Below are 72,089 nucleotides of genomic sequence, written 5' to 3'. Positions count from 1 at the left end.
AGGTAAAAGAATCAATTGATGGTACTAATAATACTAGTCAATTGGCTTCTTTCGAAAAAAAAAAAAAATGGAAAAGCCCACCTGCACTCTATAGGCCAATGCTGAAGAACTTCTGCATCATTGGTGTATACCATGCTGATATAGTCTTTCCATTCCAATGCTTCCTCTTTCGCTGGAACAAAGCTTGTCCCATATTTCACTAATGGAGTTGGACTCACTTCTGTAAGATAAACAGCCTTTCTTTCAGCTGGCAGGCCGAAGAAGTTATGTGCAGCATCCTTAAGTGACTCTAGTAGATCAACAGGCACTCCATGGTTGACAACTTGGAAGAAGCCAAGAGTCTCAGCTGCTCTAACAATTTCCTTGGCAACTTCATCATGGTCAGGCCCATCAAGCCTCGACAAATCAATCGGTAGCACCTCACATTTGCTTGCATTTTTCTTATCAATCTGCTCGGCCGGTGGTTGAATGTAAGCCTGGGGGACCTTTGAGATGCCAGCGTCCACAATTCCTTTGACGCCATTTCCATCTCGGACGACAAAGTTGAAAAGTGAGCTGCCATTATCAAAACTTGGAGCCATTTGGGTGTAAATAAATGTAAGAAAGGCTGTTAAATATTTCTTTTGTCTGTCGAGAGTGTTTGATTGATATGAAGTTGTGTGGTTCATCAAACCAAGTGATGGGCTCTATTTATAGTGCATCGATGGTTTATACTTCTTCCGAAGACAAGGTTCTTGGTATTTACAAAAACATTTAAAGATATTTAATAATTTATAAAACCAAGGAATTCGAATTTCAGCTTCCACAATATTTCTAGAATGGCAAATCCACAATTCTGACTAAAATATTATTACTATTATTACTACAATAAACAAAAATATTATTAAATCTAAAATTCAAGCCCTGCGCTGCCTTGTGTGAATACGAACTCTCTCTACATGCAGGAAATCGCAATTCAAACGAAGTATTGACAAGACTTTTCTCTTTTTTTTTTCTTTTTTGTTAAAAACAATGACTTTTCAATGGTATAGAGCACTTCAAATATTTTAATCATATTTTACAAACATTAGACACCATTTCAGTACGTGAAATTTGGATACAAAGCTCATGACTAATTTTAGTTATAAAATCGAGATGATCCCAAAGAAAACCAAGGCAAAATTGTTTAAATATGAATGCTAAACTAAATTTAACAACCATTCTAATATAATTGTCCTATATAAAAATTAAATCATGAATTTTGTTAAAAAAAATTACATTTAATTATTCAAAAATAATTTTTAGTTCTGTTGTTGAACATATTTTAAAAAAAAAAATTTCAAAGTAAATTAACAAAATTAACCAATTTATACCTAATTTCCTTATATGTACTGGTCAATAATCAATAGGTACAAAAACCCAGATGACTATATATTACATTCATAATAGAATATCCAAGAAATTCTTTACTTCTTTAGTCTATGGATCTCTTATTTCTTATATTTTCGGGGTCAAAAAAAGAAATTCAAACCAAACTTTTGGTCGTTTTTATTTCTTTACATTTGTTGTTGGTCTACAAATATGGAGATCAATTAATCAAACTTGGATTATACAATATCGAATAATATTCCCTTCTTATACAATCTCAAAAATTCAAATTAAAGATTCCTAAGCTGTTTTTGTTAAATTTAAATTTAGAAGTCTTCCTTGTTTTTCTTTGTAAAAATAATAATAATAATAATAATAAAATAATAATTATCATTTGACATCGATGATGAGTGGGTTTGAACGTTTCAGCAAGAAAAGTTTTTGGGCGTTTAAATATGATCATTTATAGTTTTTCATCTTTGATTTCATTTACTTGTTTACGTAAACATTGGAAGAAACTTAAGGAAATGGATTTTCAGCTACCGCCAATTCTGACCAAAAGAAATGGGGAAAATCGATAGCTATTGGTTCTAGAATGTTTATTCGTATCTAAAATTCAAGTCCGGATGACAAGATTTTATAAATAATAATAAAAAAAAAAGGCTTATTTGATCCACCGGTTCTTCGCATGCTATAAAATCTTGCTCTAAAGTTCACAACTCAAGACACATTATTTACTTTAGAAAAAAAATTAGAGAATGACAGATAAACAATAAGATCAAGAAAGTAAAATGGTTTTAAGCTATGAAAAACATATTTTAAAAAATTTAATATGCTTATAGGATTAAGCCAAAAATAAATCTCAGTAAAATAGTGAAAATGGTTATGTAAAAAAAAGAATTTTTATATTTACATCTATACTTATATTTTATATATGACAAGTATCTGTAAGAGATTAGTCATTTGACACATTCTTGAAAAAAATTATTTTATCCTTAATCACATATCAATAGCGCAAGAAGAAAAAAACCAACCAAAATCATAGCACAAAAAAAAAAAAAGAGTCATTAGCACAACGATAAAAACACAAAGATCAGTCTTATGCAAATAGATTTGAAAAGTTAAATTTTCTCGAAACTAAAGTCAAAGATGTATAACTGTATATTAAAAGTAAAAATACAAAAAATACAAAAACAAAATAAAAGAACATCCAAAATAAGAGCATAAATTTGAAACAAATTTATAAATTTCAGTCTTCTTTTATATTTCAAATTTAAGAATTTTTTTCAAATAACCATGTTTTTCAAAAGAAAAAAAATGAAAAAAAAAAAAAAAGCACCATAGATAAAACCAACAACAAATGACCAAAAATAAATACCGAAGACATAAAACCGAGATCACTTTCTTTCAAACTATAAAAATATTTTAAAAAATCAATAAAAAAATGCTAAAAACATAAGCCATCCATCAATCAACCAACAATCAAAGAACATCCAATCAAACAAAAATCAAAAAGGAAAAAGAAAACCCGAGTAAAGAGTGATCCACCTCTTAACAGGGATGATAGCGACGATGATGGTTATGGTTAGGTTTTTGGGATATTTTTGTAGAGAAGGCCTCTTTAAGGTAAAATAATCTGTGGAAAATAAGGTGTTAGTCAAAAGGTAGACATAAAAGATCATAGAGAAAAAAAGAGAAGGGATTGAAGGGTTTAGATTGTCAGATTCTAGATATTTTTAGACTTTTTCGGGTTTTGTTAGATATTTAGTTAAATGAGAATGGAGTAGATTAAACTCAAAATAAGATGGTAGGTGGATCTTGGCCCGTTTTAAGTAAACAAGCCTATCAAAAATATAATCCACCTTGACCCATTCTAAGTAATAAAGCCTAATCCAAATGATAAACAATTCATTTTATTTCATTTTTACAACATTTTCAATCCCTTTGAAATACTTTTTTAACTTTTATTTACATAAAATTTTTTTAATTTACATGTTACTTTAATTATTAAAAAAATAAAATTAATAATAAAATAATCATTTGACAATTTTCCAATGATGAAAAAAATAATAATAGAAATATAACATAATACTTTTTTGTATGATTAAAAATATATAATAATAAATTTTATCAAAAATATTATGATTTTAATAATTAAAATAATTGAGAGAATATAAATACATCAATTATACTTTTATTGAAAAAATCAAAAATAAATCTCAAAATGAAATGGATGCATACAATTACTATTAAAAAGTTTTTAAATAATTTAATAGTTAATATTTATTATTTTACAACAAATAGAAAAAATAAAAAAAAATTTATTTTTCTTATAATTCCTTGACATGAGATTTGAGGATGGATTTGGGCTAAGTCGAGCTTAATATTAACAAACTTTAGGTTTGTTCTAGCCCGTTTTGAAATATGAATCTAATTTTATTGTCTAAACTTGGCCTATGTTTTAAAATGAGTTATTCAGGCTCATCCAAACTAATCCATTTTTCAATTTAAAAAAAATAAAATTAACTTTTTATAATAAATATTAATTACGAAAAACAAATATTCAATAAAATAAAATTTTATAAAATGATTTTGTAAATTTAATTGGATATTTGGATGGGATTGATACAAATAGGTATATAGTATTAATATAAACACATATATTATTTAATTACATATTTATTTTTATGTAATATAATTATAAATATAAAAATATTTAAAAATTATTCAAATTGGGTTAGGTCAAATTTAGATTTTAAATATCATGTCCAAAGCTCAACTCATTTTCTAAATAAACCTAAAATTCAAACTCAAACCGATTAACGAGTCTAAAATTTATATTAAAATTCTCCTAAATTTTCATTGAGATTTCAAACTTGAATCCTTGATCAAGTTTGCTTCTAACATAAGGTGAGAGGAATTACTAGTAATGAATGAAAACACATGTCATTTCTATTAAGTAAAAAGTCATTTTATAAGACAACTTTTAATGAATACACATATTATTTCATTAATGATAATATATATTACTCCCTCCATCGCTTAAAAATTGTCCTCTAACAATTTACAGAAAATTTAAGAAATTTATTATTTTATTATTTTTCATTCAAATAAAGAGATTAAATTTCATTTGTACCCTTTGTTGTTTTCTTGTATTTTGCGCAATACTAATGATGGTAAACCAAAAAGGGTACAATTGAAAATTCAATCACATATGTTGTTTACTTTTGAAAAAGTAGTGACAAATTGAGACTTCCTAAAACAAATAGACAAAGAAAATAAAAATGAAGAAATACTATTCTTGGTGAAGAAATACTAAATTTCACTTAATGGACAAAAATATCTTTTCGTAATCTATATTTTACGAAAGTTTGCCAGAATTTTGTCATCACCATCAAGGACATAGTCCAGCAAAATTATTAAAATGAACTTTTCTTGTCTATATTAATATATATGGAATAATAAAATTTTTCAAGTACGTAGGCCCAGTTTTTTTAAAATATATAATACGAAGATTTTAATATTTTTAAATATTTATTTAGAATTGTAATTAAATAAAATTATTTTATTTATTCAATAATATTTTAATTTGGACTAGATTTGAACTCAGATAATAATGTCCAAAACTTAATTTAAATCAATCAAGCTACCAATTCTGTCTGTGGATAGATATACTTTTATTTTTATTTTTTTTTAAGTTTCTAATTTATTCTTAAACCTTCACTTTATTATGTATCTTATTGAAGAAAATATTATATGCCTAAACTCTTTTAAATCCTCAACCTACAAATATTAACTCTTATAACACATCAATTAATTCAAGAAATAGTCGGCGAAATACTTCGATTGTTGATTTTGCTATCAATGAGGTCGTTTATCTAAATGATTAAAAAGCTGGTTTTTGTGAGCAATTTTTTTTATCTATAAATTTAATGTAAGGTTTTTTTTTTTTTTAATGCCTATGGTTTGTTTTGATTCTGAATGAGGAAAGTCTTCTCTCACCTTAAATATTTGTGTAAAAAAAAAAAAAATTAAAATCTCCATATCTCAACACTAAATCAATTAGTTCTATTTGGTTTTTATTTTTATGATTAAGATTGTGGCAATAAACTATTAATTCATTCGTAAAATTTAAAGCAAACAGTTATTCCATCAATTAATTCCTCATTTTACGATTAATCCATATTAAATTTTAATTTGATATTTTCTTATAATTTCTTTGTATCAAATTGTAAATGATCAAAATTCAATATACCGAAAAATGGTCAATCAAATAAATTCGACAAAACTTTTTTGTACTTTTTTACCTTTTTCCTTTTTCTTTTTTCTTTCTCTCCCGCCCTTTTTCCGTTTCTCCTCATTTCCAGGACTTTGGCTTACCTCGAAGATAATTAAGGCAAAGAATGGTCTTTGGCCTTTTTCTTCAGTGATGGGCACTTAATGAATTAGATTAATTTGGTAGGAATGGGAAACTCATCAGTTAGACAGAATGGAAAGCAATCAAGGTTCGATCATTATGGAAACTATTTCGGGGTTAAAAACTTAGATGCCCAACTTTGAATAAGATTTTTAAAAATTATATTTTTATATAATTTTAATTATAAAATATATTTAAACATATTCAAAATTTAATATTTTAATATATATATATATATATTTTTTCAAAATGAACCTATTAGGCTCCAAAACAGAGATCAGACTAGCTTGGGGTTTTAGTAGAAGTCATGAAGGGACAATAAATGGGAATAAAAGAAACAACGCCATATCCAAATTATGAATTCAACTTATTAATTTTTCAAGTCTATAACTTGCAATGAAATTATTACATTGCGTTGCTTGGAGAACACTATCAATTATCGGAACGAACTTTCCACAAATGACATCGATACTTAGATTTCCAAAAACAATAAAAAATAAAGTTGTCTGAAAAGATGGAGATCGAACCTTTGTCTCAACCAGAAAATTTTCCTAAATGGAAAAGCAACTTGTGGAATTTGTTGACTATTATCTTCTTACAACATGCATCTCAATTTTTGTGGATTAATTCAAACAAAATTATGTCAAAACTTCCATTCTTCTTCTTCTTATTATTATATTATTATGCATATGAAATAAATAATTAAATTTAGTTGTATTTTAAATATAATTAATATATTTTATATATGCTGCTATATTGTGTTTCAATTTAATAAAATAGATTATTTTTTAAGTACAAAATCAATACCCTTCGAAAGTCCTGTTAATATTATTGTAATCGTCAGCGTAATTTGGATGAAAATTGCATGAAATCCATCACTTTCATCACCCGGAATTGAATTTTGGATTTGAAACTCTTTATTGATAGAACTGCACGATCTTGAATAAACATTCCAGTTAGAACCCAAATATACAAGATGAAAAAAATGGATATATAACAATTATCTAATTAACTCATTTGTAAAAAATAAAAACATCAGTCAAAAAGAGCCAAATATCTTGAATACACCCACCTGTCAAAAACTCTAGTTAAAATTTGAGAATATTTACTTATGAATATGACGTAATATCTTGAGAGAACAATTTTCTAATTACTCTCATCTCTAATTCCATGGAGAAAATGTATTCTATCATTATTCCTCTTAAAAAAATTAATGTGCAATGGAAAGTTTTAAGAAATTTTCCTTTCCATTTTGGCATTTTGCTTATGTTTTTGGTCAGATGGAGAGAACCCGTTCTAGATTATGGCAGCTTCCTTGATTTTTTTTATAGAATGCTAAATTTCTTCACCAAAAGTGATAATTGTCAATCTTTAAACGCGCAATACCTTGTCTTGCTGAAAAATTCAGAGCCATTCGCCATAAAGGTCAGCAGGAAACTAAAATTTTAATATTTGATGATGAACCATCCATGCACTATAAATAGCCTCCTTCCCTTTGGTTGAAGCACCACACAGCCTCTTATCAATAAAACTTCTCAACATACAAAAGAAATATACAACAGACCCAAATGGCTCCAAGTTTCGATAATAGCAGCTCACTTTTCAACTTTATCGTCCAAGAGGGAAACGGCGTGAAGGGAATGGTGGACTCTGGCATATCAAAGGTGCCCCAGGCTTACATTCAACCACCAGCCGAGCAGATTGATAAGAAAAATGCAACCAAATGTGAGATGCCGCCAGTTGATTTGTCGAGGCTTGATGGCCCCGACCATGATGAAGTAGTCAAGGAGATTGTTAGAGCCGCTGAGACTCTCGGCTTCTTCCAAGTTGTGAACCATGGAGTACCCGTCGAACTACTGGAGTCCCTTAAAGAGACCGCCCATAACTTCTTTGGTCTGCCCGCTGAAAGGAAGGCAGTTTATCGCAAAGAAGTGAGTCCAACCCCGTTAGTGAAGTATGGTACGAGCTTTGTCCCAGAAAAAGAGAAAGCACTGGAATGGAAAGACTATATTAGCATGGCCTACACTAATGATGCTGACGCTCTTCAACATTGGCCTGTAGAGTGCAGGTAATGTTTGTGCTATCTATTCTTCTTTTCCTTGCTATTCCCTAACCGGATTTATAGAGTTTCATATTCATATAAATATCAATATCCTCTTTGTAGGGATGTTGCTCTTCAATACTTGAACACATCACTTGATATGGTGAGGAAATTGCTTGAAGCTTTGATGGGAAATCTTGGAGTGGAACTGGATGACTCAAAGATTGATGCATTCATTGGAAAGAAGATGGTTAATATGAACTATTATCCAACATGTCCTAATCCTGAGCTCACAGTTGGTGTAGGACGCCATTCTGACATGGGTACTCTCACAATCTTATTACAAGATGGGATTGGTGGTTTGTACGTAAAAGTCCCAGAAGATGTAGACATGGAAGAGAAAGGAGAGTGGGTCGAGATTCCTCCTGTTCCTGGTGCCTTGGTCATCAACATTGGTGATATGTTACAGGTTCAAATCAAAGTTTCTATCGACACTGGTTTCATTTCATTGGAAAATTAATCACACTATATATAGCATAAGAATTTGAACAAATGGAAGATTGAAAAAAAAATACTAATAATTGTGTTTTTAATTTGTTTTATTCAGATATTAAGTAATGGAAGGTACAAAAGTGCAGAACATAGAGTTCGCACCACAAGCACAAAATCCAGAGTGTCAATACCAATATTTACGAGCCCACAAGCAACACAAAAGATTGCACCATTGCCTCAGGTGGTCGAGAAAGATGGAGTGGCTCGATATAGAGAGTTTGTTTTTTCAGATTACATGAACAGCTTTTTCGGAAATGCACATGATGGCAAGAAGTCCCTTGAGTTTGCAAAACCCAACTCGGCTTGAAATAGAAAACATATTCTACTCTATTCTCCGTGATATTGATTCTGGCACATCTATTACTCCCTCTTATATTTAGCACAAGTGTTTTGTTTGTGACAATAAAAAGATGATGATTTAGGGTAGCCTCTGTCATCTCTTCTTTCTATATTTTTGAACCAAAAGTTGTAATTCATCAGCTTCTTATTTGTAATTGAGATCACAACTATTTTTCCGATTATTAGCAACAATATTCAAAATATATGTAGTATTAAAAATCAATAATGTAGCATTTACAGTAACATATATAATTTTCTTACCAAAATAAAACAGGGCAGTGTTTTGATTTGGGCAAGTGGATTCAACCCCTGTTTAAAAACTCAATGAATTATGTATCAATCAATTGAGTCTAAATGATATTTAACAAATTTAAGATTTTAATTCCAACACTTACAATACTTTAAAGCTACGATCTTTTATGTGCAAAAAAAATGATAAAATGTTAAAAAAAACTCTCAAATAAAAATTTAATAATCATTTAAATTTATGATATTTTATTGTAATTAATCAAATACCAAAATTTCTTATTTCAGATCAATTGAACTTTATATATATATATATATATATATATTTTACCCAATCAAACTACTTAAACATTTATTTTTATTTCAATTGAGTTTTGAATTAAATAAAAATGAGCATTGACAGTTAATTAATTTTTATCTAATAATAATACAATTGATATGCTGAATTGATTATAATAAAAATAATAAAAATTTGAATGATTATTAAATTTTTATTTGAATTTTTTTTTCGCTTTGAACTAAAAAATCCTTGTTATTCCGTCCAATACGTAAAACCAATTTCTTCTTTTTAACTTTCTAAAAATTTTATTTTATTACCCCCGGTCAAGCCGTCAAGAAATTAAAAACAAAGAAAAATCTTGCTATTGCTTTCCATTATTTCTTTCATAGATATTAATGTTTTACAAACAAATACAAAGAACTGAAATTTAACACCTCTATCCCAATTTCATTACGCCTTTGCTACTTAAATTAAGCCCAAATAACAATTAAATTATCTTTATCAGAAAGCATAAAGGAAAAAAAATCCTTTGACTTTTCTACATATTTTAAACTTTTCATTTTCTTACCGTTTTATTTTATTCCATGCAATATTTTCTTAGAAAACTCAATGTTCTCCGTTTGAAATTTCGACCTCATGCTACAGCTTACAACCAAAGGGCAACATCAGCTGAATGGAAAAAATTTCCACACATGGGACAGGAAATTACTTTTGTTGTATAATTGGAGGGGAAAAAAAAAAAAGAGAGGACAGGAATAAAGACTTCGAAAAACCGCAAGAATATCATTGAATTATAAATTAATAAAAAAAATTGAAGAAAATAGGATTCATAAAATTGTCAAAAATAAAGTACGATCAAACGTTGAAGTCAATATAATGTAAGGATGTTGAATTCAAGAACAAGATGTTGACTTGAAATATAAAGGAAGAAAAAAAGGTTTTAAGATTTATTAAAACACTACTAGATGGTTGAGGTTATTGATTAATTGTATATCGCAAAAGGACTACTATTGGTAGGGCGCTTTTTTTCTTGTAAAGATTTTATACCCTTAATATTATTTGAATTGCTCTATGATTTTTTTTTTATAGAAGTTTCAAGGTAGAATAAAAAAAGTATTACAAGTGTTAAAATTTCAAAATTAAAATTAATAAAATAATATTTTTTTAAAAATGAGTGTATGAACCTAAATTAATTCTTGAATTCTACCATATGATATTATACTATACATAATGGTGATGTAAGATGTACTTGCAGCCGTTGTTGATTTTAAAACGTCTATTCCATCAAAAGGGCAACATTTTCATATATAAAAGCAGCTAAAAAATTATAATTAATGTATTGGTAAATATAAAAAATTTTAAGTTTTTTTAATTGACGTTTTTAGTATTTACTTTGTGTTTCGAAAGCAAAAAGGTAAAAATGCATTTGAATAGAAAATTCTAGGCTTAACCTTCTATAAATAAATAAATATATATTTTTACCCACAGGAAGGGAGAAGGCAAGCAAAATTTTATTTGTATGTGATAATCAATGAGGCAGACCATGTCAAAGGGCTCAAGGAAATTGTAACAGCTTAATTGGATGAGATTCTAGGTTTTCCATGGCGTGAACAAAAGGCTGTTGATCTACTAGAATCGCTGAAATTTTTGTTGATAAGTATTTGTCAAACGTTTGGATATTTTGCTGTAGACAAAAGTTATCCCTCGGATATTTGTGCTAAAAAATGCTTAAAAACAACTTTTATTCAACGATTGGTGTTTATTTGGACCAATAAAATGTAATTTATTTAATTATTTTAATGATTATGATTCAATGTTTAACAGTTTTAAATATATATATATATATAAATTTGTTTATTTGAAAAGTTTTGAACAACTTATATAGGTAATATTTCATAAATATTAGCCTGTGTAAGAAATAACAGAACAGAAAAAAAAAAAAAAAAAAAAACAGCTTATTATAATTTGGTAATCCATTTATAAAAAAAAAAAAAGCAATAATATTAAGATGTTGATGATAAAAGAATTGACATCACTCAATTGGACTTTGATAAGTCTTGACTTTGAATGCTTAATTGAATTTCAGTTATAATCAGCCAATATTAAAGAAATAGAGGCAAAAAAAAAAAAGGTTTTTCCAGGGTCTATGTGTTGACTGTTGACTGGCTCTATACAATTAATTTCTTTTGGGTACATATGGTAGGTAGGGGACAATCAAGATTTCAATTTTGGACCCAAATCCTCTTCAAGATAATGACACTCTCTAAGCTCATCTGAGTTGTTCTATGACATTAAATTTGGATTCATACGCACTATAGGTGATTCACAGGTCTCTGCTCTACAAAATGAAATTCTTTGATTTACATGATCCCCGGTTTAAACAGGTATTTATATATTATTCAAAGATAAAATTTCCATGGTGAGTTTTATGGACAAAAAAGTGATTAATTAATTCAAAATTAGCGTTTAAATCAATATCAAATGTAAAAAAAAAAAAAAAAAAAGGAGTATGTCACTTATAGTTATTGCATTAGGATTAACTAGTCACAATGCAATCTAAATGTTACATAATTAGCCGAAAGCTAGTAGAAAAAAATATAATTGCGCATGAATGAGAAATAAAGATACCGAAAGAGATACATCATCACACCTTAAAACCAATTAGAAAATAAATACATGACCAAGATCTAAAGACACACCAAAAAGACCAGAAAATCAATATCCAGGAATGATTCCACACCCCAAGCAAGAATTTTCAATCACATCTTTTTGTCAACAGACCGACGTAGAGTACAACTATCAAACCGCCAAAAGCACAAACCACAATTTATAATTAGCATAAAGTCTATTTAAATTTTGAATGGAATTCATAGTTATAACTGGTAAATTTTTACATAATTTTTCGTTTTGATTAAGCAAATTGCATGCATGATTGTTGTTAAAAAAAATGGAAAGTGTAATGCTTTCCAAATAAACATGCTACTGTATAAAATAAATTGAAAACAAGAGTGATAAGAAAATAGAGAAGAATTTTTGTAGTCTTGGGCATGCATTCGTTTGAGACCCATAACTCATGAGGCAATAAAAAACAGAATGAGAAGCAAATTGACAAACAACTGCTCAAACCCCCCATCCTCAAGTATGAAATCAATGCAACACAAAGGGTGCTAGGACAATTTCAAAGAAATTAAAAAAAAAAAACAAAACAAAACAAAACAAGACCGAAATCTTAGACTATGCTTGAAGAATTTAGTTTGAAACAATGAAAGTTTTCTTGGGTTACAAAACATATGATACAGACTTTCTGCTCTCCCTGATGCTGATCATGCTTTAAAATCTTTGATTTTTATTTTTTTCAATATTGGCAGACAAGAGATTAATTTATTTCCTAAGCAAAAGACTAGACTTCACAATACTTCAGAATACGATTAATTATATTAATGATCACTTAAATTTATAAAATCTTTGCTATATACCTTCGTTTCCAAATCTTAATTATATATATTTTGGTCATCAAGTTAATATGTAAAAGTTTAATACATCACTTGCCGTGTGTTAATGACTTTGGGCGTGCTTTTTCATTTTTGGTTCAAGGAAATTTTTTTCTTCTTGGCAATTGACATAGAATAAAAGAAAATTAAATGTGTCGTACTAATTACTTTCACCCTTTTAAATTTATTTGCTATTTTTCTTCAAAATGATATTTTATTTTTGACCCTTTTATTTTCTTTTGGTCTGCAACAATTGTCATCTGTAAGAAAATATAAATTATTCACTCGAAAGTAGATCTATCCGTGAGTCTGCCCGCTAAAGCCAAGCCTTGGAAAGAAATTTCCAAGCTTGGCTCTATCCAAACTAAAATATTATTTAATTAGTAAAAAATATTTACTTTCAAAATATTAAACTATGATTATAAAAAATATTTTAATATTTTTAAGTAGTATGAGATCTATTCAAATTCAACCGGACGGGATGAAACCTTGAATAGGATTTTTAAAAAATCAACCGAGTTTGTTTCAAAATCGGAAATTTTAAAATTTAATTTGCAACTTATTAATGCAATTAATAGTCATTATCATTTTTGATAGTGGCACATTTCACTCTTATTGCAGCAACTTTAGTGTAATGAGAAAATCTGCCTTCAATGCCAAGCCTATGCCTAGGAATCTGACCGGTTTTGAACAAGAATTTATAAGTTTGGTCCTATATAGGCTATAATATTATTTAATTAGTAAAAAATATTAAATTTTAATTGTAAAATATTAAAATATGATTATAAAAAGTAATTTTTTTAATATTTTTTAAATAGTATGGGATCTAATTAAATTCAATCGGATTAGATGAAACTTTAAATAAAATAACAAAAAATCAGCCGAATTTGTTACAGTTCGATTCATGAATAATTTTTTTAAAAAAGAAAAAGGACCCCACAAATTAATCATTATAACAACGGGTGATTATGGAATTCTAAACTTTATAAACATAGAGGATGAAAATGTAATTTAAAAAACTAAGGTCATCAAAATACAATTTTTTTTTAATTTAATTCTTAACTTACTAATGCAATTAATAATCATTATCATTGTTGATAGTGGCACATTTCTCTCTCATTCCAATAATTTTAGAGGCAATATGATTTGTGGAATCATAAAAAAAATGTAATATAAAAAAAAGTTTTATATTTGAAGTTTTGTTTGATTTTCAATATATTTCATAATCAAATGCACTTTTTGATTAAAAAAATTTAATTTATTAATTCATATATAATTACCGTAATATTTTTGACAAGTTATAAGCAACATTTTATTTTATTTTAATAAAAAAAATCTAAATAACAAATGATGCTTTTAGCAATAAAAAAATAAAGTTTTTAATTTTTTTAATTAAACATACCCAATTATAACGTTTAACTAGATATCAAGTCGTAATTACTATATTAAAATATAAGAAAATCAATTATGACGTTTGGAAAAACTGAACGCCTTATTTGTTTTTATAAATATTTTGAAAAAAAATATTAAATAGATGTTTATTCATAAAAAATGCCTTATTTGAATTTATTAAGATTTTGAAAGATCATCTATCTATCGAAGACTTTAGTAAAAAACAACAATTTATTTGAATGGGCTTTGTAAATATGTTGAAAAAAATCAAATAAAATGTTTGTTGAAAAATATCTTATTTGCTTTTGTAAAATTTCTGAAAGATATCTATCAAATAATGCATTTATAAAAGGAAACGTATAATTTGAAGGGGTTGAATAAGGTGTTTATTCAAAGAAATTTTACATTTTTTCTTAAAACATTTTAATTATCATGTATTAAAATTGAATTAAAAATAAAGTAATTTTTAATAAATTATTTTTTTAATATAATTATAAAAATAAAAATTAGATTAAAAGATTAATTATATTATTTTTATTTTTATTTTTATTTTTAATCTTAATATAATTAATTTTATTGTTTATCTAAATAGAATTTTAATCCACAATTTCGGCAGAGCCAAAGTTTGATGTCAAAAAATCTGAAATTTGATTACTATGCAGTTATTAAAAAAAACAAAAAACGGAGAATAACCGCCTCACTGCCAAGTCCCTACCTACCACCGAACAGTGCCATCACAACACTAGCACCAACATGCAAAAAAAAACACCCAAGCAGAACCAAAGAAAAAAAGACATTATCGAGATTGCCAAAAAAATTTGCAGCTAAACCCCTATTTCAAATCTGTCAAGCAACAAAAGAACCGAGGATTCAAAGCACGTAGAAAAAACAACACAGCCCCTCGAAGGGGAGAAGCAGCACTAAGGAAACCAAAAAAAAAAAAAAAAATTCAACGCAAACTTTCAGTGCCGGTCTAGGCAATTTAAGGCCATTTTTCGCAAAATAAATGTCAAATTGGTGTTCAGAGGGTTGACAATGAAGATGCGAAGTTTTGGAAATAAGCAATTTTTTTGAAAATTCTTTATGTTAGAAAAGTTTTTAAGTTATATCAAAAGTATTTAAAATAATTTATAAAACCTTTTATATTCAAATAATAAAAAATAATAATAATAATAATAAATTTATTTAAACAAAATCATTTTAAAATCTTATAAATTTAATTGATACTATCTTCAAATGACTATGAAATACTACATCTTTCTTTCATACGTTATCGTATTATCAAACTTAATTTTGTAATATAAATTAAGATATAATTTTTTTACGAAATTTTAACTTAAGATTCTTTAAAAAGAGTAGTTTTAATTTGGTTAGTAATCACTTCTCAACAAAAATATTAATGATGACTCTTGATTTTAACATTTAGTGATCGAATTTTTAAACTGTCATGTTATGATAGATTATTTTTTTTTTAGTAATTGAAAAATAGATTTTGAAAAATATTTTTTTGTTATTATATTAGGTAATGTATTCTCTAAGTATGTTGAAATTCATCATATTAACTATTAATTATTGCATTTATTATATATATTCATAAAAATATATATAAATATTAGAATAAATAATACTTTAGATAATTTTAAGAGACACTCGTTGATTTGCAAAATTTGAAAAAAAATCACAAAATCTCAAAGAAGCATAACAAATCTACTTCTCCAAGAAGGGAGAAAAAACAGCAACAAACTTGACTTTGTTGCTTTTTTTCTCATTAAATTATTGAAAAGAAAAGTTAAAATATAAAAAAATCTCATTATATATTTATTACTACACATTAGTATTATTTGAAAAAAAAATTAATTATTAACTTCATCCAAAAACCAAAATTAACTTCGAGTATAAATTAAAAATTTTAAAAATCAAACACGTTTGTAGAATTTAAAAAATATAGACAACCGAAGAAGATGCTTCAATGTCGAATTGCTTAGGTCATGCTTGTTTGAATATGGGAAAATTCCAATTAAAAAAATGGAAGAATTGTAAGAGTCTATCTGAACACGCTGTCGCATTAACCACTGACCTTAGTTGAGGGCTCGCTTTCTCAGCTGTTGCTACAGTTAAGGGCTTGCTTTCTTAGCTGTTACTATAGTTAATGTCTGCTATGCATTGATTTGGGTTTAATCAATATTTGTTTATTCAAAATATTTTATATTATCTTCAAATATTCCTGATTTTTTTTCTTACCAATATGTTCTTAATATCATTAGGTTCTTGTTGCATCCTTGCTTATAGGAATAAAATAATCATAATATTTTCCGAACAACACCCATTCATCCCAACTCACTCATTGTTTTCAATTATAAAATTACGAGAACTCACTCATTATTTTGAACCATAAAAAAAAATATTTAATAAAAGGAATTGAAATTTATAGCTGTTAATTATTCTCAATAGAAGAGGGATCAAATAATCTCAGTATAAAAATTCATTTTACATTGTTTTATGATTTCATATAATATTTTCATAAATTGATAATTAGATTTAATAATCTATTTATATTTATTATACACATAAAATTTAAAAAATAATATTCAATATATTTAAATTTTCAATATTAATGTTTGCAATTCATTTTTTTATTTTCAAACTCTGACTTTTTATATATAAAAAAAATGAATATAACCATAAATAAAATTTTAGCTAACTTTAAAAATTACCCTTAGGGCACTTGATAATCATGTTAGGCTAAAAAATCTTAATCCAATTACACTAATAAAAGTATAATCAAACAATGAATCAAACACATAAGAGACAATAATTTAGCGTAATTTGATCCAATTGATTTACGTCTATGGATGAGAAATAAGATCTACTAATTGTAAAGAATTACAAATATACATTAAAACATACCAACCACTCAACAATCAATACCCATAAACCCTCTGAATCTCCTCTAATCTTATAGAGTATTCTTAACTTAAATAAACATATACTCATGTGCATATTTTTAACACAATCAAACACATATATACACACATACATTATATCTATGTAGACTCTCTCAGTCTCTTTTAGTCCACTCCTATGTACCATATATATGTGGATCATTTCAGTCTCATCTAATCCATTTACAAATATTCAAACATATACACCAATAAGACGTGAATTTTTAGTATTCCAATGGGGTGTCTATTTCGCAAAACCTTAAAACTTTCTTACATATTTTTCTCATACATAACCCTATAGAGAATTACCTATTTATAACAATATAAATTTACCTATTAAAAATCTATTTCCTTTTAAAATTATTCTTTTGTAAGTCAAACTTACCTATTAAAAATTTTTTTCTTTTAAAATTTTTTTTCAAGTTTTTTTGTACATCAAATAATATATAACAAATCTCTTATGAAATTTAAATAATTACTCCTAACAAACCAAACTCATAAATAAAATTACATAATAAAAGTAGCAATCTAGGTAGATAGTCCTCATAAAATTAAATTGACCGTAGATACGACCTGAACAGAAGAATTACACCAAAGATAAAGTCTACTTGGGCATAGGCAGGTTCTTTCTTGCAGCTTTCCCACGTTTTGTGCACTTACCATACGTCAAGTATTTTATTTCGAATATTATCACTAAAATATTAAAAGAACGTGAATTTTATCATTTTATTTAAATAAATTCATAAGTTTTTAATTTTTTTTTTGTATTTGAATAAATTTTTATTAACTTTTTATTTATATTCAAGTAAATTTGTATTAATTTCAAATAAAAGATTGATTTATGTCAAATGTTTATTTATGTATAAATTAAAAATTAAAAGTTTATTTGAATATAAATTAAAATTTAAAAAATTATTTTGATGAAAAAAATAAAAAATTTATTTAAGTACAATAAAATATAAAACTTTATTTAATAAAATAATAAAATTCAAATAATTTTTTTATTATTTTGACAAATATTATTATTCTTTAAAAAACTTTTAATGCAATAAATATGCCCGACGTGAAGCATGCTACGACACAAGTTTATTTTATTTATACAAATAAGATATTCGGCGAATTATAATTAATTAAATTATATTTGATTTAATAGTAAGCATTTCAAAGATTTGGATTAAACTTTGGGATTCTCCTGATTATAAAATGTTTTTCCTCAGCCATTCATAACAAAGTCTTCCAATTTTAATTTTTTTTTTAAAAAGGTCTTCGACTTTTACTTCGAAAACTGTGAACTTTTGAGGTAGATGTTATCTAGCAGCAAGCGGGGTGTTAAATATCACATCGGCGCAACTTTCGTCCATCTTTTTATTTTTTATTATTTATTTATTTTTGACTTGGTCATTATGTGGGAACTTCAATTTTAAATATTAGTAAAACTTTCTTTGTTTCCAGAAAATATACCCGAGTAAATTATATTATTTGTCCTTTTCAGTTCACCATCTAACATAAAATTAATTTAATAACAAAAAAAGTCTAACTTCAATATAAGATAATAAAAATTTTAAAATTTAATAAATAATATTCTCTCATCATATATAAAAAGAATATATAAACTTATCATTATTGAGATATTAACACGCACATGTAGCATCCACAAACAAAATAATAAGTTCAAATTAAAAATAAGAACACATAAATATATTTGTTTCAGCTTAACTTATATTGGCCTACAACTTAATCCACTATAAAAAAATCTTTATAATTGAGAGACGTTTGAAATAAAAAAAAGTCACAAAAAACTCTTTACTCAAAACTTAACACAAAACTCAATAGCCTATTTACCTAGCTATTCTTTTGGTGTCTAACTATTTGGGATTATCAAATCAAAATCAAAACATTTTATTTATAAGAATGAAAATTCTTTATACATTTATTAAACTCTCGATATGGGATACAAAACAAATTAAAACTCTTATAACTTTCAGTATGGGATTTTGAGATTCAAAGCAAATCCCAACAAATCCTCCCTTAACTTGAATCTCTAAACAATTGAATAGAATCTGCCAAGCTAATACGCTTACTTTTCTTATTTTCTTTCATCATAGGGATCCAAGGAACTGAGCCTACATCAAGCATGTACAAGTGATTTTTAACTCTCAATTGTAGAATCATACTATCATTCTTGTACACTTTTAACTAATCATTACTACCATAATATGTGTATCTCTGAGAAGCTAAATTATCTAAATCAATCAAATTATAGCTACAACTTGGTATATACCTTACATGATGAAGCATCTTAACAACACCATTGTGAGATCTAAGGCGAACACTCCCAATGCCTTGACTCTGCACTTTTTCATTGTTGACAACTACAATATTCTCATACTTTTCATTCTCTTTCAACTCCACAAAACAACTCTTATAATTGCAAACATGAATAGTAACAGCTGAATCCAAAACCTAACCTTTATCACCTTTCAAAGTCAGAGTTTCATCCACACAAGTCATCAAAACAACATCATCATCATTAGATACAATAGTAGTAATATCACATTTTTCCTCATCCAAATTTTTCTCATCATTCGCCTTTTTAAAAGTAGCCATATCCCTTCTTAGCTTTTTATAGTGCACTTGGATATGTCATTTTTTATCACAATAATAACATTTTATATCACTGTAATCTCTATCTCTGGACTTGGATCTTTCTTTTGATCCATCAATTCTCTTTTGAACCCTCATTTGATCAAAACCCTTTACAGCTAGTGTATTCCCTCAAAGTGATAAGTTTTATGTTCCCATAAATCTTTCGTTTTCACGTAACAGGACAGTCACATCATCCAACTTCAAAGTAGACCTACCCACCAACACAGTATGAACTAAAGGTCTATAAGACTTGAGCAAAGATGATAGCAAAATTAAAGCCTTTTCTTCATCTTTTAACTCATTAATAGAAATTACCAATAGTTGAGAAACCAATCTATTAATCTCATTCAGGTGATTATGAAGACTCGTACCTTCTTTCATCTTTAGAGAATACAAATCTATTTTTAAATATAATCTGTTAATCAATGACTTTGAAGCATAAATACCCTCAAGCTTATCCCATAAACTCTTCGAAGTACTCTCAATCAACATACTATACTTTACCTCTAGGGCTGGCACCAATCTAATAGTACTAATAGCTTTCTTTTGAATTCTATTCCAATTACCGTCAAACATTCTCTCAAGTTTACTACTCTCTAATGCCTGATCCAACCCTTATTGTACTAATAGATCTTGAATCGTACTTTACCATAACATAAAATTACTCTTTTCATCAAATAACAAAATCTCAAACTTAGTGGATATGTCTTTTTTCACCATAATAATAACATTCTATATTACTGTAATCTCTATCTCTTGACTTGAATCTTCCTTTTAATTCATCAATCTTCTTTTGAGTTCTCCCTCAATCAAAACCCTCTATAGCTAGTGTATTCCCTTTAAGTGATGAGTTTTGTGTTCTCATAAACCTTTCGTTTTCACGTAATAGGGCAATCACATCATCCAACTTTAAAATAGACCTATCCACCAACACAGTTTGAACTAATGATCTATAAAATTTGGGCAAAAATGATAGCAAAATTAAAGCCTTCTCTTCATCTTTTAACTCATTAACAAAAATGATTAGTAATTGAGAAACCAATATATTAAACTCATTCAAGTGATTATAAAGACTTGCACCTTCTTTCATTTTTAGAAAATACAAATTCATCTTCAAATATAATCCGTTAGTTAATGACTTTGAAGCATAAATACCTTTAAGCTTATCCCATAAACTCTTCAGGGTATTCTCAGTCAACACACTATACTTTACTTCTTAGGTTAATGCCAATCTAATAATACTAACAGTTTTCTTTTGAATTCTATTCAATTACCGTCAGATATTCTCTCAGGCTTTTTACTCTCTAATGCTTGATCTAACCCTTGTTGTGATAATAGATCTTGAATCGTACTTTACCATAACATAAAATTACTCTTTTCATCAAATAACAAAATCTCAAACTTAGTAGATATGTCCCTTTTCACCACAATAATAACATTCAATGTCACTGTAATCTTTGTCTCTTGACTTGAATCTTTCTATTGATCCATCAATCTTCTTTTGAGTCCTCTCTTGATCAAAACTCTCTACAGCTAGTATATTCCTTCCAAGTGATGAGTTATGTGTTCCTATATACCTTTTGTTTTCACATAACAAGACAGTGACATCATCCAACTTCAAAGTAGACCTACCCACCAACACAGTCTGAGCTAAATGTCTATAAGACTTAAATAAAGATGATAGCAAAATTAAAACATTTTTTCATCTTTTAACTCATCAACAGAAATTGTCACTAATTGAGAAACCAATCTATTAAACTCATTCATGTGATTATGAATACTCGTACCTTCTTTCATCTTTAGAGAATACAAATCCATCTTCAAATATAATATGTTATTCAACGACTTCAAAGCATAAATACCTTTAAGCTTATCTCATAAACTCTTTGGAGTACTATCAGTCAATACACTATATTTTACCTCTAATACTAGTGCCAATCTAATAGTACTAACAACTTTCTTTTGAATTCTATTCCAATTACTGTCAGACATTTCTTTAGGCTTACTACTCTCTAATGCATGATCCAACTCTTGTTTTACTAATAGATCTTGAATCATATTTTGTCATAACATAAAATTACTCTTTCCATCAAATAACGAAATCTCAAACTTAGGCATAGGCATACAAGACATAACTTTTTTAAACATCTTGAAACACTGCTTCACGATCCCTTAGGCCCATGAACCTTAAACCCCAAACCTCGCCTGATATCACTTGTCAGGAAATCAACATAAATATGTAGCACCCACGCACAAAATAGCAAGCTCAAATCAAGAATAAGAACATATAAATATATTTGTTTCGGTCCAACTCAAAATGATTTATTTTAAACCTAATCCACTATCAAATAAATCTTTACAATTGAGAAACTTTTGGAACAAGAAAAGTCACCAAAACTCCTTATTTAAAACTTAACCCAAAATTCAATTACATCCTTTTAATAACCTACTCACCTAGCTATTCTCTTGGTGTTTAACTATCTGAGATTACCAACCTAAAATCAAAACATCTTATTTATAAAGGTGAAACCGCTTATACCTTTAATAAACTCCCGATATGAGATACAAGATAAATTCAAAATTCTTATAACTTTCGATGTAAGATTATAAGATTTAAGGCAAATCTCAACAATCATATAATAATTTTTTTAAAAAAATAACAAGTAGAAATAATAAAAAAGAATAATAGAATAAAATATGTGTTTTGATATTATATTAAGTATAAAATGTAAAATTAATTAATAATATTATAAAGAGATTCAACTTAAATAAAAAGTTAAAAATTTAACAAATATAAAATCACTTTAACACTTTCTACGAAAATGGTGACAAGACTAATTGTGGGATTATTCATTCAACATATGTGAGTTGATTGGATCGTTAGCCACATGAAAAATTTTCATTCAAATTAGGTCATTTAATACCAAATAATACGTTGAGGGTTCAACTAAAACAAATAAAAGAATAAGAGCGAAAGTGAGAATTTTACCATAGTTGGAGGGTTTATTTTGTCATATATTACACCAAAAAAGTTTTGTGCTTGCTATGTAAAGCTGGGTGAGGAAGAAAAAGGATGTATGTGCATGGTTTTTTAATTATCTTCAATTCTGTTTTCTCCTATCCCTTGGATTCCTTCACCAATAAATTATTATCTTTTTTTTTTACTTTTTAAATTTTTTTATCTATTAGTAGAATATTAAATTCTTAATTTTAATAATTATTATTTAATGTTTAATAATTTCAATTACAAAAAATTAAAATAAATATATTAATATTAATAAAAAGAAATTATTAGACTAATTTTTTTAAAAAAATATTAAAAAAAAACTATAGATGAAATAAAAAGAATGTTTTAGCCTAAAAGTGGATGTTAGATTTCGAGAACCTCAGAATATTTACTTTCTGTTCATTAATTTACTTTTTGCTCTAAGCATATGCCTGGAATATTGAGTAATTCCCTCTGGCTTTGAAGGTCTCTTGAGCTATAAGGATTGGTGAATATATCTTATATTATTGAGTTATAAGCTCGTAAACCCAAAATCTTAATTCTTCTATTGATTTTATTATATGAATTTATATTTAATATATAGTTAGTATATAAATTTTATAAATTATTAATGAATTATATGATATTATTTTATTATACAATTTATATACTTGTAATGCATCAATCAAATATGAACTTTTATTCTATTGTTGAATCAATCGTAATGGCTGCCTAACAAAGAATTAAAGGCAAAAATATTGCCTTCGTTTAAACGCCCTGCTTCTTGTCTTGTTCAAAATTTTAAATATATTACTCGTCAACGTCATCACAATTAATTATCGGTTCATGAAGAAATTTCGACCCATTTCTCTACTATTTATTGCGACATTTTCTCTGGTTTTCATCAGATAAACCTTCTTTACTTTCAAGAATAAGCATAGCCTTTTTTCTTTGTATTCACCAATGGCTCCAAGTTTTGAAGATGGTAACTCTCTTTTTAACTTTGTTGTCCGGGATGGAAATGGTGTCAAAGGAATGGTGGATTTAGGGTTATCGAAGGTGCCACAGGCTTACATGCAACCACCAAAAGAGCGAATAGTCAAAGAAGACTCGAGAAAACATGGACAGCCTCCGATCGATTTGTCGAAGCTAGATGGCCCTGACCATGATGAAGTGGCCAAGGAGATTGTTAGAGCTGCTGAGACTCTTGGTTTCTTCCAAGTTGTCAACCATGCAGTCCCTGTTGATCTACTCGAGTCCCTTAAGGACACTGCACATAACTTCTTCAGCTTGCCCCCTGAAAGGAAGGCTGTTTATCGTTCAGAAGTTAGTCCAACTCCATTAGTGAAGTATGGGACGAGCTTTGTACCGGAGAAAGAGAAGGCATTGGAATGGAAAGATTATATCAGCATGCAATACACTAACGACGCTGAAGCTCTTGAGCATTGGCCTGTAGAGATTAGGTGAGAAATAAAATTAATGGTTTTTGTACATGTTTTGCCCTTGTATGCAGCTCCAATTATATGAATAATTTGTTCATCATCATCAATTTGGATTATTTTATTTGATTTTTACTTTCTAGGGACGTGGCACTTGAGTTCCTGAGGACATCAGTCAATATGGTGAGAAAATTGCTTGAAGTTTTGTTGGGAAATTTAGGGGTGAAACCTCAAGACTCAATGATTGATGTACTCATTGACAAGAAGATGGTTAATATGAACTACTATCCAACATGTCCCGATCCCGATCTTACCATAGGAGTGGGGCGTCACTCTGATATGGGCACACTTACAGTCTTGTTACAAGATGGAATTGGGGGTTTATATGTGAAAATTGAAGAAGATGCAGATTTTGGAAAGAAGGGAGAGTGGGTAGAGATCCCTCCTATTCCTGGTGCCTTGGTTATCAATGTTGGTGATATGTTACAGGTAATAGATATCGGTTCATACAATTACTTTTAAAATATGGTATTGAGTAAGTCTAGATTTTGAATCTCTCTATATGCAAACATTTTCCTCATCTTCAGGTTAAGATCTTCTTTGTTAAAAAAAACAAATCAAACATTTATTCAGAGTTTGAAACCCGTTTTGCTTCACCAAAAGTTAGCCATGTGAAACAAGTTGAAGATTCCAACAAACCCAGGCTCTAAATTTAATTACACATTTTTAATTTGTTTTTTTATTTGCAGATACTAAGCAATGGAAAATACAGAAGTGCAGAGCACAGAGTTCGTACCACAAGTACAAAATCAAGGGTGTCGATACCCATTTTTACGATACCAAACCCAACACAAAAGATTGCACCTTTGCCTCAGGTGGTAAAGAAAGATGGAATTGCTCTTTATAGAGAGTTTGTGCTGATTGATTACATGAAGAATTTTTTTGGAAATGCACATGATGGCAAGAAGTCGCTTGATTTTGCCAAAATTGATGCTGCTTGATTGGGATTTAAGAAAACTCAATTTGCGTGATTGTTTTTGTTAACTTTATTACATCGTTTGATACTTCTTACATGCATGTTTACCAATAAATTGAAGGGTGAATTATACACTCTCAAATCCTTCAGTCGCTTTGTTCTTTCTCTATGTTGTAGTATGAAATTTGTTACCCTCTATACTCAAAGCTCCTCTTTGATGTAATTAATGTTTGTTTACCTAATAGTATATTTTATAAGATTATTGTACATTTGTCTTGCAATATATTTATTCTCTAACATAACGTGTTTAAGTAAGGTTCCGTTTGAGAATTTAATTGGAAGACTTTCCTCCTGTCGAAAACTACGTTTTACAGCTTGATCTAAATTTATAGATAAATTAAGGCAAATGTTAAGCAATAAATTGGAATATTTTAATGCAAAAAATTAAACGTCAAGACGTTGACTTATTGCTGTGCACAGCAATCACATGTCTGGTGCATTTGTTTGTAATTTTCTAAAAAAAAAGGTAAATCGTCAAAGTTACGCAAATGATATATGTTAATTATGTAAATTTACTTTGTAGAGTTTAAAATTGTTATTGGTATAAAGGAAAATAACCATTAAACGAAGGCCAAGGTCATCTCTTTCGGAAAATGGCTGCCCCAAGCAAGACTCCACCGCCCATGACTCAATATGGGACCATCAATGGAGAAGTTTTCACTGATGGTTTTTCTTTTTTTTCTAAACCAAGTTTATTAAAGTAATCAAAATGTCACAACACTAGCGATAGCTAATAAATATCATAATGGTTTTGAGATTATTAGATTAAAATTTTAAGAATTTCAAAATCAAGAGAGTAATCGATTTTTTTTATTAGGTGTGATTGATCATTTAAAAAAAAATTTAAATAAAATCTTAAAATTAATTAAAATCTATTAAAAAATAATTTTTGGTTTACGAAAAGTAAAACATAATTCAAAAATATAATTACACATGAGAAATGTTAGCATCTCCACAATATTCGTTTTAAAAATAGTACCAACTGATCATATGTTATCATTTTGCGTTGATAAAGATGATCTTAATTTTGATATTTAAAATAATTGCCTTAACCTTTATTTCTTTGCAAATTTTTTTAAATCTTTAATTTATGAATAAGATGAAAATTTTTAATTTTGAAATATTTTCTAAATTCCTTAATATCTAGGTAAAATTTAATATTTCTCTATTTGAGACTCATAATAAGTTTCAAAATCTAGCATAATATTCCTTTATAATAATAATCATTAAGAAACCGTCTAACATCTAGTTAGGTCCTAAAAATTATCTTTACTTAGGAATATTAGTTTCTTTCCTAAACATCCATTTCAAAATTTTATCTTTTTCATTTCACATTTATTACCAACTATGATGCATGTAATGCCATATATGAAATAAATGATGCAAATAAGAATCACACAATGTAATTAATTAATTTCATTTTATTTTTTTTCAAATATTTTTATTTTTATACTTCTTACTATTATTTCTTTGATAAATATCTTTAATGATAGAAATTTTCCTTAATTCTCCAATATTTAGGTGACATTGAAAATTTATCATTCTTAAAAAAACCTTATAATAGTCTTTAAAATAAAGACAACATTTCTTGGTAAAAATAAACATTTGAATTTCTTTCAATATATAGGCAAGATTTTAAAAGTTATTTTTACCCAAAATATTATCTTATTTTTCCTAAAAATATCTCTCTTTGTTTCTTAAAAAAATCATTAATTTTCATTTCACTTTTATTAGTATGATGATGAAAATAAAAATAAAAACAAAATGATACAAATAATCAATTTTATTTCTCATTTTGTGAACATTTTGATTTTATTATTTTTATCATCTTTTTATTTTTTCCTTTCAAAAAAAATTTAATTAAGAAAATAAAAATCTTTTATGTTCAAAAATTTCTTTAATTCTCCAATATCTAGATAGAATTTAAGAAAATTGATCCTTTCATTGAAAAGTTTGCATAAAAATTTTTATTTAAGAAAATAAAAATGATATTTAATAAAAATAAATATTTGAATTCCCTCCAATATCTAAGTAAAATTTTCAAATTATTTTTATTTAAAACTATCATGTATTTTATTTATAAAATCCAATTTTTTAGTCATCCATAATAAATTTATTTTCAAGACTAAAATCACATGTGAAAATAGACAAATAAGTAATAAATAAATTGGTAAGTAAATAGAGAAATGAAATTAAAATATACCTAAAAAAGATTGGGCTAAACCTATAATAGAGCTCAAGACAAAACTAGTGGGTTGATTAGGTATAGATCTGATGGGCTCAAAATCCAAGATGGGATAAGTCGATTCAGGTTGGGTCAGGATCGATCTAGGTTGGTTTTGACTTGATCCTCTTTTTTTTTTCTTTTCATTTCTTTCTTTCTTTCATTTCTTCTTTTTTTCTTCTCCTTCTTTCTTTTTCATCCTTTTTCTCTAAACCAGCTGTTGTTTGCCGCTGGTTTAAGTAAAAAAAAAAAAAACTTTTCAATTCCTTTTTCCTTCTTCTCTTTGTTTTTGACCTTAGTTTTTTTTTTTTTATAAATCTTACTGGATCTTTCTAGATTTGAATTTCAAGCCCACGACTTCTCACCCTTTTTTCGTTGTTCTTTGTCTTTTGATTCTTCTAAAATTGAAGTATGTTGTTTTCCTCATTTTTTTACTACCTTTTCAACATTTTAGATTGCTTAAAAGTCTCTTTGCTGCTTAATTATAGCTTAAAAAACTTGTCTTACAAGCTTAAGGAAACTCCCTTTGGACACATAAAAATCCTTTGACTAAAATTTTTTACTTCTATTTTATGATTTTGGTTTTTATTTTTATTTTTTTTGGTTTTTGGCATTGTGTTCTTCTTTAGGGGATATGGTTAGTTTTGATTTTTTTTTTGTGGCTGTGATTTTCAGTTTTAGGAAACAATAGTTGGGAATTTTGGTTTTTGGTGTGGATAAGTGTCTAGCAAGAATGGAGACCGACTTGGTTTTGGACTTATTGTTCCTTTGTTGTGTTGTTTTTTATTTTTTGCTGTGGCCATTGTTTTTTATTTTCAGTTGCTTATAGTGTGGAGTTTAGGTAGGTTAGTGGAGCTGTGTGTTGGTTCTATGGAATTGAGGATGCTTGGATGTGGTAGGTAGATTGTTTGGTGGTGAGAGTTTGGTTATTAGTAGGAATGGCAAGGAATTAAGGTGGTATTTTTGGTGACTTAGCATGTAGTCTACGAGAAAAAAATGGGGTACTAAAGTTGATGTGTATTGGTGGTTTTGCTATGGCTTTTTTTCTCATTTTTCATCATTTTTTTTGTTCATCTTTAAAAAGAAAAATACGATGCATGGAAAGGTTTTATGGCAAGTGATGATAGAAAAGAAGGATGTAAGGTATAGGGTGGCTAAAAAAATTAGGGTATTAGAGTTGATGTGTATTGGTGATTCTACTATGGCTTCTCTTTCCCCTTTTCATCATTTTTTTACTCATCTTTAAAAGGAAAAATGCGATGCATAGGAAGGTCTAACAACAAGTGATGATAGAAGAGAAGGTTGTAGGGTATAAAGTGGTTAGATGAAGGCTAGTAAAGGTAGGTTGGCTTAGTAAGGGTAAGGTGGCTGGTAGGGGTGGGGTGGTTGTAGGCTAAGTTATATGATATTGAATTTTCAAAATTTAAACTAAAAAGTATTTTGATAATTTTACCTTCAAAGGATAATCTGGTAATTTCACATATTCAAGGTCAAAATCGAAATCGAAATTCAAATCAATTTTACAGCACCAATAGAAAATATTAGACTTTATATAATGCAAACAAACAACTAATTATTTAGGTAAAATCCATTGAATTAATTCTAGTTTATTGATTGCTTTTTGAAAAGTTGACTTGTGAAAAACCAATACAATTGAAAGCATTTGGATAAAATTAGGTGTCAATAGCTATTCCTCTTTATACATTCTGAGAATCAGTAATGATACAAAGATAAAGACAATAATTTTTTATGGACCAATGGCTTAAAGATTTTTTTTTTTTTGTTAACTCATCGCGATAAACTTAAAAATTAACATAAAAACCCCTTTCATTAGAGATTCTACAACTTTTGAAAATAAATCTAAAAACTCCTCTCATCAAAGGCTCTACAACTTTAAAAATAAATCACAATGACTTAGAGATTATACCTAAACGTCTTACAAATCTCTACATTAAAACAAATCCAACTTGCAAGATTTACAAATCTTACCTAGAGTACTTTAAAATTTTCTTATATAAGAAATCTTAAAAATTCTCAACATTTTCCTTTCAAAAAATGCTTTTAAGTAATATCACATCTGTTTTCAAATTTCTATGATAACTTTCTTAGGATTGAGCCCAAAGGTCTTACAAATCTCAATGGATTTTGCTCAAATGACCTATGAATCTTGTCCAAGAGTCTTGTAAACCTTGACACTAAAGTAGATTTAGCTCGAAAGACTTACAAATCTTACTCGAAGGACTAAGAGAATATGTCTGAAGGTCTTATAAATCTTAATGCTAAAATAAATTCATCTTGAAAAACTTATGAATTTTGCCTAGAAGACTTAAAGACTATGCTCGAAGGTCTTAGAAGTTTTGACACCTATGAATGTTCCTCTAAACAAAGGCTTTATAACTTTAAAAATCTAAAATATTATGTCCAAAGGACTTATGAATTGTTCTCATCTTTGTTCAGAGGTCTTAGAAATTATGCCTGGAGGTTTTATGAATCTTAACACCTATAAATACTCCTCTAAATAGAGGTTTCACAAGTTTAAAAAAATTAAAACATTTTGCCTAGAGGACTTATAAATTGTTCTTATCTTTACCTGAAAGGATAAATTTCTCATCTTGATTATTAAAAATTTTTAAAATTTTCTCATATTGAATATCTTAAAAATTCTAAGCATTTTTCTTTTTTAAAAAAGTTACATATTTTACTTAGAGGATTTGGAGACTGTATCTGAATGTCTTATAAATCTCGACATTAAAATATATTCAACTTGAAAAACTTATAAATCTTATCTAAAAGACTTAGATATTATGCTCAGAGGTCTTATAAATCTCAACACTATAAATACTCCTTTAAACAAATGTTCTACAACTTTAAAAATCTCATCATTTTTAATTTGCTAAATCATCTCATCATCAAGGTCAAAGCCAATTTTCAAAATGATTCTCTTGTGAGTTTGAAACTCTTTCTACTTCAAACTTTCTAAACTCCTTACCTTAAAAGCTCGTCACTTTTTATCCTAAGAAATTTTCTCTCAAATCTTTCAATCATCTCAATATTTCATTCTTTAAATTTCACTTTCATTTTTTCTTTTCAATCTCTTTTTTTCAAAAATTTCTTTTTCACGAACATTTTAAATTCTAAAGAGACATTTTCTATTTCATTTTTTTCACAAAGTTTGCAAATTGACGAATGTAGCTATTGATCGAATGATGCAAATGCAAATCCATAAATGCCTATTTCAATTATGTAAATGCAAATGGCCTTATCAATATACAAATACAAATACATTCTACAAAGATGTAAATCTAACCATTAAATTTTATACAAATGCTCACTAGATGATACAAATATATGAATTGAATATGATATAGATGCCCTTTTAATGATGCAAACACAAATATTCTTACCAATGATGAGAATGTTATGCCTTTTACGAATGCATATGTAAAATTTCTTACCATAGATATAGATGCTTAAAAAAAATCCTTCTTCTTGTTTGCAAAATCTTTTTTTTTAATTCTAAATCATTATGTTCTTTTTTCATATTCGAATAATTTTTTAGCCTTTTTCTAAAAGATTTTTCTTTCCATTCCATCCCATTTTTCTCTCATTTCTCCTTTCATTTTCACTTTTATTCACATTTTCAAATACAATCATGTAGCATACATGTGACCAATTCAAGAAAATAAACCACTATGTTCTTGCTACTTAATCATTGAAAAAAAATTTTATGTTAGAAACAAGCATGCCTCCTTTCATGTTTTCTTGCCCTAATATCATATGCACTTATTGCCTTTCCATTGGAAAATGATCTCACTTATTTTGCCAAGATTGGTTTTTTTTTCTTTATAAAAGAAAGGAAAAAAAATTTATATAAAATTTTTTAAAAGCCTAGGTTTTTAGTAAATCATTTTATTTTGTAAACCAAAACTCACTTTGCATTGATGAAAATCTCATCAAGAATAACTTTTCTCTTACACCAAAATCGATCTCTTGGTTATTTACAAAAATACCTAGCAAATGACATAGAATTGACCAACAAAATTACCCTATATAACTAAATTCTATGATCAAAGAAAATGAAATATTTCAAAAATGTGACTTTCAAGTCTCTCGAGAATTGGTGTTCACAATTATGAATGAAACATGTGATCATTTTTTCATAGATTGAACAATCTGTTATATCAAGGTTTTGGTTCATCAAGGAATGCACCACAATTCGAAAAAAAATAAATGATTTTTTTTATCCAGGCTCACTAATAAAGCATGAGTTTTCCTAAAAAACACGTATTCTTTGAAAGGCAAACATGTTTGATACTCTCTTTAGTCTCCAAATGTGATATTTTGAATGATGTCAAAATCAGCTACAAAGGACTTAAGATTTTGAAGGTCATTTAAGAATAGAAGAAGAAGGTTCAAAATTTTAAAGTCAATCCCTTTAATGGATTTTAGACTTTCAGTGCATCAACATTCTTGAAGCTTTCATGCTTTATACTAGCTTATCTTACTTCGTTAAACATCTAAATTGGTTTCAAAGTTTTTAAATTTGCTCAACTATCCTTTTTTAAGGTTTTCAGCCTAAAGCCCTATTTCTTTCTCTCTTTTTTTTTTTCACTTCTGTTGATTATTCCACTATGCACTTTAGAATTTAAATTTCATTCAAAATGAGTTGACAGATCAAATAGGTGCTTGGCAATGAAAAATAAAAAATTCATAAATTTTATGATGATTTTTTAAAAGAAAACTTAATAGCTTAAACATCAATGCTTAATCCAATATGAACTTTTTTAAAGGCATAACGTAGGCCAAGGTTTGAGATTTTTCAAATAAAATGATAGATAGGCATAAACTAAATATTTAAAGGTGATCAAACTAAAGATCATTTTATATCCTATGAAGGATTCCCTTTAGGACATTTGTATTTTCATTTTCCCATACTTACCACTAAATCCTTTTATTCCTTTTGTTTTTTGTTTTTTTTGCTTTTTTCACCTTTTTTTTCTTTTTTTCTATTTTTCTTTTCACTTTTCTCTTTTCTTTGCACATATCCACTTTTGATTGAATGAGTTCAAAACTTTTTGAAAACTCATTTTATTAGACATTTACCCTTTGAAACACAAGATTCTTTTTCTATACTTGGAATAGGACTCCACCATGTATGATTCTTGAATATATCCTTTTTTTGCCCTCCAATGTGGAGGGTGATCCTTGGTCACGATTTATTTAGAATGAAATCATCAAGCTTAAAGGGTAGCAAATAGATAATTTTCATGCTTATGAAAGGATAATGAAAAATTACTATTTTTCATCTCAAACACGATCACTTAAGTTGAAAAGCAGTTCCTTTTAGGATAATATGTTAAAAAAAAGGTTTATCAAAATTTTTCTCTTTTTTTGCAATTTTTAATTTTTTTTTACTCTCTATTTCATTTTCTCATATTCCGACCCTTTTTTATTTCTTTCAAGAACTTTTGGATCTCTTTTTAGATTTTTAAAGTTTTTGTTTGGATTTATTCAAAATTTTCAAGTGTTGGATGTCATAATTCATTTTTTTCCCACAACTCATATATCGATCCACTTTTCCAAAATGCAATTCATGAAATATGCTCCCATTTTAATATGCCACCTCTAATGAACTCATTAAGGATTTTAAATTGTTCGTGTCACTCCATAAATGAAAAGGATTGGTCATAAATCAAGCTATCTCGGGGGTAATAAGTGGTCTTGCTTTTTTAGCCAATGTGTTCTATGACACAGAGCAAAGGTAATTTTTAGGAAAAAATTGAAGGTTTAATGCATTTAAGATCATTTGAAGAGATCTAGGTGGGTTTAGTTTTGGCATATTTGAGATTGTAACATATTCTTGACAAATCAAATAACCAACATTCGGATTCTTTAAAAAAAGTGTCGTGTTTGCCTGATCTTCTAAAAATCCAAAATAAATTTATCTTTTTAAATCGACTCTCTCATTGTTCATTGTTTATAAAAAGATTATCACCCTTTTACATCACAATATGATCAAAGGAAGGCAAGATTCATAAATTTAAGTTCATGCCCCTAATAGGGTTATAGTTGATTAATGAAATTATTCGAGTGGTTTGGGACATGAAAGTATTCGAAAAAAGGTGTGAAGATATTGGATGAGTTTATTTCTAATAGTGGTCATCAATTTCTTCAAGACATTTGTCACTTTTTATATAAAAAAAACATATATTTCTCTTTTCTTTTTAAAAAGGCACATTTTTCTTAAATTTTTGCTTTTTTTTTAATCCTATTTTTCTTTCATGATATTGAAAACTGCTTACATGAGACTTTATTCTCAAACAATTGCAAATTAATTTTTTTTTTTTTAATTTTTCTTAAATAAAAGTTTGACATATGTTATTATTTACCAATCTAATTTAACCATTCAATATGTTATTATTTACATAATCCAAAAATTAAAAACCATTCCTTTTTCAAGAAACAATAATCCACTTTTAAGTGTTTCTAAAACAAAATTATGTACAACACTAAAGAGACCAAAGACAATATGTGATCAACAATTATGCCTTTCAAGTGCATAATATTATTTTTCAACCTAGACTTATTCCCTTTTTAAGAAATAATAATTCACTTTCAAGAGTTTCTAAAACAAAATTAAGTATAACACTAGAGAGACCAAAGATCATATACGATCAACAATTATGCCTTTTACATCCATAATGTTCTTTTTCATCTTGAATTTATTCACTTTGAGGTGTTCAATCCTTTCCCATGTTCAATTTCTTGACATTCTTGCCAAGTTTAGAGGAAAATGAAGTAAAATGGAAGACAACTAGCTCCATCAAACTTTTCATGATCATGATCTGTTCTCATAAGAATTTTAGGATTTTTTCTCTTTGTTACCAATAATGGGGAGCACTCTTTATTCATTAAATGATGGGATGTCATAAGAGAACAATTAAATGAATGCGAGAATGGAATGATATTTCTATGTTGAATTTGTGAATGTATGTGCAACAAAGATGATGCATACTTTTGTAAAATGCGATCCATGTACCATTCAAGTTTGATGAAAATCATATTATTTATCCACATATACACAAAATAACAAGACATATTTACATGAAATGAAGTGTATCTACAATGCAAGTGTGATGAAAATCATATTATTTTCGAAAACACATGTATGAAATGTAATGTCCCAGTGTATGAGTGATGATACTCATTTATGTGAAATGTATTATATGTACAATAAAAACCATGTGAATATATATGCATGAAATACAATGTCCTATTTTATGAAAGATGTTGTGTTTACATAAAATGCAATATGTGCATAATGCAAATTTAGAATCACATCATTTATGAATATATATGCATGAAACACAATGACACACTACTTGAGTAATGGTATGTATTGAATGATGAAATGTATTTATATGAAATGCATTGACATATCATATGCATGACAAAATGTGGTTACACGAAATGTAATGTATGTGCTATGCAAATTTAATGAAATTGACACTACCATTTAGATGTGCATATAATGAAATGTATGTACAACCTTATTATTTTCGAATTTAAAACATTATAAAAATAGAAAAAAGCACATAAAATGACTAGAATTTATAGATTTTTTTTTCATACTTTTGCTTTTGTTATTTGGCCAACGAACAAAAAAATTAGAAAAAAAACCTTTTTTCAAAAAAAATTTATTTTTGTTTTTGTTTTGTTTGTTGGAAAATACAAAAAAAAATCCTTTTTTTAAAAAATATTTTAAAAGGTGCAAATTTTGAATAAACACCAGACGAGTTAAATTGTATGTCAAAAGAAAATTCATTGAAGGAATGTTTTTCTTTTATTTTTATTTTTTCTTTTTTTTCAAAATTTTTATTTTATTTGTATTATTATTCCCCCTAGATACAAATTGTACTAGAATGTTGATTACATGTCCTACTCTGGGTAACTTCTACAACAAAATTAAGCATAGTTCTACCTAGGGCTAATCTCCTAAGGTTCACTATATAACTTAATAAATTTAGCATATTAATAATATACAAAAGTACTTACATATTAAAAAAATAAAAAAAATTTAATACTCATTTAATATGTATTTAATATATATATATTTAAATTGTAATTTATACTACATAACTATATTAATTTTTAGTATCAAATTCAAAATGATAAATTATTAAAGATTAAAGAATAAAATAAAAATCTATATGACTAATATTAATATTTAGATTGCATTTATATTATTAACATAAAAAATAATTTTATAATAATTATTAAATAAGTATCATAATTAAATATTTAAAATAATTTTTATATGATATTAAATAGCTAATTAAGCATCATAATTAAAAGATTAAAAATTAAAATAATCTTTATATGTTTATATTAAATTAAAATAAATATAAAAAGTGTGTTAAACGTATTAAACATATTAAATGTATTTTTATGTAATAAAATTAAATTAAACATATTATTCATATTATGTTACGTGTTAGACGAGTCAATACATATATGACACGAATTACGTCATGTCGACACGAATAAACGTAAAATATGTTTTTTTAAAACATATACAATTTTTTTCATTTTATTTTGGTATCGTATCACTGTATCGTATCTAAAATTGTCAGGTCTATCTCCTCTCCTTCTTCGTATTTTTTTTCCTCAGCTCCAATATGGGATGCATGGGAATGTATGACAGTAAATAATGATAGAAGAGGAGGATGCAGGGTATAGGGTGGTTGTAAGAGAGCTAACAAAGGTAGGGTGGCTGAGTAGGGGTAGAGTCATTGTAGATTGAGCTGCATGGTATTGTATTTTCAAACTTTGAACTCAAGAGTATTTGGGTAATTTTACCTTCAAAGAGTAATCTTGTGATTTCACATATTCAAGGTCAAAATCAGAATCAAAATTCAAATCAATTTTATATCATGACTCAAAAATATCGTATTTTAAATAACGCAGACAAACAACTAATTATTCAAGTAAAATCAATTGAATTAATCCAAGTTTATTGATTGCTCTTTGAAAAGTAGACTTATGAAAAATTAATATACAATCAAAATTGTCTGGATAAAATTAGATGTTAACAATAAATAGAGTTTTGATACATTTAATAGAAACAATATAAAAGACCTAATTGACAATATAAAAGAACAAATTAAAGATAATCTACCTAATCGAGAACATAAAGAATGAAACACTATGAAAGCTAGATCTCACATACTCAGATCAAATGTATCATCAAAATAATAGTAAAGGAACAAAAATCAATTTCATGGTCAGTTTAAAAGAAAAAAACACTACTAACTATAATTCAAATTTGTGAACATCATTGATGCAACCCAACGTATAAAAAAATCGACAAAATTTCAAAAGCTAGTCGTTAACCATTAATGGAAACATCTCCATTCTATGTAATAATGTTTAATCTCAAGTGTGGAATTTCTGTAACTTTATCAATCAATTGTCATTACAACAAGAGGGATTTGACCTTTTGGGACAACCTATTTGGAACAATTCTAAAATGAAGATACGAGGAAAAAAAAAAAGGACAAGAAGAGATCAGATTGAATAATTTGTTTTATAATCAATACCATAATGTTAAAGTTGTCGCCATTCAATCTAAAGTAAGAATTTTGCCAACTTAAAGCTTAAGGTTTTGCCATTTGTCTTTTAATTAGTTTTATGTTTGACTAACTTAAGACTTAATGTTATACTATTTGTCTTTTGATTGAATCTTTCTTTAATTATGTATGCCACTTAGCTCATGTAAGTCTCACATGTGTTTTTTTTTTTTTTTTTTTTTGGTCTTATTTAGTGGTAAAAAACCTTATATTATTTAAATTAATTTTTATGCTTTTTTGTTACTTTTCTTTTTAAAATTTTAAAATTTTTTATATTTTTAAAATAATATGATAAAAATTGATTAGCTGGGCAAAAAGGTTTTAAATATTTAGAAGTGATAAAAAAATAAAATTGATATAATTGATTAATAATAGTTACCTAACTTTCAAAGAAAAAACTACTAAATAAAACATATTAATCAACATAATAAAAAAATTTTAAAATACTATTTTTATTCTCAATACCATAATGTTAAAGTTGTCCCCATTCAATTTAAAAGAAAGAATTTTGTCAACTTAAAGTTTAAGATTTTGTCATTTGTCATTTAATTAGTTTTGTGTTTGACCGACTTAAGGCTTAATGTTATACCATTTGCTTGTTATTGAATCTTTCTTTAATTATGTGTGCCACTTAGCTTATGTAAGTCTTACATGTGTTCTTTTTTTTCTTTTTTCCCTTTCTTTAGTGGTCAAAAATTTTTATTATTTAAATTATTTTTTCTGCTTTTTTGTCATTTTCTTTTTAAAATTTTTTTCATAAAATTGTATAATTTTTTATATTTTTCAAGTAATATGTTAAAAATTGATAAGTTGGATAAAAAAGTTTTGAATATTTAGAAGTGATAAAAATAAAAATAATATAATTGATTAATAATAGTTACCTAACTTTCTGATAAAAAATTGATGGATAAAACATATTAATCAACATAATAAAAAAATTTTAAAATATTATTTTTTCTCAAATTAAATCTCTACATTTTTTTAATTTGGATTGTCTCAAAATTATTTCCATTTCTTTTAACACATACAATTCTAAATTTTAAAATTTTTAAAATTATTTTTTAAACTTTTTAATATTTAAATCTATAGTTTATCAATATTGTAAAAAAGTAAAGAAATAATATTAAAACAATTAAATTCAAAATTTTTTAATCTGCATCTCAAGTTAGATATGAATTTTCAATTCGAAATGAAAAGAGTATCAAATTATATGATATTATAAATAATTTAAAATTTATTTCAGTGCTTTCATATAATAAATACAATTATATAATCTAATATAAACAATTAAAAAACTTATTTTCAGTGACTTCATATAATAAATAGAACCTAATATAAATCATATTATACGTTAATGATTGCTTTCATTTATAACTAAATCGTATAGCTTTCATAAAATAATTTTTTTACATAAAAATTATCAAATATTAATATTTTGATAAATCAATTTTAAAATAATTAGTTCCATTATTACAAAGCCACCTCAAAATTGATTTGGTCCAAAAAAGTTTTTTACGTTTTATTTGTTTTAAATAATTTGAGAACAATTGATTCCATTATCACAAAATTATCCAAAATTTAGTTTGATTCCAATAATTAAAATTTTTACATTTTATATTTATAATCCTTTTTAGTAATGAAAAAAACTCAAATGCAAACATTATTATAAAAAAAAAAATCCATGTAGTCAAAAATGCAAATTGTATTTTTTAATATAATAATTCAAAAAAAATTCTTCTTAATTTTTATGATCATAAATGGGAAATAATAGAAATTATTGTAAATTATAGTTGATTGCAAATAAATTATTTGAATTATCAATCTGTTTTTTTCTTAATTAATATAATTTTACTATTATTATTTAAAAAATATATTTTTTATAATATTTTCTTTCATTTTTATTAACTAATATTATTTATAATATTGCTTGATTTAAAATTATTTTTATGAATAAGAAAAAAAAGCGAGGCTTCATTCTAGTTATTTTAATTTATGTAGATTTTTTCTAATTAGATATCTATTTGCACTTTTTTTTTTCATTGTTTGTCATTAATTGTTCTTATCACTGATGGGGTTAAATGTTAAAAACTGAATTTCAATCGTCAATTTTGATATTTAATTGAGATTCATGTGAAAAATCTAGAGTTTATTAAAAGTTTTTTTTTTTTTTTTCGGTACTAGAATTCATGTGATCCAATTAAAGCCGAGTGTTCAGGTATAATTAAAATGCAAAAACTTTTTCATAGAATTTATGTTTGGTTAATAAACTTTTTTTAATTTCATAACCGTGTCACATTAAGAGATTGATACCTATTTCATTTTTAATTAATTTTTTCATAAAAGTATATATGACCTTACTAACTCTGTTTATTTTAACAATACAAAGAAAATAATATTCAACCAACTTGAAATATTAAACTTCGCTTGCATGATTAAGTGGAATAACATTAATTATATATCATTACAAAAAAAATTAACTTATATCATTAAAAAAAATTAACTAATGTGCATGAGGTTCTTGTGTATGAAACAATATAAAAAAAAATATAGGAGCAATAATTGAAATTTTCATTATAGATAGAGAGGGATCAAATTAATTTTATATCATATTCTCTTTCATATATAGTTATGCTTCTTTGTTTTGACCGTTGCCTTTGAAAAGAGAAAAAAATAAAAAAAAAATTTTCTCTTGTTCTTCTTCAACTCATTTGAAATCAAAATTTCATGGTGATATTAAGGGGATGATGATGATTAGAATAATAAGATAAAAGATTTGTTTGATAAATTCAAAGGTAGACGAAATTAAAAAAAAGTAATGTTGGGCTAAAATTCATGAAGTCAGAGATTTCTTAAAATTAAAAAAGTTTAGAATAAATATTAACTAATAAATAAAGGGTTTTTTGGTCAAGGAATACCAGAAAATATGAAAAGGCTTCATATCTTTTTGATATTAAGTTAGAAGCTAACAAGGATACTAGTAAAGGGCTAAAGGAAACTAGCGGTAAAATGATACAAAGGAGTAGAAAATGGAGTTATCTGGTGCAAGCTGTCAAACCAATTACTAGTCGGCTATAGAAATAGTGGTTACTAAAATAATAACTATCTGTATTATGGATTGTAATTCATGAATTATAAACTATCAAGTATATGCACATTTTTAGGGCATGAATGAGAAACCTAATTTCCTTACTCTCATATCTCTCTTTTCTAGTCTTAATCTTCTTCTCTTCTAGTCTATTTCTTTCTTCTCTTAGTTAGATTAACTCTTGATTAATTCAATAGCATCATTCTATTACAAATTTGGTATCAAAGCCTATTCAATCTACCTTTAATATAGGAAAACCTAATAAATAGCAAACCATAATTGATGGAGCGAAACTGGATGCTCTGCAAGAGTAACTTCGAGTGATACAAGGGCAGCTTGAGGTTCTAATGACTACTGAGTCAATAATTCCAAGGTGATGGGAAAAACAAATGAAGCTTATTGAGTCACAGCTTACTAAAAATCATGAACGTATAAGCTAAGTGCTTGAACTATTGAATCTAAGAAAGGTAATTAAAACTCAACTAGAATTAAAAGAGATGACCAGCAACCAACCATCTGTCCTTATTTCTCAATCTAAAAGGGAAGGTAAGGTGCTTGTCGAAATCATAATAATAGATGATCATGAAAAATATGCTTATAAGCCTAGTGGAGCAGGATTGTTAGCCAATAAACAACATGAAATAAATGGTAGTACCTTTTAATTTAATACTGAATAGTCTAAACATGCTGATTTCATTGCTAGTAGTAGTTCTTCAACTATTATGAATACATTTGCACCTAGACATAAGATTAAGTCGTCAATGTTTGATAGAAACAATCTTAGGGGTTGACTTAAAAAATGCCAAAAATACTTTGCCATATTTTTAATCTCTGATCACTAAAAATTGGAGATAGTTGTTATATACTGAACAAGAAAGGCTAGGGTTTGGTTTGATGGATATCTTATGCAAAAAGAAAGGGGACATGGTCAGAGTTTACTAATGACTTGTGCCAAAGGTTCTGTGACAAAACTTGTTCTAACACAATAGAGAAGTTCAACAAATTGGTTTAAAAAATTACTGTGGATGAATATTAAGAAAGATTTGAAGAGTTAAGACATTATATGTTGCAATATAACCCATACTTGATTGAAGAGTACTTTGTTTCTAGCCTTTATAAGTAGACTATAGGATGATATCAAGCTTAGAGTGAAGGCTAATGAACTTGGAACCCTTGTTGCTGCCTACAGACAAGCCAAACTGCATGAACTATCACTTGAATTTGAAAATAAGAGACACAAGCAGACCATCAAACCTATGTTGACCTCTAATATTGGCCCTTATCCTAAGCCTATACATACTCAACCAAAATCAAACCTACCAACCAATTTCATACCAAATAGATAGTAGCTTATTGAGCAAATTAAGCTACAGAATATGTGTTTTAAGTGTGGCAAGAAGTTTAAGCTAGGCTATATAAGTAGAACAAAACAACTTAATACCATTATTGCTGATGAATCCAATGAGGAAAAGGATAACATGTAGGATGGTGATGGAGAACCAAAAGGACTTAAGGAACAAGACAATTTTAAAAACTTACAAATTTCCATTAATGCTTTTATGGGTAGTGTTAGGCACAGCACCCTTAGGATTGAATGAATGATAAAAAGGAAACCACTTTATATCCTTATTGACAATGGTAACACTCATAGTTTTATCACTTCTAAGTGGGCTCGAGAGGGAATAGAGCTAAAGCAGACTAATCTTTTAGCTATAACAGTAACTAATAAAGAGATTGTACAATAGTGCCAGATGTAAGGAGTTAACCTAGTTAATGTAGGGACATATTTTCTCACATGATTTGGAGTACTATCAATAGGGTGTAGTGACGTGGTTCTTAGGGTTGATTGGATGAAAAGGTATAGTCCCTTGATGTTCAATTTTAATGAGCTATCTATGATTTTTCAAAAAGAAGGTCAGTAAGTGACTTTGAAAGGAAGTAAAAAGCAACTAGATGTTAAGCTCATTACTAGTAAAAAATTACAAAAAATGCTAGTAAGGACCCAAACATAAATGGAAAGATTTATATGATCAATGTAGATTGTATAGAATAAGAGACTCTTCTTAAACTGTAAAAATTGCTCACTACTTATTCTGACATTTTTTAGGAACCAACAAGACTACCACTAGCTTGATCACATGACTATAGTATACCCCTAAAGTAAGGTTCTCAGCCTATAAATTTGAAGCCATATAAGTTTCTTTATCACCAAAAAATTGAAATGGAAAGACAAATTTAAAAAATGTTGTCTTCATCTATTATTCAGACTAGCAAGAGTCCATTTGCTTCACCTTGTCTATTGGTAAGGAAGAAAGATGGTATATAAAGGCTATGTATTGACTACAAGTAACTTATTACAATAACAGTTAAAGACAAGTTTCCAATTCCAGTAGTGGACGACTTAAATGAATTGAAGCGTGCTAGTTACTTTTTCAAGCTTGATTTACGGTCAAGATATTAGCAAATCAGAGTCAAAGTCGAAACATCCCTAAAACAGCCTTCAAGATTCATCAGGGATACTATGAGTTCAAGGTAATGCTATTTGGACTTACTAACACACCTATCACTTTCCAATCATTGATGAATAATATGTTTTCTGAATATCTAAGAAAGTTTGTATTAGTATATTTTGATGATATATTGGTTTATAACATTACTTTGGAGGAACATGTTTTACATTTTAAACTTGTATTTGAGGTGTTAAGACTTCATCGCCTGTTTGCCAAGAAAAGTAAATGTTTTTTTGTTAAAAATAGGTTAAGTATCTTGGTCATATCATTTTAATAGATGGGGTTGCAGCTGATTCTGCTAAGGTAGAAGCAATAATGAATTGGCCACTTTTTAAATATTTGAAATCTCTAAGAGGGTTTCTTGGACTGACTAACTACTACAGAAAATTTGTTAGGGGATATGGAGTGATAAATAAGCCCTTGACACACATGTTAAAAAAAAAATGGATTCCATTTGTCAAGTGCAATAATAACAGCATTTCAACAACTTAAAGAAACAATGAGCAATGCCCTAATACTTGCACTACTAGATTTTTTAAGCCCTTTTACCTAGAAACATATGCTTGTTTTTCAAGTATATAAGCAGTTTTGTCACAAAAAGGAAGGCCTATTGCCCATTTGAGCAAGGCATTAGGTCTTCAACATACTGATTTATCTATCTATGAGAATGAGTATTTAGCTATTTTGATGGCAGTTTCTAAGTGGAGAAACTACCTGAAAGGTGGACCATTCATTATCAAGACTAATCATGAAGCCTTGAAATATCTTTTAGAACAGCAGCTAACTATCACTATTTAGAAAAAAAGGGCTTACTAAGTTATTGGGTTTGAATTATACTATTCAATACAGGAAGGGTAAAACAAATATAATGGCAGATGATCCATCGAGGTGACATGAAAAAGAAAGAGAGCTGCATGTTCTATATTCAAACACTTTTATGCCTAAATGGGTAACTGAAGTGAAATAGAGTTATGAAGGAGATACAACCACTTAAGAGAACATCACAGCTCTTATTATAAATTTTGCAAGTGATTCTGACTACTCTTTTAGTAATGGAGTACTTAAGTACAAAAACAGAGTTTATATTGAAAGTTAGGGTCTGTTGAGAACTCAAGTATTGCAACTACTTTATGATTCACCCCAAAGAGGTCATTTCAGGAATCCAAGCAACCTATTTTAGACTCAAACTCTATTTTTATTAGCTTAAGATGATAAAGAAAGTGCAAGACTATGTGCAATAGTGCGATGTGTGTCAAAGGAATAAAAGTGAGTATGTTGCTTATCTTGGTTTACTACAACCGATTCCAATTCCTACACAAACTTGGGAAGTGATCACCATGAATTTTGTGGAAAGATTGCCCCAATCTCAAAATTCAATTGTATTATGGTCATCATTGACAAATTTATCAAATATGCATATTTCTTGCCTTTTTATCATCCTTCATTGCCTTAGATATGGTTAAGGCATACTTAAGTCAAATTCGTAAACTTCATAGAACTCCAAAAGCTGTTATTTTGGATAAAGATAAACTTTTCACTAGTTTTATGTGGCAAGAATTGATGAAGCTATTAGGTACTTCTTTACAGTTTAGTATAGCCTATCACATAAAGTTAGATGGCCAGTTTGAGAGGTTGAACCAATGCCTTGAGCATTCATACTACCATAAAAATGAGTCTCTTCTAGGCTTTATATAGAGATCCACCTCCTAGATTTTTTTGGAATGCCAATAATGAAGCAATAGTATCAACTGTGGAAGACTTGCTTAAAGAACAAAAAAAATTTAAGTAAGCTACTAGTTGATCGATTAGGAAAAGCTCAATATAAGATAAAGTTTTATGCCGATAAAAACATGACTAATAGGGAGTTTCAGGTGGGGGATATGGTGTATTTGAAACTATAGCCTTACAAGCAGATCTCTCTTGCATTAAGAAAAAATTTAAAACTTTCATCAAGGTATTATGGTCTTTATCTTGTAGTTGCAACGATTGGGAAAGTAGCTTATAAGTTACAGTTACTAGAATTTTAAAAATTGCATCCTATATTTCATGTTAACCTCTTAAAGAAAAATGTCAGCACTAAAGATGTCCTTAGAATAACCCCTATTGAAGTGGGCAAGAATTTTAACCACTAGTATATCCAATTGTTGTACTTGATAAGTGAATACTAAAGAGAAATAACAAGGCTATCACTCAGCTACTAGTGGAGTGGTCTAATCTGGGTCCAAAGAATACTACATGGGAAGATTTCTTAGTTTTTAAATCTCAATTTCCACTTTTTGATCCTTAGGGGCAAGGATGCTCTCAAGGGAAGGGTAATATGATGAAGTTAAAAGCTGACAAAGATACTAGTAAGAGACTAAAAAAAACTGGCAATAAAAATCATGCAAAGGAGTCAAATAGAGTTATTTAGTACAAGTTGTCAAGCCAATGATTAGTCGATTGTAGGAATGGTAATTATTAAAATAATAACTATCTGTATTATGGATTATAATTCATAAATTATAAACTGTAATGTATATGCATATTTTTAAAGTATGAATGGAAACTTAATTTTTTTTCTCATATCTCTTTTTTTTTTTTTGTTTTAATCTTCTTCTTTTTTGATCTATTTTCTTTTTCTTATTTAAATTAACTCTTGATTAATTCAATATCATCATTCTTTTACATTTACGTTGCTGTGCATTGTTGAATTCCACGGACTCTACACAAAACGGATAAAGACATTCCTCGTAGACGTTTCAGCTATGAATAAATTTATAAAAAAGGGAATTTTTTTATTCAACCAATTGGTTTCCACAGAGTACTAATCCATGACCTCTATAAGCCAAAAAAAAACTCTAAAATAAAAAAATTATTATATATTATTTCGAGTCATTTCTTCTGTTTGATAGGATATTTCCAAGTCAAGTTGATAATTAATGGGAAATGACAAAAAAAAAAATTCAAATGTCTGGTTAACGTGTCATATAGATATATATTAATTATATATTTACTATTTTGAATAACTGAATTCAAGTTGCATCAGAAAAACAATTATGCAGCCTCTATTGACTTTTTTTGTGATTGCGATTGTAAAAAAAATAATTTTAATTAATAAAATTAAAATTTTAATAATTTATAAATAAGTCACATCACCATAACTTTATTGAATTTATCTGTCAAGTTACTTTTCTTTGACGTTGGAATCATTATAATTTCAAACACAAGAGGACAAAAATGAAGATGCTCATAAAATCATAAATTTTACGAATTTAGTTTGATACAAGGGGTAGGGAGTTTAGTTTACCATTTCGTAATAAAGGCCGATTTTTCCAAAATCTTTCTCGTTTACCATTTCTTTTGAAAGTTCACATTTGATCGTTTGAAAATGAGTATGAAAAAGACCGAGGATAAAGGAAAACTAAGCTGTTTACATATATTAATTATATATTTACTATTCTTTTTTTTATGAAATAATATTGTACTTTTGACGAATTACTATTAAAAATATTTTTTCCTTGGAAAAAAAGGGGGTGAAGACGGAATGATTTTCAATGGCAGTCGTCAGCTTCAGCAATCGATAAAAGTTATGGGCAAATTGGCAATTTTGGGTCAACCAATCACAGCATATGCGTGGGACAATTGAATGAGTCATTGAGGCTTTGTTCACGCGTTACCAGGCGTTTTCTTCTGGGTAACCTCTGGATGAGGATGATTTGGTTTTTTCTCAACTCTATAATTTCCTTGGATTTTTATGGACGAATAAATTAATTAAGCTTAAGAGTATTGGTAGCATATATATATTTATAGTAATTTAGATACGGAAAAAAATTATATCTAATTATTAACTTAGTCTTACTTATAAAAAATAAAAAAAAAGAAAATTATCTATATCGTTGTTAAATGGCGTTTTTATATATTTACTTAGTGCTTATTTGATTGTAATTAAAAGTATTTATGGATTAAGTTGATTAAGGTTCAATCAACATTTTTAAAAACTTCTTTAAGTTTTGATTATTTAAATCCTTTTATGTTTGTTTAATTTAAATTTATTGTTAAAATGTTTTTATAATAATATTTTAATTTTTTTAAATATATTCAAAATTAAATTTAAATAAAAATAATTATTTACTAATATATATTTTCATGTGCGAAACCAAAGTTTTAAAAAAATCTTGTTTAAAGCCCAACCGACAGACCGAATGGGTCATTCAGCTTGTGAATAGTTATAATTGTCATCTTAATTTTTTTAATAATTAAAAAATGCAATTACCTCAAAAGAAACTATGTACGTATAGTTCTATAAAAATTATGGGTAGTAAGAGATAATTTTTTAATAGAAATTATAATTAAAATAAATAATTTTAAAAATTTATATTGCAAAAAGAAAAAAAAAAAAAAAAACTAATGTACAAGTCAAATAAATAAATCATCACAAAATTGGAAGAAAACTTCACACGTATTGTGAACTTGAACGTAAGACTTGGAAATTTAGGAACATCCTCTTCACCATTGATGGAGACAAAGACGTCATTGACGGCAAGAAATAAGTCTTTTCTCTATACGTCATGAAAAAAAAAAAAAAAAAAAACCATTGTTCTAACATAAATATTAATTGCAACGGCACGTGACAGTTGAAAGTGTTGAGTTTGTTGAACATCTGCTTCACAAAGTTATGTTAACTTTGATATTCCATCCTCCCATATACCGTATCTTAATTTGATTTTGCACAAAATTAAAAAAATTAAGTTCAATTCTGAGTTTGTAACTTTGATTAATTATAAAGATTTTTTTTTTTAATTTCTCTTACTTTGAAACCGAAGAAAAAAAATAGATAATTATGGTTAAAGAGAAAAAAACCAAAATTAAAATGATTTTTCTTTGATTTTTCAAAAGATATATTATTTTGAAACATGTAAAAGTACGAAAATAAGACATATATATGCGACGGATGGCGAATATAACTTTTATTTCCATGCGCTTTCAATGTTAAAGTCTGGATTCTGAAGAATATATTGAATTCAACCAAAGAAACGTATTAGGCAGATTTTGCCTCTTCTCTCTAGCAAGCTTAAGATTTTGTCATACTTAGTAAAATGTTTGAAATCCTAACTACCCCTTCTAAATTTTTATTGACCAATAAGGAACAAAGTAATTTAGAATGTACTATATCATAGTAATTTTTTTTTTTTCCTATAAGATGGCATTTACAAGTAAATTTCTCTCATAATCAACCAATTCTTCATTTAGTTTAACTATTATAGTCAATATATATATATATATAATAAAAATAATCTACTAAAATTATTAATATTTTGAATATTTTAAAATTAAATAAAAATTTTTATTAATATAGAATAATATCTGAAGCCGAGCAAATCAAATCTAAACTTAAAAATTTTACCTAAAGCCCAATCCGGCCTTTAACATGGCGAGCTGCCTAATTCGTGAACAAGTCTAGCACTATTATGATATTTCCATATATAATTTCACTATTAACACATTAAAAAAAAAGGTTGTCCCACTGCCTAATTAGGTGGTAGAGAAAAGATGGAGAGCTGTGTCATTTTGAAATGAAAAGGGTTTTCTGCATAATCCATGAACACAACTACAATGGAAAATCAACACATGAGATTGAAAGGTCTTTTTGCTAATAAATCTTTTAGAAGTTACATCGATCTTACTTTTCAACGTTAAATTTCCATTTTGAGGATAAAATTCAAATAAGGATGGGTCAGAATTTCCATTTTGTCATGTTATGCCTATACATGAAATCAATATTGTTATCCTGCATGTTGCTGTTTGTCTTAATCAAACATCGTAAATACCAAGTAAATGCCGAGTAATATGTTTTGAATTGTGAATTTTAGACCAAATATGTTATTGGTCAAAATTGGTAGTAGCTGGAAATCCATTTTAGATGGCTAAATTTTTTCAAACGTTTTTTTTTTTTTTTTTATAAAATAAGTTGCAGTTTAAAATTTAAAAAAAAGATTGCAAATGTCAGAATTTGAATTTCAAAAGAGAATAATTGGATGAATCAATTGATTTAAATTTAGGTTCAATTTTTTTAAATATTGCATGAATTAATTGATTTAAATTTAGATTCAAATGTTTACATAAACAAGTAACTGAGAATCAAATGTGAAAAAACTGAAAATTGTCATATTCAAACGCCCCTAATGTCATCTTGCTCAAAAGTCCAAAACCATTTATCACTAATGTCAAATGATAATTTTTATTTTAGTGGTTGGTGATCAATCCATTCACTATAAATAGAGCCCATCCCTTTTGTTGATGCACCACAACTTCTTATCAATCAAACCCTGTCGGCATACAAGAGAAACATACAACAGCCTTACATTACACCCAAATGGCTCCAAGTTTTGATAATGGCAGCTCACTCTTCAACTTTGTTGTCCGAGATGGAAATGGCGTCAAAGGAATGGTGGACTCGGGCATATCAAAGGTGCCCGAGGCTTACATTCAACCACCGGTAGAGCAGATTGATAAGAAAAATGCAAGCAAATGTGAGATGCCACCGATTGATTTGTCGAGGCTTGTTGGACCTGACCATGATAAAGTTGCCAAGGAAATTGTTAGAGCAGCTGAGACTCTTGGCTTCTTCCAAGTTGTCAACCATGGAGTGCCTGTTGATCTACTAGAGTCACTTAAGGATACTGCACATAACTTCTTCGGCCTGCCCGCTGAAAGAAAGGCTGTTTATCGTACAGAATCTAGTCCAACTCCATTAGTGAAGTATGGTACAAGTTTTGTTCCTGCGAAAGAGAAAGCATTGGAATGGAAAGACTATATCAGCATGGTATACACCAATGATGCCGAAGTTCTTCAACATTGGCCTATAGAGTGCAGGTGAAACATTTATTCTTTTTGATCTTTTTCTTTGTTTTTTTTCGAAACAAGCCAATCGACTAGTACAATCAATTGATTTTTTTACCTTATTCTTCTTATAGGGAAGTGGCACTTGAGTATTTGAAGACATCGCTTGACATGGTGAAGAAATTGCTTGAAGTTTTGATGGAAAACCTTGGAGTCAAACTAGATGACTCAAAGATTGATTCACTTATTGGCAACAAGACCGTCAATATGAACTACTATCCAACATGTCCTAATCCAGAGCTCACAGTTGGTGTAGGGCGTCACTCTGATATGGGCACCCTCACCGTCTTGTTACAAGATGGGATTGGAGGTTTGTATGTTAAAGTTCCAGACGATGCAGATATTGATAAAAAAGGAGAATGGGTAGAGATCCCTCCTGTTCCCGGTGCTTTGGTCATCAATGTCGGCGATATGTTGCAGGTTCTAATCAAAATTTGAATAAGGGTCTTTTTTTAATGAAAAATAATCATGCAAATACAATGTTTTTAATGAATTTGTGTTTGTCTACAGATATTAAGCAATGGAAAGTACAAAAGTGCAGAGCATAGAGTTCGCACGACAAGCACAAAATCAAGGGTGTCAATACCAATATTTACAATTCCAAAACCAACGGAGAAGATTGCACCCCTACCTCAATTGGTAGAGAAAGATGGAATTGCTCGTTATAAAGAGTTTGTTCTTGCAGATTATATGAACAACTTTTTCGGAAATCCACATGATGGCAAAAAGTCCCTTGATTTTGCAAGGATTTAATTCTACTTGATGGAGAATAATTTATATGCCTAAATGTAATTTTGATTTTAGTTTATCTTTTGCTGGTTCTTAAAATATTTCACTCATGTTGCATTTTGAAATAAAAGAAAATTAATGTACACACTCCCATCACAGAAATTATCTGGTTATGGATTTTCTAATAGATTGTGTAAAATTTATCTACTTCTATAAATAAAATTCAAATTAATCATAATGTTATCTTTAGATCGTTTAGGAAGTTTGGTTTATTTTTGGGTCTTATGTTTTGGATGTATTTCAAAAAAGTTAGAGATTTATTTTGTCTCTAGCTCTTATTGTTCAACTAAACTATATATTATATACTTCCCTGGCCTTGAAAAAAATAGCATGTATTTTTTTTATTATTTTAATGTGTTTTTTTAAGACCGCTTTTAACGCAGGAAGAAACCTTCTTTCCATTTGTTTAATTTGGTTTTCAATGTTGTATATAGCGGACTCTAGACAAAAGGCATCCCCTGGACATTTCTGCTAAATTTGTATATAAAAAGCAACATTCTAGAAACACATAGTCAACCATTGATTTCCAAAATTCTTTTCAACATTGATTCTTGACCGCCATATAAGAAAAAATTTGAAAAAACTGACTATATATTTTTCATGTAAATTTAATATACTCCTTACAGTACCTCAAGATCTCTAACATTTGGATAAATGGGTTTTATCCTTATCCTCTTTAAAATCAATAGTAGATATTCAACTATATATATCTGACTTTATTATAAGATTAAAAAACTTAAATTTACTTAAAAATCCTTTTTATTAAAACATATTCTCAACAGCATTTGATTCATTCATAAGAACACGAATATTTTTGATGTTCAAAATGGTATAAATGGGTTAGGAATGGTTGTAAGGAATGGAAGGGGATATGTCTTGTTAAGTGCAGTTGTCACGGATCTAAGGAAGAGTCCTGAATCACACATCGAACATAATAAGAGGGTCACTGGAGTATAAAAGGGTTCACACAATCTCCGCCTTGTGAAGCGCTTTTTGTAAGACAAAACCGTGAGGCTAGGGGAAGCCAGAGCGGACAATACCTCACAAGAGTGTAAACCGTGACGGTCAGGCTGATCCGGGACGTTGGAAGGGTGAATGCCCGGGTCCTGGAGCCACGCGGGTTCGGAGCTTAAGTCTCGACCCGTGACATAGTGACTAGGTGACTCATATTCAGAGTGCTTTATATGCTGAGATCGAAGCTATTCCGTTTGGAATATAGGTTAGGCAAGGGAATATGGTTTTGATTATGTTGTTGTGGAAAGTAATGCATCTTTAGCAGTTGAAGAGATTAGTAGGGCTAGTGTATCTTGTTGGGATGGCATAAGAATAGTTCTGGATATTTTTTAGTATAGCCTCACAATGCACAAAATTTCACTTTGTTCTTCATACTATGAGAACCGCAAATTCTTCTATTTGTAATAATGATGTTATTACTTTTAATAAAAAAATTTATTTTTGTACTTTTATGGTTTTTTTTTTTTAATTTCTATTAAATAGAAATGAGGGAGAAGATGAAAAACTTTTCAATAGTAATCGTCAGCTGGAAATAGAAGTCATTGGCAAATGGCAGTTTCGATTTCTCAGGTACTAAGCGAAATGGTAAAACTTGAATGAGCCATATCAAATCTTGCTTGAAAAGTTCAAACAAATAATAAATTTCCCTGGTAGCTTTCATTCAAGTATTGTGCTTAAAGAAATCAATCTTCTAAATAAATTAAATATTTGCAATATTCCTCATCATCCCTTAGAAAGTCTTTGATGACATGTGCTTTAGTTCAAAATTTTCACGCTTTAGATGTCAACTTAATTAATTAAGTAAGGAATATAAGATCATTTCGATTGACCAAAAAAAGGAACATAAGATCTTGTAATAATAAGTTACCCTGGTAGCTTTCATTCAAGTATTGTGCTTAAGAAATCAACCTTCTAAGTAAATTAAATATTTGCAATATTCCTCATCATCCCTTAAAAAGTCTTTGATGACATATGCTTTAGTTCAAAATTTTCACACTTTAGATGTCAAATTAATTAATTAAGTAAGGAGTATAAGATCTTTTCGATTGACCAAAAAAAGGAATATAAGATCTTGTAAAAATATCGAGTTCTAATGGTTAGGATTTAATTTTATTTTTATTTTCAAATATCTTCGATTTGAATCTTGAAATAAATGACATAACATTTTTGAATGACAGATAATTATCTTTTATTGCTTAACTCAAGAATTTTTTTTTATAAAAAAAATACAAACACGCAATTTGCGTCTTGTTATAGGTAGATGTTTTAGTTTGTAATTAATTAATTAATGTCAAGTTTGTAAAATACCTAGAAAATATATGAAGTTCACCAACCTTTCAAAAGTCATAGTAATATGCTTTGAATTGTGGACTTAGACCAAGATGTTATTGCAAGTGGAGAGTTGATCATATTTCAGTAAGGCAACAGTTTTCCTTCCATTTATGATTTGTCATCCCTAACTTGAATTTTTATTTTTAGGAATCCAAACTTTTTCAAACAAAAAATAAGGGGGGAGGGGGTTGGCAAAGTGTAAAAACATGATAGGAACACAAATACATTAGGGGAAAAAAGAAACTTCAATAAAATTTTTATAGTTCCTTCCTTTTAAATTGTCTTTGCTAGAATTGTGTTTAAAACTTAATTACTATAGCATGTATTTGTTATTTAATTTTTAATAAAATTTAAAAATATATACATTCACACAGAGTTATTATTTTGAACCTTATAGTAGATAAATTATATAGATTTTATATGTCACACCATTACACTTAAGGCTTTTAGTCATGATTTTTTTGTGACTGAGCAATTTTGTAATAAAATATTAGGTTTATTGTGAAAAATTTTCTGTGTCACACTATTTTCATAAGTAATTGTGACGTTATTTAGTTATTATTATAATAATAATTGTGGGGGTTTCAATTTTTAAGTTAATTATGTGGCATTTGAAATTCCAATTTTATTAGATCGTTAAACATCTTGCAATGTTTGCATAATGCAAAAGGAAAAAAAATATTGTCATACTATATCATGTCTTAGCTAACTAATATTTATTAATCACTAAGTTCATGAAGAAATATGAACCATCTATGCCTGTATATTGAGCCCCTTCCCTTTGGTAGATGCACCCCTCAACTTAATTCTTACAAAGCAATTGAACATTAATCACAATTCATATTCTCGCAAAGGTGCCACAGGCTGCTTACATTCAACCACCGGAAGAGCAAATAGATAAGAAAAATGGAGTTTTTTTTCCTTAAAATAAGGTATTTAAAAAAATTTTATTCTCAAAATAGGATACTTGTATTTTTTATTTCTCAAAAAGGGTACTCTTTTGCCATTTTTTTTCTCCCCTTATCCCCGTTTTCCTTCTCCCTCAAATCGTTTTTTCTTTTTCTAAGTTGCTTCTTTATTCTTTTATAATGAATTCATGAATGAATCCGTGAATGAATTCGACTAGAGTTTACTTCATAACTAGGTAAGAAAGTGGAAAATTGCAATAGGCAACTACTGCTAATATGGCTTTTAAAATAGATCTTTACCTGGGTTTTTATGTATTTAAAAAAAAACACCATACAATATCAGAAGAAAAACATTGAAAAAGTAAAGAGATAATGAAAAGATTTAAATCTCAGCAAATATTATGGAAATAAAAAAAAAGAGAGATTTTATGGAATTGGAGGAAACCATAATTAAGATTGTATAAGCTTAAAGTCCATGTCAGTTAGCATCAAAAAAAAAAAAAAAAAACAATGCAGGAGCTATAGGGTCATCAGAGGAGAGAGAATTAAAAACGAAATTTGGTAGCTGGGTTTCTTTGCTCTCTTGAAGATTGTTCCATTACCTGGCATAGTTTAGCGCTATTTAAAATTGCCAAAAATTGCCAAAAAAAATTAGGAATCAACTGGCGGATTAAATACATAACTGGCTTTTAAACTTTATATTTTTTTTATCATATTCGTACTTTAAAAAATTAAAAAAATTATGATTATTACATTGATATTTGAACTTTAATTTCATAACTTAGTTTACCTCAAAACTTAACTTTAATAGACAAAAATTTAGCATGTCTTAATGACCAGTTAAATGACGCTAGCTATCATTAAAATTTTAGGTCATGTAACTAAATTTCTATTGTCATAATGATTTTTTGTTTGCACGACTCAATCACTAGACCTAATGAAAAATTTTGGATTTGTCACAATCTTTTTTTAAAGTGTGATTGACCACCTAAAAATATTATATTTTAATAAAATTCTTAAAATTAATTGAGATTTAATAAAAGATATTTAGGTATGAGAAATTAGGGTTAGGTTCGAAAGTACGATTACGAGTGAGAAAGATATTAACACCTTCACATCGCCCATTTAAAGAACGATATCAATTAAACATGGATAATCCTTTAATTTTGACAATACGATTTTCATTATATTTAAATTTAATTTCTTTAAATTTATTTATGAAAAAAATATTTTTTTTGTTGTGAAGTTAGTATTACTATTATTTTCATATTATATAAATTTTTCAACGCTTTAGTAAAATTTATAGAAAATCTTTATTTAGAAAATATTTCGAGAAAATTAACCGTTCACAAAATTTTTGAAATTTCGTCATAAAATATTTTATTTGTTTACTAAAAATGATTTTAGAATTATCCTAACTTTTTCGCGAAATCTCAAAATGAAAAGGCTATTAGCACCCTCACATCACTGGTTCAAAAAATGGTACTAATTAAATATGTGTAATCATTTAATTTTGACAATATGGTTTTTATTATATTTAAATTTAATTTCCTCAAATTTATTTATGAAAAAAATATTTTTTGTTGTGAAGTTAATATTATTATTATTATTTTCATATTCTATAAATTTTCTAACGCTTTAGTAAAATTTATAGAAAATCTTTATTTAGAAAATATTTTGAAAAAATTGACCATTCACAAAATTCTCAAAATTTCATCATAAAATATTTTATTTGTTTATTAAAAATGATTCTAGAATTATCTTGATTCTTTGGTGAAATCTCAAAATTTTATTAAACTAATTTTAAAATTATCTTGTCTCTTCAATGAAATTCTAAAAATTTTTAAATAAATTTTAGAATCATCACAACTTTATGATGATATCCTAAATGAAACCATGTTTTTTATTAATGATAATAAAGGGATTTAATTACTTAATTAATTTTTATTTTGATTATTTTATTTTATTGTTATTATTTACTGTTTATTTTTTTCTTTTTTATTATTTAAATGAATAATTTAATTAGAAAAAGTTTTTTGTTTTTTGTTTTAAATTATCCAAACTTAAAATTCAAGAAATATTTTTTTGAATTTTATATATTTTCCATTTATTAAAATGAAATAAAATTATTTCCATTTTTCTTAATAATTTTTTTGATTTTTTTACTTTTTTTAGGATTTATTTTAAATTAAGAGTTATTATTTACTCTTAATTTTAGTTAAAATTATCACTTGTAATGATTATTATTATTATTATTATTATTATTATTATTATTATTATTATTATTATTATTATATTTTAAAAAATCTAACAAAAAATAACAAAAATAAAATAAAAAAGAAATCAAAAAATAAAATAAAAATGGAAAAAAGGAAATCTCACCAAATAGGTCGGGTCAACGTGCCGGTTGGCATGGGGGTCGCAAGTCACTCTACAAGTCCTGTCTCCAAAACGATGCCATTTTGACAGGCTTATAAAAAGCCTTTTTTTTTTCCTTTCCCTTTCTCTCTCTTTCTAAAAAACAAAAGCTTTTTTCTTTAGAATCCAATCCTATCACTGACAACTATATAATCTAGTTTTCAGTTGGTTGCTACCGTGCACTAGTGGTCAAAATTTCAATCGATGCCAGAAAGTTTAAAAAATCCAAAATTCGACCAACTTTCTTGATTCCAATGATAAAAAAATTAAACTAGTAGCTAGAAAATTCATTGATCGTCGAAAGTTCAAAGTTTTTTCAGATTCTAGCGACCTTAAAATTTTTTCAAAAAAATTAAAAAAAAATAGCCCAAATGATCTTTTTTTATCTCTGAAACCCTTTTTTGAATTTTTTTTTTTTTAAATTCCAAACACCTCATATCGAGATTTTCATTCTCTAGTTTTTTTTTATTTTTACTTTGTTGTTGGTTCCTCTTTTAAGAGGACTGTGCTTTTTTTTTCTTGTGCTTATATGTGTTTGTTTGTGAACTTAGTAACTGACCAAAAAAAACTTCTATTTTTTTTTTTGGCAGTGTTCTCCTTTCGATACTCTCTATTCCTCTTTTTTTTTTGGCAAAAATTGGTTGTATTTATAGAGCCAATTAGGAGATCAAATCCCAAATCCTTGTGGACTTTTTGAGATTTTTTTGTGAAAAATAAAGATTTGTTCAGTGACTTTTGGTCACCGAATTTCATGATACCAAGTTAGGCAGTGCAAAGGATATTCGTTGCATTAAATGCACTATGACTTTGTGTAAAACATGAAAAAAAGAAGAAAAAAATGTCAAAAAGAATAGAAAGAAAACAAAAAGTGTCAAAGAAAAAAGAAATGAAAAAATATATAATAATAATAATAATAGTAATTTTATTTAAGTTAAAAAGAAATCGGACAAATAAGTGTCTATAACTACCCATCTTTACATATTGCTAAGAATCAAGAATAGGACAAAGACAAAAAGACAACAATTTTATCCACACGATTTTTTTTTAAAGAAAAATTGAAAGACTCATCTAAACAAAGGCTTGCCAACTTTTAAAAATTTAAAAGCTCCTCTAAGCAGATGTTCAATAACTTTTAAAAATCTTAAAAGCTCCTATAGGTAGAGACTATGAAACTTTAAAATTTAAAAGGCTCCTCTGAGCAAAAGCTATGAAATTTTAAATTCAAAAGACTCTCTAACCATAAATTTAAAAGGCTCCTCAGATTAGATGCTATGAAACTTTAAAAGAAAGCTCATCTAATCAAAGGCAATGAAACTTTAAATAACTCCTCTAACTAGAGGTAATGAAATGTTAACAAAAAATCTAAGAGGACTTATAGATTATGCTTTTTGGTTTTACAAATCATGCTTAATTTTGATGGATTCCTCTTACTAGAGGCTCTCAAAATTAGAAAGCTCATTTGACTAGAGGCTATGAAACTTTAAATAGCTCCTCTGACTAGAGGCAATGACACTTTAAAGAAAGCTCCTTTGAGTAGAGAATATGGCACTTTTAAAGAAAGCTTCTTTGACTAGAGGTAATAAAAATTTAAATTTAAAAGTCTGAGAGGCAATGGTATTTAAAAGATTCCTCTAAACAGATAGCTCACATCTTTTCTACTTTTGACTTTTTCTTTTGTTAGTCTTGGATTGTCTTAGACCCATATATCTGTTGTGTCATATACGTGCATGAATGACACTTTCATGCTTTTGCAATATCATGCAATGAATGATGATCATGATGCAAATACAGTTATAATGCAAATTAAGAGACCATCTTTTTTCTTTATCATTTTCTTTTAATCCTCAAAATTTGTCATGATTTGTTTCCCTTTTCTTTTTGAATATCATGCATTCCAACAGCTAATTAAGTTTTGATAATAAAGTTTCTCTCTTTATTTTTTATATTTAATGTGTACCATTTTTATGATTTATAAGCCTTTTTTTTCATTGACCTTTGTTCCTTACTATTTTGCTTACCATTTTAAATTTTTTTCAAAATAATATGTGTGTCTTTCATGGTCATTGTTGTTCTCTCATTATCTTTTGAATTTCATGACAATTACAACACATTGCACATTTCTCTTTTTGATGGGATGGACAAAAAAAGGATAAACAAAGACATATTTTATTTTAGTAAAAAGAAAAAATATTTCATGCATTATCCAAAAATATATAACAAAGAAAATAAGTAATCATATAATGAATATTCAATCATCATGAACTAATTCATCATGGATTCTATTCTAAGAACCCTTGATTGATGCCTCTTAATTTTCTAAAAATGCAGCGAACCAAGCTAGCCCAAAACTAATGAGATCTTTTGGCACATATTGAGAATTGCCTTACTAATTCAATGCTTCTTTATATAAGTTGCCTCTTTAGGTTTTTAGCTAAAATATCTTTTCGGTTCATTTTTCTTTTTTGCCTTTTTTTTAAACATAGTACTTTTTTACTGCATCGACCCTGGTTAGATTTGGTAAATCATCCTATCCATTCTTGCAAAGATTAGTGCCCTATCAGAGAAGGCTTTCTTCACCACATATGGGCCTTCCTAATTAGGAGTCCATTTTTTTAGAAGATCCTATTGGTTAGGAAATATCTTCTTCAATAGTAATTTTCTTTCTTAAAATTGTTAAGGGTGAACTTTCTTGTTACAAGCTCGCATTATTCTTTATTAATACAGTTGACCATAATAAAGTGTAGCTAATCTTTTTTCTTCAATTAGATTTAACTATTTATACTAAATGCAACCTATTCAACTTCTTCCAACTCAACTTTTATGAGAATGCATAAAAAAAGAATTTCAACTTTAATAGGTAACACTGCTTCTATCTTATAAACCAATGAAAATGGTATAGCTCTTATAGATGTGCGAATCAAAATTTGATAAGCATGTAATGCAAATTGTAGCTTTTCATGCCAATCTTTATATACATTTATCATTTTTTCAATAATTTTTTTATATTCCTATTTGTCACTTCAACTGTTCCGTTTATCTTTGGATGATAAGATTCGATTTGTGGTGTTTAATTTTGAATTAGGCACAAACTTCACTTATTATTTTGTTATTTAAATTAAGAGCATTATCCGAAAATGATACTTTTTGAAAGTCAATAGTGGCATATGATCTCTTTCTTAATAAACTTGCAAACCACTATTCTTGTCACATTAGTATATGAAACCTTCTTTACCTACTTTGTGAAGTAATCAATCATCATTAAAATTAATCGATGTCCATTTGAAGTTTTTGGCATAATGGGCCTTATCACGTCTATTCCCTACATAGAGAAAGACCAAGGTGTTGACATAACATGCAAGGATATTGGAAAAACTTGCATCTTGCCCGCATAAATTTAACATTTATGGCATTTTCTAGCATAGTCAATGCAATCTTTTTCCATTATCAACTAATAGTATCATGCTCTCATGATTTACTTGATCATCATGTGGCCATTTACATGAGTTTCACAAACATCTCTATGAATTTTTTCTAGTAACTTTTTAGCTTCAGCAGCATTCACACATCTCAATAGTGTTTGGTCTTAACTTCTTTTATATAAAATTTCTCCATCAAGAAAGAAACCGTTTGCCAGTCTTCTTAAAGTTCTCTTATCATTCTCTAGTATGTGTTCTGAGTATTATTGATACTTGATATATTGTAATATGTTAGAATAACATGGTTTTCCATCAACTTCTTTCTCAACATTTGAACAATGGGTTGGTTTCTTTCGTAAGCTCAACTTGATAGGTTGGACTTCAACATTTTCATTTAGCTTAAACATTGCTGCTAATGTAAGTAAAGCATCAACCATCTGATTCGCTTCAAGATGTAAAAGATAAAATCAAATATTTAAAAAAATTTTGATCATTTCTAATATGTACTTTTGGCATAGAACCAATTTGGAATCTCTAGTTTCTCATTCTCTTCGTAACTGGCATATGACCAAGGCAGAATCTTCATAAACTTTCAATCTATAAGCTTTTCTTTCAAGAGTAGCTTGAAGACCCATAACACATGCTTACATACTGCCACATTAATGGTGCAATCAAAGCTTAGTTTTACAGTGATTTGGTAGTAATCTCCTTTTGAAGATATCAGAACTACTCCTATTCCATGGCCTAAAGCATTCGATGTATCATGAAAATACATTTTTCATGTATCTTCGTTTGGCCCTTTTTTATCTATATGTAATACCAATATTAAGTCTTTATCTAAAAAATCAAATGTTATAAGTACATAATTTTTGTGAGTGCATTTTACAAGAAATTCAACAATAGCATTTCTTTTTATTACCTTTTGGGGCACATATATAATGTCATATTCAAAAAGTAACACTTGTCGTCTTACTATTCTTCCTGATAATAAAGGCTTTTCAAAGATGTACTTAATTGGATCTAGCTTTACAACGAGCCAAGTGGTATGATACAACATGTATTGTCTAAGCTGGTGAGTCATCCAAGCTAGTGCACAACACATTTTTTTCAACAATGAATACTTAGACTTGTAATTGGTAAACTTTTTACTCATATAGTAAATTGTTTATTCTTTCCTTTTTGTTTCATCATGCTTCCCCAACACGCATCTCATTAATTTTTCATAAACTATCAAACACAAGATGAGAGGTCTTCTAGAGATTGGCAGCATTAATACTGGTGGGTTTGATATGTATTCTTTAACTTTTTCAAACGTCAGTTGACAATCTTCATCCCATTTTTTTAACCCATGTTTTCGCAGAATCTTGAATATAGGGTCACATTTGGCTATAAGTTGGGAAATGAAATAAGTAATATAATTCAACCTCCTTAAAAATCCCCTTATTTCTTTTTGTATATGCAGAAGTGGTAGCTCTTGCATGGCACGTATCTTATCTGAATCCACTTCAATTCTTTTTTTACTAACAATAAATCTTAGTAATTTTTTTAAGGTCACACCAAAAGAGCATTTAGCCAAATTGAGCTTAAGCTAAAACTTTTTTAATCTTTTAAATAATTTTTTGAAATTAGTCACATAATTTTCTTCTTTACAAGATTTGTCGACCATGTCATCCATATACATCTCTATTTCTTTATACATCATATTATAGAATAGAGTTATCATAGCTCCTTGATAAGTTACCCCAACATTTTTAAATTGAAAGGCATGACTTTATAGCAAAATATTCCCCATAATGTCACAAAAGTAATTTTTTTCATATCTTTTTGTGCCATTTTGATTTGATTGTAGTCTAAAAACCCATCCATGAATGAAAATAGGAAATGTCTAGCGGTATTGTCCACTAAGGTATTAATATAGGACAATGAAAAATTATCTTTTGGACTTGCTTTATTCAAAACCTGATGATCAATACACATTCTCATTTTGCCATCTTTCTTAGGTATTGGAACTATATTCGTCACAATTTAGTATATTTGGTCATTTCTAAGAATCCTACATCAAATTGCTTTTTCATTTCTTCCTTTATTTTCAACAATATTTCAAGTTTCATTCTCCGTAATTTCTATTTAATTAGTTTACATTTAGGTTTCAGAAGTAGCTTTTCTACTACAATTTCGATATCTAGCCCTGGTATATCTTAGTATGACCAAGCAAATACACCTAAATATTGTTTAAGTAAATTTACCAGCTCTTGCTTCATTGGTAATGGCATTGAAATACCATCTTAACCTGTTTTTTAGTTTCTTTATCACCCTAATTAACAAATTCAGTGGCTTCTTGATGTGGCATGGTTTGCTTCTATTCTTATTCCATTAATCTTAATAGTTTCAAGGATATAGCATGGTCTTGCATATTCTCTTCATTATCAAATTCATCAATATAAATAGAATTTTCAAAATCAAATCTTGAAATATTATCATGATGATCTTTACATTTATTATTTGGATACCTGAAAATAAGTGAAATGGATGAAATGTAGAGGGATGTATAGTAATGCAAGGAATTGAAATGAAAGGGGCAAAAAGAATGTGACAAATGCATTATGCTTGTTATTTATTTGAATGAAAATAAAGAAACAAACACATATAAGACACTTAATGCTTTTAACAAAAGCATTTAGATTAAGTTAAATACATTATTTTAAAAAAAATTAAAAATAATAAGAAGCTCCTCAACATGCCAATTCTTCAATTTTACACCAAGAAGAGTAAGATACACCCATGGACTTCTTAAATCTTTGTTCACATTTTCTTTATCTACCATATGTATTGAAAATTCATTAAAGAAATCTTTCAATAATGGTATATGCCTCTTTTTTATGTTTCTTATTGTATCTGGATAGATATAGCCAGCTAAGAGGAGGAAAGTCTCGTAGATGAAGAAAAAGATAGGCCTTCAGTTTTTACCTCTTACCCTAAAAAATGAGCCAATATTTTTTTTTCTATAAACTTTATTCTTCTTTTTTTAGTAGGCTTGTACCCTAAACCAAATCGATAATCATTCTTAGGTATCATCTATGGTCGTTTCATCCCTTGCAAGTTAGCCCACTTTTATTGTCTTTTTCTTACCACTTCTTTAAGGGCCATATTAGAAGCTTTGGATAGATATGGAGTGGGCATCTTTAATCTTTCACTTACATAGGTTGTATTAACAAATTCAAAGGATCTGAAAGAACATTCTAGAGCTTCCTTAGCTTCTTTAACATATAGCACAGTTGATGATTTAGTGACCAACAAATCTTTTTCATTAGCAACAATGACCATTTTTTCATCAATTATGAATTTCACCTTCTGATGTAAAGTAGAAGGGATAGCTTTTGCTATGTGAATCCATGGCCTTTCTAAAAGATAAATATAGGAAAGAGGAATATCCATGACTTGGAAAACTATATCAAAAGTACATAGGTCGATTTGAATTGGTAGTTCAATATCACTTATCACTTCACAATGAGTCTCATCAAAAGCTCTCACTATCATGTAACTCATTTTCATATAAGACATATCAACTGGCAGTCTAGATAATGTAGTTATTGACATAACATTCAAAGAAAATCCATTATCATTAAACACCTTAGCTAGTGTATGATCCTTATATCTTGTAGAGATATGTGAGGCCTTAGCATCGCCCTTACCACCAGGTGGAATTTCATCATCATTAAATGATATAAAATTTCTCACTGTGATGTTTCCTATTGTGCGATCAAGTTTTTTCAAAGATATATTGTGAGCTACATAAGCCTCATTGAGTACTTTGAGTAAGGTATTTCTATGAGACTCAAAATTTAGCAAGAACTAAAGCATAAAAATTTGAGTTGATAAGCGATTTAATTGCTCTACCACACTATACTCACTATGCTTAATAACTTTCAAGAACTCACAAGCTTTTTTTTTCGTAATCGAATTGTTATATTCTTAGTCTAAGATTGAGGCTAGGTGAGTTTCTTGATCATTGGATGATGGTCTATCTTTTTTTTCTAAACCCATCTCTCTTTCTCTTGTTTTTCCTTTTCATGCTCTCTCGAGTGCTTATGGGGTATAGCAACGCCCACTTTAAATTATGCCTCCTACACCAATTATGCTTGCTATGCTTGCATTACATGAGCCAGATTGAAAGAAGCCACTATCCAAACCTTGTGATATGATATTACAATCATATTTCCATTGCCTTATCAATTTTGTATGAAAATGGGCTAAGGACCTTAATTGTCACCTTTAGCATAGTTGTAAAAATTAGTTTATCAATTTTAGCACTTAATTTCTCGTTATAAAAGATGGTGACAGGCTCAAAATTCATATAAACTGGCTTATCAACCTTAACACTTGATTTTTTTTATAAAAACTGGTAACAGGCTCAAAATTCATTCTGTAAGGTTCACTTTTAGACGAATCTCTAGTAATAACATTTACTAAATTTCTTTTATGTTCCTCATAAAATACGATTAGAAAAGAATTCATCATCCTTTATAATTTTCATCTAAAGGCTTTACAAATATGAAGCAAATGGCCAACCGTCCCCATATGGAATTCATAAATTTGATCAAGGTTATATGTGAAATTTCTCTTTTCTGTGTCTCCGGGTATTGGGCAAATCATATTGGCTTTTATTAAGGTAGTAAATATTTGATCCATAGAGGTTTTGATCTCACTTACTTCTCTTTTAATATTTCAAGTTGTCTCACTAGTTAAAGCATTTATTGATCCCCTACCATGATTGGGTAATGTATTAGCCTCCACACTTGGTTTGGCCTTTATTGTGAAATTCAAAATTTCATTGTCAATCAAGCTTCGCACCTTACGTTTGAAAGCTATACAATTTTTCAGATAGTTACCCTGAATCATATAATGATAGTCATAAGAAGCTTTAGGATCATACCACTTCAGATATAAAGGTTTTAAAGGCTTTATGGGTTGTCGAACCACCAAGTGTTTTTGGAATAAATGAGATAATAGTCCTGTGTAAGTCATAAGAATTAGATCAAGTCATTATTACTCTTAATTATTTTAGGGTTCCCTTCATTTAAAATCTATGGTGTTTGACTAAAGGAAAAGTCGTAATGAAGGTGCTTAAAGATAAAAATTGATTTGAAAAGTAGGTATTTGGGTTTGCACTAGCTGGTAATGGTATAAGTTTTGGGAAATGTTGGAAATGATAGGGTAAAAAGGTTGATATGTGGGATATGAGTGGTATGGAGTAGAAGGTGGTTTTGATTTTTTTTATGGTGACAACTTACACTTTTACTTCTTTCTTCTTGGGTGGTCCTCTTTTCTTTGACTTGAAACATCACCCCTTTCAATCTTTCCATTTTTAATGACATTTTCTATTATCTCACCTGTAATCACCATATTAGCAAAATTTTTCATAACATAACCAATTAACCTATTATAGTACAGGGCTCAAAGGGTATTAAGAAACAGAATAGTTATTTTTTTTAATAAGAGGAGGCTGAACTTGGGTAGCAACATTTTGCTATCTCTAGGCATATTTTTTAAAGTTTTTGTTAGCCTTTTTTTCCATATTTTGTAAGGACAATTTATCTAAAGTCATGTTTATGACATGCTTGTATTGAATAATAAATTTTTTGGCCAGATCTTTTTTATGAATGAATATGATTTTTATCTAATTGAATATACCATCTGGCAACTGATCCAATAAGACTATCTTGAAAATAATGGATAAGCAACTTGTCGTTGTCGTATGCCAGTTATTTTATAATGAAACATGGTGATATATGCCATAAGGCACTTGGTTCCATCATATTTTTTTAGATTTTGGTACTTTAAAGTTGGTGAGATTACCAGATTTGAAACCAAATTAAGTTCACTGGCATTAATTATGCCAAAAATATTTATACTTTCAATAGCTTGTAACATTTTTTTAAAAGATTTAATTGCTGCCATGCTTTTATATTATCTTATTGTTCAAATGTACCTTTATTTAGTTTTTTCTAGTCTCTTGCATCATCTAAATCTGGGACCATAATGAGTTTAACATGATTTGCCTTAATGTTTAGACCAACGTATCATTGACTCTATGGTCGAACTGTGAAAAAAGGTAAATTGAACTAAGCATGTGGCTGTCTTTCAAGCTATGTCATTTGTGGATGCACTTGATGAAAGGCTTGAATATAGGGTAGACTGAAACCTAATGGATACAATGAATCTTCTTTGTCATTAGTATTTTTTTGAGCTTGGGACTCTTTTATGATGTTCAGTTCTTCAACTAACCCTTTTTTCTTAGCCATTTTCCTTATTGTATCCATCATTGTAGCCATTTCTTTTCAAGTTTCTTATTGAGACCTACTTATTTATTCTATCAACTTCGATTGAGACTTAATCATCTGCTCTTACATCTTAAACTAAGTTTTATTCATCTTTTCTATTCTAGATGCCTGCTCGTTTTCATGATTCTGATTTGTGAATGAATGTTGTAACAATAATGAGTAGTCTAATCTATATTTTTTAATGGCTTAACTATCCTTGCACCTGATTGAGTTAAGGGAAACTCTTTGAGATTTGTTATTTCGAGGCCTTTTCCTTTTAGTCATGATGTATAAAATTTTTTTAAGATTTTGCATTGCATGAAATACACGTATGATGTATGAATTTATGAATGTAAAGGATCTGCTTGTTATATATGCAATATTTGCAAAAGATTTTAAGTCTAATCTTGAACCACCACATCATAATGTCACATTATTCTTACGAATACTTCTTTTATTACAATATTAAAATTTTTAAAAGAAGTGCCCTGTATGCTTATACTGTTCATAAGCACTATCTAAAAAATTGATTAAGTGTTGGCCATGCTATCTTGGGTAAACTTATTCATTTACTTGTTTAGGTTTTTGGACTATGTCTCTTGTTTTGAAGTTGACTTTTCTTATCTGTTCTACCAGGCAAGTGGCTTAAGATTCTTTCAATAGACATTTTTTCTCCTAATACTATGCTTTTTGTTTAAATTGATCTTGTTTCTCTCTCAAAACTTGAATGGCTTCACGTTAATAGTGCATTTGTTGTTTCAAGTCATCCACAAGACCTTGTAGTATCTTTTTTTCTTTCACAAACTAACTACAATCTTTTTCTTTATATAACAAATTGGACCGAAACTATTTTATCTTCTTTCTAAATTCTTCAAGCTTTGTGGTCATCGAAATGACGAACCTATACTAGCTTTCAAATATCTCTTCTTGTTCTCTTTTAAGCTTTCGGGATTATGCTTTACTTTTATCAATCTTATCTTTCCACTCATTAACATCATGTTTAAGCTTCTTTTTTTTAAGCTCCTATATTTTTTCTCTTCTTCAAATTTATGTTTCATAATCTTCATATCTTTAAGGATCTCTTCACAATAAGTGTATTATTGGTAGCACAATCTCTCTTCTTTAAGACCAATTTTGCTTATGATGTATTTACTTCTTCATATCAAATATTCAAGTGTTGTTTTGTCTGTATGCCTCCTATAACCTACTCTTTGGGGCTATTTTCATTTTTTGATAATCTCTTTCACCTTTTCCAAAAATCCTAGTTCCTCAAAAGAGAATTCTAATTTTTAAAGCCTATAAGTCATTAGAACGAATTGATATTATCCTAATTATTGATTAACCATTACTAGATCATACTTTATACCTTCTCACGACCCTAAAAGTGAAACCTATGGCTTGTTACCACACTTGTACAACATAGCTGCTCGTGGCATCCATTGAGCCATCCATATAACTTGAGTACTGATGAGATTTTGCAAGATTGATACCCATTCTTTCTTAGACTTTGATTCTAGCCACTCAATATTATAGAATTCTTTAATTGGCCTACTTTTATTACTATAAGTAGAATGAAATTTACTTACAGGATGTTGAAGATGACTTTTTGCATAAATATAGAGTAATTGTGCACACCTTATGAAGCGTCTTCGTTTTATTTGATAGTGATTAAATGATTCAAAAGTTTCTACTAGTATAAAAAGAACATAATTGATTTTGTTATCCACTTATTTGACAAAGTCAATCACTAATAACTCAATGTGCCCCAAGACATTTAGAAAAATAATCAAGCTATAAATTACCAAAGCTATCATTCTCATGTCTCATTTATACTCTAAGTGTTTAACAATGTAATCACATAAGATTTCCCATGGGATGCAATTACTTTTGCCTTTTGTCTGGATATATGAGTTCACATTTTGAATAGGGACTTCCATCATACAAGTAAGTTTCTTTCGAAATCTAAGTTTTTAACCTTGTCAATAGATTTTATCCAAATTAGGGGGATGCAACCATAGCAATGTAGTATACTCTTTAATCGTTGAGATCATATTTATTCGTAGAATATGAAACATCTATAAGCAAGGTCCCAAAACTGAATTAAAGCTCTTATCATCTAATTTTCTCTAGGCACCTCAAGGAGTGAAGCAATATGACCATATTTTTTGCTCGACAGCCATCTTCTTAAAAGTTGTTACATGGTGCCAAATCTTAACCAACTCAGAGATGTTGTTTTGTTGAAGCTCCAATTTGATTTCTTCAGGCACAATTTCCTATTTAAATTCTTTCAAATAGTTTTTTTATTTTGCTTTAAGCTTCTAATGATAGGGTTATCACCATATTAGTTTCTTCACATACGTTAGGCTTTATAGTTGAAACATCATAGTGGTGTTTCTATAGCAAGACCAAAAATCTTCTAACTGATGTTGGCACAATGACAAGCACATCTCATATGCAAATGTTTATGATGATGCATGATCATGAAACAAAAGGAGAGAAAAACAAATTAGGGTTAGTAATTGTATTAAAATAAATATTCCCTCATGTGTCCTAACTTAGGGTATAATATACAAAAAATTATATGGCTCTAAAGTTGGTTTCTCAAGGTTAACTATATGCGAGGTTTGGTATTTAACAAAGGCTAAAAAAGATTTCCAAATTGATCCTCACTATCGTCCACTTTGGACTAGTAAGATCCTCAATCCTCACCCATAACAGGCTGCTAACGAAAATTGTTCAACTTCAGTGGAAGTATTTCGCTAGCTCAAATGGAGGCATTATAATCTCACGAAAGCGTAGGTACTCTACACCCTTCTAAAATGGTATAGATTTGGGAGCCTAGGTATACAGCTTGTGCATGAATGCAAATGTGCACATGTGTGAGAGAACATAACAATTATTAATCAAAATAAAATCAACAATATAAGTCAAATAAAATAACATAATAAAACTAGATGAAACCATCAAATTTTCTTTTTTTTTTACTTTATTCTTTTATGAATCTTATTTTTATTTCAAAATGAAATAAGGAATTAAAATTAAATATCGAAAAGACCGTAAAATCGAAGTTTAGATGACTCATGTTTAATTTTTGGCTTGACTTTTTAGCTTTCTCAACAGAGTCACCAAACTGTCATAACGATTTTTTGTCTGGGGGAACTCAATCGCTAGACTTGGTGAAAATTTTCAAAATCGCCACCAATCTTTTTTTTTTAGGGTATGATTTGTTACCCAAAAATATTATCTTTTAATAAAAATATTAAAATTTAGTAAAAGACATTTAGGTCTACAAAATCATAGTTGGGTCCAAAAGTATAGTTACGAGTGAGAAAAGTAATATCACTTTCACATCGTCCGTTCAAAGAATAATACCAATTAAATATGTATAATCCTTTAATTTTGACAATATGGTCTTCTTTACATTTAAATTTAATTTTCTTAAATTTATTTATGAAAAAAATATTTTTTTGTTGTGAAGTTAGTATTATTATTTTCATATTCTATAAAATTTTCAACGTGTTAACGAAATTTATAAAAAATATTTACTTAGAAAATATTTTAAGAAAATTGACCATTCACAAAATTCTCAAAATTTCGGCATAAAATATTTTATTTGTTTATTAAAAATAATTTTAATATTATCTCGACTTTTTGGCAAAATCTTAAAATTTTATTAAATTGATTTTAGAATTTTCCGACTCTTCAATGAAATTTTAAAAAATTTTAAATAAATTTTAGTATCATCTTAACTTTCTGACGAGATCTTAAATGAAACTATTTTTTTATTAATGATAATTAAGGGATTTAATTAATTTTTATCATGATTATTTTAATTTTTTTTGTTATTATTTATTGTTTATTATATTTTTATTATTTAAATGAATAATTTATTTAATAAATTTTTTTTGTTTTAAATTATCCTAACTCTTTAGTGAAATTAAAGAAATATTTTTTCGAATTTTATATATTTTTCATTTATTAAAGTGAAATAGAATTATTTTCATTTTCCTTATAATTATTATATTTTTTAAAATTTTTTAGGATTTATTTTAAATTAAGAGTTGTTATTTGCTCTTAATTTTAGTTAAAATTATCATTTGTAATGATTTTTTATTATTATTATTATTATTATTATTATTATTATTATTATTATTGTTTAAAAAATCTAAAAAAATAACAAAAATAAAATGAAAATGAAAAAAGGAAATTTCACCAAATGGGTCAAGTCAACGTACGGGTTCATGTGCAGGTCGCAGGTCACTTTATGGGTCTTGGCTTCAAAACGATGCCATTTTGACAAGCCTATAAAAGGCCTTTTTTTGTTATTTTTTCCTTTCCTTTTTTTCTTTTTAAAAAAACAAGAGCTTCTCTCTTTAGAATTCTAACCCTGTTGCCAAGAATTGTATAATCAAGTTTTTAGCTATTTGTCATCGTGTACTGGTGGCCAAAAATTTCAACTGGCATCGAAAAGTTTAAAAAATCTAGATTCCAATCAACTTTCCATATTTCGGTAATCGAAAAACTCATTTGGTCGTCGAAAAATTCATCGATTATCAAAAAATTCAAAGTTTTCCATATTCTACCGACCCTTAATTTTTTTAAAAAAAATTTAAAAAATAGCCTAAATGATCTTTTTTATCTTTCAAACCCTTTTTTGAAATTGGTTTTTTCAAAAAAAAATTCAAACACCTCATATTCACATTTTCATTCTTAAGTTATTTTGTTCTGAAAAACTTTTTTTGACTGTTGTTGGTTCCTTCTCTAGGAGGATTGTGTTTTTTTTTTTTTGTGCTTGTGCATGTTTGTTTGTGAACCCAATAGCTGACCTAAAAAAAACCCTCTGTTTATTTTTTTTTTTTTTGCAATGTTCTCCCTTCGGTTTTTTTTATTCTTTTTTTTTTACCAACATTGGTTCTATTTATAAAGCTAATTAAAAGATCAAATCCCAAATCCTTGTGGAGTTTTTGTAATTCTTTTGTGAAAGATGAAGGATTGTCTAATGACTTTGGTCACCAAATTTTAAGTTGCCAAGTTAAGCAGTATAAAGGATATTAGTGCATTAAATGCATTATGATTTTGTGTAAAGATGAAGAAAAGAAGAAAAAAAGTCATAAAGAATAGAAAAAAAAGAAAAAGTGTCAAAAAAAGAAGTGAAAAAAATATAATAATAATAATAATAATAATAATAATAATAATAATAATAATAATAATAATAATTTTATTTAAGTTAAAAAAATTGGGCAAATTGGTGTCTACATCCATGTTACATAATAATTTCAAACAAAAAAATATTAACCATTTTATTTTTAACCTAAGATAAAAATAATAGTTTCATTGGAAAAGTTGCTTTCTTTTCTTGTAACTTTAAGAAAAAGAAAAAATAGTCGATAGAAACAAAGAAAGATTATAATGTGGATATTTAGAGTTTGAAATTATGTGACCTTTTTTGGGTATTTAAGAAGGCTGTTTTAATCTTTTTCCTTTTTTCTTTGCATGCTCTTCCAATGGCAAAAAGTAGATTCATCTCAAGTTTAAAACCAACAAATCATTCAAGAAAATTTTTTTGGCATTATGGATTAAGGGCTCTAATTTACACCTTCATCACTCCATAGAATGAAGGGAAGAAATTTTATGATTGTCCAAAATACAAATAGGTATGCAATAATATTAGACATTGAATTGGGTTTTGAGTTTGGGTTGAATAACAAAATTGAAGATTTAATTTAATTTTGATTTAGGGCAAACTTAGAAAATTGGCTGTTGAATTCTTTTTCTATTTCAACTTTTTAGTCTTAATTATTAACCTAATCAATATTTGTTGAACAAATGGGTATTGAATTATATGGAAATGTAGGTTTTGAGTTCAGGTTCAATAATAAAATTGGGGATTGATTCAGGGTTAAATTAAAAAGTTTGGTATTATATTATTGTTTGTTTTCGATTTATTAATGTTATTACGAGCTATAATATTACATTTATTAAAACAATGCGTACTAAATTCATTAATAATATAGGGTTTTATTGAATTGTGATAAATAATTTTTGGTTTTATGCTTAACTATAATTTGGGACTTAATTTTGATTACTAGTTTCTGATAGTTATCTCTCTAATACAAATAGGTGGATGTAAGTTTTTTCATTCGGTTGAAAGGAATGATGCTAAGTTCACTATTAAGATTCACCCAAGAAATATGAATGAAGAATTAATGAATCAAAATAATTATTTATTGACAAAAAACAAAGAGTTAAGGATTGAAAATACACAGTTGAAGAAATCTTTCAACATTGATAAATTGAATAGCCTAGTGAATAAAGTTAAAAATTAAAAAGAAAAGATAAAAACATACAAGGGAATGTTGGTAGAAAGTAAAAATCATGCATGTCTCTACAAGATAGCCATAATGGTTTCAT

The 72,089-nt window shown here is 27.9% G+C and overlaps 4 protein-coding genes across 4 annotated transcripts in view; 3 read left to right on the top strand and 1 right to left on the bottom strand.

Moving 5' to 3' along the window:
* The window catches only part of LOC149511602 (scopoletin 8-hydroxylase-like), a 1,554-nt gene extending 754 nt beyond the window's left edge, over positions 1 to 800 (bottom strand). The window contains exon 1 of the mRNA XM_089754465.1: positions 82 to 800. Coding sequence (XP_089610591.1) covers positions 82 to 668 — 587 coding nt within the window. The 5' untranslated portion in view covers positions 669 to 800. The remainder of the gene's footprint in view (positions 1 to 81) is intronic.
* A 6,283-nt stretch (positions 801 to 7,083) lies between these two features.
* LOC111276020 (scopoletin 8-hydroxylase-like) lies at positions 7,084 to 8,881 on the top strand. The gene is made up of 3 exons (XM_022861724.2): positions 7,084 to 7,832; positions 7,929 to 8,274; positions 8,413 to 8,881. Exons 1-3 carry the CDS (start codon positions 7,333 to 7,335, stop codon positions 8,662 to 8,664), a joined length of 1,098 nt encoding a protein of 365 aa, XP_022717459.1. The 5' UTR covers positions 7,084 to 7,332; the 3' UTR covers positions 8,665 to 8,881.
* Positions 8,882 to 23,593: 14,712 nt separating this feature from the next.
* Positions 23,594 to 25,243, top strand: LOC111276600 (scopoletin 8-hydroxylase-like). Its single transcript, XM_022862349.2, has 3 exons — positions 23,594 to 24,142; positions 24,262 to 24,607; positions 24,868 to 25,243. The coding sequence occupies exons 1-3, from the start codon at positions 23,643 to 23,645 to the stop codon at positions 25,117 to 25,119; spliced, it is 1,098 nt and encodes a 365-aa protein (XP_022718084.2). The 5' UTR covers positions 23,594 to 23,642; the 3' UTR covers positions 25,120 to 25,243.
* Positions 25,244 to 48,880: 23,637 nt separating this feature from the next.
* LOC111276599 (scopoletin 8-hydroxylase-like) lies at positions 48,881 to 50,459 on the top strand. Its single transcript, XM_022862348.2, has 3 exons — positions 48,881 to 49,454; positions 49,556 to 49,901; positions 49,992 to 50,459. Exons 1-3 carry the CDS (start codon positions 48,955 to 48,957, stop codon positions 50,232 to 50,234), a joined length of 1,089 nt encoding a protein of 362 aa, XP_022718083.1. The 5' UTR covers positions 48,881 to 48,954; the 3' UTR covers positions 50,235 to 50,459.
* The last annotated feature ends 21,630 nt before the right edge of the window (positions 50,460 to 72,089 follow it).

The sequence above is a fragment of the Durio zibethinus genome, chromosome 25 (genome assembly GCF_047325235.1).
Source record: "Durio zibethinus cultivar Kanyao isolate XHJ-2024 chromosome 25, ASM4732523v1, whole genome shotgun sequence".
NCBI classification, from domain to species: Eukaryota; Viridiplantae; Streptophyta; class Magnoliopsida; order Malvales; family Malvaceae; genus Durio; species Durio zibethinus.
The sequence above is the reverse complement of the archived record's forward strand: the minus strand, read 5'-3'. Positions and strand labels throughout refer to the sequence as shown.

Excerpts from the sequence above, each read along its gene's own strand:
- LOC111276020 (XM_022861724.2), top strand. The coding sequence starts at position 7,333 with ATGGCTCCAAGTTTCGATAATAGCAGCTCACTTTTCAACTTTATCGTC. Across the intron at positions 7,833-7,928 it reads CATTGGCCTGTAGAGTGCAG|GGATGTTGCTCTTCAATACT; the intron begins GTAATGTTTGTG and ends TCCTCTTTGTAG. Across the intron at positions 8,275-8,412 it reads ACATTGGTGATATGTTACAG|ATATTAAGTAATGGAAGGTA; the intron begins GTTCAAATCAAA and ends TGTTTTATTCAG.
- LOC111276600 (XM_022862349.2), top strand. The coding sequence starts at position 23,643 with ATGGCTCCAAGTTTTGAAGATGGTAACTCTCTTTTTAACTTTGTTGTC. Across the intron at positions 24,143-24,261 it reads CATTGGCCTGTAGAGATTAG|GGACGTGGCACTTGAGTTCC; the intron begins GTGAGAAATAAA and ends TTTACTTTCTAG. Across the intron at positions 24,608-24,867 it reads ATGTTGGTGATATGTTACAG|ATACTAAGCAATGGAAAATA; the intron begins GTAATAGATATC and ends TTTTATTTGCAG.
- LOC111276599 (XM_022862348.2), top strand. The coding sequence starts at position 48,955 with ATGGCTCCAAGTTTTGATAATGGCAGCTCACTCTTCAACTTTGTTGTC. Across the intron at positions 49,455-49,555 it reads CATTGGCCTATAGAGTGCAG|GGAAGTGGCACTTGAGTATT; the intron begins GTGAAACATTTA and ends TTCTTCTTATAG. Across the intron at positions 49,902-49,991 it reads ATGTCGGCGATATGTTGCAG|ATATTAAGCAATGGAAAGTA; the intron begins GTTCTAATCAAA and ends GTTTGTCTACAG.